This window comes from Nicotiana tomentosiformis, chromosome 5, assembly GCF_000390325.3.
Source record: "Nicotiana tomentosiformis chromosome 5, ASM39032v3, whole genome shotgun sequence".
NCBI classification, from domain to species: Eukaryota; Viridiplantae; Streptophyta; class Magnoliopsida; order Solanales; family Solanaceae; genus Nicotiana; species Nicotiana tomentosiformis.
The window spans coordinates 76,682,918-76,755,006 of record NC_090816.1 but is presented as its reverse complement, the minus strand read 5'-3'; the positions used below and the strand labels follow the sequence as shown (position 1 = coordinate 76,755,006).

The 72,089-nt window shown below is 37.8% G+C and overlaps 3 protein-coding genes across 4 annotated transcripts; 2 read left to right on the top strand and 1 right to left on the bottom strand.

Annotated features, from left to right (window-relative positions):
- Window positions 1-1,482: 1,482 nt before the first annotated feature.
- LOC138892604 (uncharacterized) lies at window positions 1,483-2,790 on the top strand. The gene is made up of 2 exons (XM_070176340.1): window positions 1,483-1,681; window positions 2,474-2,790. Exons 1-2 carry the CDS (start codon window positions 1,483-1,485, stop codon window positions 2,788-2,790), a joined length of 516 nt encoding a protein of 171 aa, XP_070032441.1.
- A 46,754-nt stretch (window positions 2,791-49,544) lies between these two features.
- Window positions 49,545-50,797, top strand: LOC104105388 (uncharacterized). The gene is made up of 2 exons (XM_009613678.1): window positions 49,545-49,895; window positions 50,414-50,797. Exons 1-2 carry the CDS (start codon window positions 49,545-49,547, stop codon window positions 50,795-50,797), a joined length of 735 nt encoding a protein of 244 aa, XP_009611973.1.
- A 5,703-nt stretch (window positions 50,798-56,500) lies between these two features.
- Window positions 56,501-69,457, bottom strand: LOC104105387 (clathrin heavy chain 1-like). Of its 2 annotated transcripts, XM_009613677.4 has the most exons (30): window positions 69,059-69,457; window positions 68,667-68,871; window positions 67,280-67,368; window positions 67,096-67,174; window positions 66,807-66,934; window positions 66,105-66,203; window positions 65,906-66,014; window positions 65,702-65,781; window positions 65,374-65,601; window positions 65,195-65,260; window positions 64,705-64,821; window positions 64,380-64,577; window positions 64,142-64,258; window positions 63,944-64,003; window positions 63,544-63,630; window positions 63,284-63,367; window positions 63,076-63,210; window positions 62,939-63,001; window positions 62,756-62,860; window positions 61,621-61,733; window positions 61,261-61,513; window positions 61,042-61,178; window positions 60,656-60,934; window positions 59,564-60,566; window positions 58,943-59,428; window positions 58,662-58,832; window positions 58,390-58,575; window positions 57,721-57,843; window positions 57,094-57,204; window positions 56,501-56,946 (listed from the first exon to the last, which is right to left on the bottom strand). In XM_009613677.4, exons 1-30 carry the CDS (start codon window positions 69,101-69,103, stop codon window positions 56,800-56,802), a joined length of 5,103 nt encoding a protein of 1,700 aa, XP_009611972.1. In that variant the 5' UTR covers window positions 69,104-69,457; the 3' UTR covers window positions 56,501-56,799. The 2 variants fall into 2 exon arrangements, with proteins under 2 accessions (XP_009611972.1, XP_070031108.1); XM_070175007.1 differs by lacking the exons at window positions 66,807-66,934; window positions 67,280-67,368; window positions 68,667-68,871; window positions 69,059-69,457.
- Window positions 69,458-72,089: the final 2,632 nt, after the last annotated feature.

Here is a 72,089-nt window from a genome sequence, read left to right as displayed (position 1 = left end):
TGCTGGAAAAGGTGTTCAAGATTTCTTTGGTTGATTTTTTATTAAGATAAGGCTTCTTTTTTTGGTGTTTTAGTTCTTTTCTATTCATTCATTATGACAATACCTTCTTTTCTATTCAATGGATGTTAATGTTGTATCTGTTATGTGCAATGGTTGTTGGACCAATATCTTCTTTTCTATTCATTCATTATGACAATCTATTTCCTTTTGCCAGAGAAACATAAAATTTCTTTCAACCGTTTACCGAACCGTAAATACTTTGGTTTGATTTGGTTATTAATATTACAAAACCGAAAACCGATAAACCGAACCGTACTTTCATAATAACCGACCGAACCGACTGACGCCCACCCCTAAATTTAACTACTATTAGATGTCTGTGTGAGAGAGAGAGAGTAATCAGATAAAAGTGAGATTTGATCTTTTCTTAAATTTATGTATTACTGTATTGTTTATCCTCAAAATCGGATAACAATTAAATTTGTAAGTGGTTTTGAGGATACGCAGATTTATTTGACACAAAACAGTAAACAAAGATAAATTAAATAAATAAGGATAAAATAATCTCAAACCACACGAGGAAGACGATTTAAGTCTTAGTGAAATATCTTCCCTCGATCTGGCTCGTAACAACAAGCGCTAATGAACGAAAGCAGAAGAACTAATAACAGAAAAAATAATGATATATTGCTTTGGAATGCGTGTTACAATATCCTTTATGAATTATCAGATCCCATTTATATAGTAGAGGAATCCTACTTTAGGTACAATTCTATAAAAGGTAAAAATCTTTTGATTTACTGATTGTCGGTTCTTTATCGGTATGTGCCGAGATTTCTGCCGAAATACCCGGTCGGTCACGGATATTTCGATCTTCCGTTGGCTATGCTGACAATGTTTCTTCAAAATCGTTTGAGGTTAGGACCGACTCCGGTATTATGACCCTGATATTCTCGAAGATAGGCGTCCTGTCTCCGGGCTCTAACCCGGTGGGACTCGGGGTCGATCTTTAGTCCTTTATTGTCATGCCTCGAGCCTGGCTTGCCATGTCAGAGGCTAGGATGCACCATGAGCTCGATTTCGACCGTATACAGATAATCCCCTCGTTTTTCGGAGAGTAGATGATGAGAAACGACATGAGCCTCTGATTCTCACTTCGATACACCGTGACAGAAACGACAAAACAACCGAAGCGTCTCGTCAGTCAAGTCTTGATAGCATTAAATGCATGTCAGCCGCCGGTCGGCCATTCCGAGGTGTGAACCGTCACTGAAATACTATAAATACCTCCTCATTTGCTCATTTTAACTTTACATTCAAGCCTTCTACCCTCATACCCTTAAGACTTCAATACTTTCTCGCACTTTCACTCCAATTATCTGAGATCCTTTACGAGAACTCTTGTTTATCTTCACCTCAAGCCAACAAGTAAAATCTTTCAACTTCCTTTCTTTCTCCATTTTTCTTTCATCTTTTAAAGAAATGGCAAAGACTTCCAAAACTGTTCCCCAGAAAGAAACCCCTTCTACTTCGCGGCCGGCTATTGAGGCCGGGGAGACTGTTTCGCGTACTGCCGTCGATGAACCAGTACCGGAACCCCCTTTGAAAATGTTCATCCCCGGAGGATGCTCGATCAACGACGATTTCAAGGTCGAAAAACCTCCATCCGTACAAGGCCGGTGTGAGGAGGTCTCGAGATACATATGCTCGATCACTGAAGAAGTCCTCCCTATGGTCCGAAAAGACTGCGGCTGGATTGATAAGGGCATAGTGATCCCTGATCCCGCTGAAGCCTTTACCACTCATGTCGAGGGATACTAAAGTTTTTACACATATCCCTTTACATTGGGCCCGATGGACCCTATCATCGTTGATTTCTGTAAGAGATACGAATTATGCCTCGGTCAGATTCATCATTCACTCTAGAGGATCATGATCCTTCTCCAGTTCTTCGTGAGCAGAATCAATGGGTGCCCGTTCACCGTCGATCATCTTCTTCGCTTGTATAGTCCCCGAATCTTCCGTGGGGGACTGATAAAGCTCGTGCACCGGGCCAGCAAAGCCCCATTCTTGAGTATTGATGAAGACCGGGATCGGGGCTGGCAAGGCCGTTTTGTCCGAGTGAGGACTTCGGACCTGATCCCAGCTGAGCGCATGCCATTCCCCGAGGAGTGGAATACATCATGTAAGTACAATTTTATTTTCGAAAGTCGATTTCAAACTTATTTCCTTCTTGCTTATCGGTGTTTTGTGATGGTGGAGCCATCGCTCGGGTCCCGAATGTCGTTCCTCGACTCAAGGAATGGATTGAGGGTATCGTGTCACAGATGCCCTACTCCGAGAGCTTATGGAGCAAGCTCTCGAAGGGCCGTTGGGAGGCCCATTCCCATGGTGAGACTCCTTTCCTAAGTAGGCAATATTTGGAGTGCGTTTTTTATCATTAAATCCTTACTCCCTTTACTTCTTTTTGCAGGTTTATCCAAGGATGCCAAACTGAGGCCTCCAGCCAGTAGCGAGGGCTTACCTACCGAGTCCCCTGCTCCGAGACAGGCCGGAGAGAAGAAAAGAAATAGGGCATCGAGTTCCCCGAGCTCGGAGAAAAAGAAAACAAGAAGAAGGCTGGTGCGCAAGCCAAAAGACAGCACCAGTGCCCGAGCACTACCTTCGGATTCGCTCTACCGACTGAGAGACGAGTCCGAAGAAGAAGAAGAAGAAGAAGAAGAAGAAGAAGAAGAAGAAGAAGAAGAAGAAGCCTTTGTCCTTTTTGTTAAGGTCGTTTGGCCTTTGTAAAAACTTTTTATATATATAATATAAGGCTTCTTTTTTCCCTTCGACAGCTTCTAAGTTTGTTTTCCTTCGCTTTATTCTTTATGTTTGCAAAGATCGAAATGCCTTAGCATGTAATAATTAGGTCATATTCGAAGGTTCGAACAGGCCTTTCTTTCGATAATATTTTGTTTACAATTCGTAGGGGCTCGGTGTGACCGGAAGTTTTCCCCAAAATACTTAGAACTTTTTAGATGATAATTTTGCCGAGGGTAGCCTTTTGGACCGGTTTAAAAATTTTGAAGGCCTTTTTCTTGTTAAGGGTCTCGGACGTCTCCGAGCCATTTTAATATGGTCGTAGCCTTTTTAGTTTGGGTGTTGCGCAGTGGGCTTATTACCCCGAGTTATTCGGGCCTACCCAAGATGACAGTCCCCGAATGGGGATGGCTGTAGCCTTTAAGGTTCGGGCGCACTGCCTAATAGGTCTTGTGCCCCTGGGCTCTGATAGACCGGACCGTCCGAGTTTGTCTTTGGATGGCAGTCCCCGAGTGAGAGCGATCCTTTGGACCTAGATAAAGGCGGCCCTTGGGCTCGATATCTTTAGGGGATCGAATGTAGGAATTTCCTTAAGAGAAAAGAAAGAAAAGAAAATTTTTAAGGGACAAGATATTTATCCGCAAGGTAGAAACTTTTTTTTATTTTTGTGCGTAATATATATGGTTACACATATGTACAAGCTTTGTGTCAGGGCTCAAGCAGCCTATGTGGGCACGGTTCATTTGACCGTTTGGCCCTTAAAGTGAATCCTATCGATCGAGTCAAGACCATTCAATCACAAAGTTTCTTTCCTTGCTAAAGTCATTATCCAAGGGTAATGCCCCCCCAGTGTTCGAGGACGATCATAGAGAAACCTCGAATACTGTTGTCGTGATCTTTGACACCGGTTCGTAGCCGGTCTTCAATTCTAAGTTAGCACGGTTTACTGTTGCCACGTTAAAAACCTTGCCGAAAAACCCATTTGGGACAAAATCGGTTCAAGGGAAAAAGAGTGCAACGCGTGCTTTCAGGCCTAAAAATTGTGTCGTTCTTCGTCGATCGCCTGCAAGTGTTAGTCCAAAATGCAAATAAGTAAAAGGAATAAACGGGGTCGTACCTTAGCAGTAATATCGCTTCTAGTGAGTTATGTTCTAGTTGTTCGGTAGTTGCTCACCGTTCATTGTTCCGAGTTTGTACAATCCCTTTCCGGTGATCTCACTAATTTGATAAGGACCTTCCCAGTTCGGCCCCAACTTCCCTTCGTTCGGGTTTCGGGTACTTAGCGTGAACTTCCTTAACACTAAGTTCCCGACATTGAAGGTTGGCTCTTCGATTATAATACCTCTCGATCCACTATTTTTGGGCGGCCAACCGAACAAGGGCGGCTTTGCGCCTTTCATCTATAAGATCCAGGCTAGTATTCATGGCTTCATCGTTTGATTCTTTGGTTGCATATCGGAACTTGAGACTCGGTTGTCCGACTTCAACCGGTATTAGAGCTTTGGCACCATAAACCAGCGAGAACGGGGTGGTCCCGATACTGGACTTCGAGGTCGTACGGTATGCCCACACGGCCTCGAGCAATATTTCTTTCCATTTTCCCTTTGCGTCGGTCAATCCCTTCTTGAGGTTTTGGAGTGTGGTTTTGTTAGTGGAATCTGCTTTTCCGTTCCCACTAGGGTTATAGGGTGTTGATAGGATCCTTTTGATCTTATGGTCCTCGAGGAACTTACTTACTTTGCTGCTGATGAACTATTTTCCATTGTCGCACGCGATCTCGGCCGGCATTCCGAACCGACATATGATGTGGTCCCAAATGAAATCGATGACTTCCTTCTCCCTAACCTTCTCATATGCCCGATATTTGACCCACTTAGAAAAATAGTCAGTCATAAATAATATAAATTGAGCCTTACCGGGTGCCCATGGAAGGGGGCCAACGATGCCCATCCCCCTTTTCATGAACGACCAAGGTGACAAGACTGAGTGCAACAGTTCCCCGGCTCGATGGATCATCGAATCATGCCTTTGACGTTCATCGCATTTTCGAATGAACTCCTTTGCATCCTTTTCCATGTCGATCTAGTAGTAGCCAACTCTAATTATTTTTCGAACCAATGATTCGGCGCCCGAATGATTTCCGCAGGTGCCTTTGTGAATTTCCCTCAGAACGTACTCAGTATCTCACGGTCCAAGACATATCACGAGTGGGCCATCGAATGTTCTTCTAAATAGGGTTCCGTCTTCGGACAGACTAAATCGGGCTTCCCTCGTACGTAGGGCCCTCGATTCCTTTGGATCCGAAGGCAGTTTCCCGGTCATCAGGTATTCTATGTATTTGTTTCTCCAGTCCCAAGTTAGGCTCGTCGAGTTTATTTCGGCGTGGCCTTCTTCCACCACCTATCTCATGAGTTGTACGACTGCCCCCGAGTTGAACTCATCGTCTTCGACCGATGACCCCAAGCTAGCAAGGGCATCTGCCTCACTGTTTTAATCACGAGGTACGTGTTATAAAGTCCACTCCTTGAACCGATGTAATGTTACTTGCAACTTATCCAGGTATCTTTGCATTCGTTCCTCTCTAAATTCGAACGTCCCATTAACTTGGTTTACCACAAAGAGGGAGTCACACTTAGCTTCGATCACCTCCGCCCCCAAGCTTTAGGCTAGTTCAAGACCTACAAGCTGTTACACCCCATGTTTTCGTACGTAAAAGTATGTCGTAAGTCAATTGATGTAAGCTTGGAAATGAGATTCTCTTTGAAAGTATATAAAGTGATCTAATGATATTACATCCCCTATTTCCGTTCAACATACAAACGACTAGGTTGAAGACGAATGCACTTAAACGTGAGAAAGGAGATTTTGGACAAATAAAAACAAGCTGCTTGCTTACCCGACGTGCCTGCTTCACCAACTTACTTTTCATCCTAATTGCTTGAGCTACTCGATTCATGTCTAAATTATATAATGAGGATGAGACACATGTTTCAAAATGAAAAAAGGACCAACATGTATCACCTACTTGATTAAGTAGGTGACAAGTAGGTGCATCACCTACTTAGAGTTTGTGGACCAAATTAAAAGGGGAAAGGAAAAGGATAGAGATGGGCAGCCCAACCCATCTGCCCAAGCCCATTAGTAGGGCCATATATACATAGATATTTCACTTAGAAAATTTTTTAGGATCCCTCTCTCTCTATTGCAACGTGAAGGAGCTCCAAAATATTATCCCAAGACCTCTCTTAACGTTATCCTAGCGTTCAAGACCAAATCCACAAGTTGGTAAGGTGATTTCTCTCTTGGAAGATCAAGATCACCTAGTTATCTCTCTACTTTGTTGTTTGGGGTAAAGAGCTTGTTTGAGCTTGAAGTAAAGCTTAGTTGGACAAGTACTCTTGCTGCCAAGGTAAGGTTTAACTTCTCCTATATGTATTTAAGATCATCTATGTATATTTAGTTGATTTGATAATGGGAACTTATGAAGCAGGTTGAACTTCAGGTTGAAGTGTTGTAGTTGCTGGACTATTTTGGAGTTGAATTCTTGATGTTTTATGGCTAGAAATTAGTAGAAATAGCTTAAGAATACTATTTCTATTGTGGTTGATGTGTTTGGAAGAAGAGAAGGCTTGGAAAGTGCAAGTTAGAACTTGGTTGTTGGGTGAGATGATGTGGACAGTTTTGGTGATGTATTATAATGAATATGAGGTTAGATATATATATATATATATATATATATATATATATGCTTGTTGACATTCTGGACATGTTGGTCTTGTTTGTGGATTTGAGGAAAGTGAAAAGAATAAGGGGAGGTTCAGTCCAAAATTTCGTAGATGAGCTAGTCGCTAATTTATGTTGAGTTATAGCTTCCGTAAGCTTAACAATGATCCTTATTGTTTGTTGTAGATTGAAGTACTAACGGGCTGAACCGACGTCGTGTGGTTAGGTAAACGACAAAGATATGTTAAGGCTATCCCTTCTTTACTTTTGGCATGATCCATATGATACAAACAAAATGAGCAAACGCACAAGTTTCATAAATGGCTCTATTCATAGAAGTACTAGGAGTGCCTATGTTCTCGATTCCCCATGTGTCCTATTATTATATCATCTATTCACGGGTGTTAGAAAAATACGTAAGTTGATAAAGTTTATCCGAGAGATCTTATTGACGTAATTTATTATGCATTGCATTCATTTATACTTGTACATTGACCCATGGCCAGATGGCGTTATATACGCGTATATTATATGTATATGGTATATGGGGAAAGGTCACGGCGTTATATATACACCACCACCTGATCAGCTGGTATACATTGATGATTTCGCCCACAGAGGCCGAGATGATATGATGGGATGCCCTCAGAGGCTTGATGATGTTATTTCCTCATATACCTATGCATGGTATGATATTTACACGCATATGCATGACATTATAAATGTTTCACGATTCACAGAGATATTCAGACTTACATGTTGAGTTCTTTACACCATGTTTCTTCCATGCCTTACATACTCGGTACTTTATTTGTACTGACGTCCCTTTTGCCTGGGGATGCTGCGTTGCATGCCCGCAGGTCCTGATAGACAGGTTGACAATCCTCCTCGTAGGCTATCATCTCAGCGGAAGGTGTTGGTGCACTCCACTTGCTCCGGAGTTGCCTATTTGGTCAGTATGATTTAGACATGTATTGATTGGTATGGCGGGGCCCTGTCCCTACCTTTATGATGTTTATGTACTCTTAGAGGCTTGTAGACATATGTCATGTATATGGATACTTGTATGGCTTTATCGGTTTATGTTTTGAATGCACAAATGATCATGTCGGCCTTATAGGCCTGTATGTCACGTGTATAAGTTTCTATATCATGTTGGGTCGTCCTATGTCTAGTATTCTCTTATGTTTTATTCCAGTTATCTCATGATGGCCCTTTTGGCCCATTTACCTATGATGGTGTGATGAGAAAGATATGTTACGTCGGTACTCGGTTAAGTAAAACACCGAGTGCCCGTCGCAGCCCTCCGATTTGGGTCGTGACAAAAGTGGTATCAGAGCAGTTCTGTCCTAGGGAGTCTGCAAGTCGTGTCTAGTAGAGTCTTCTTTATAGGTGTGTTGTGCACCACACTTATAAGCAGGAGGCTATATGGCATTTAGGACTGTTAGTCTTTCTTCGTACTCTAGATCGAGTGGTAGAGCTCAGTTGTAAGAATTCAAACTCCTAAATTCTATTTTATTCATAATACAATGATATCTACATCAAGAAAGACAACTGGTAAGAGATTGACTGTGGTTGTGGAAGACTTGAGTCATAGGAACTCGATTTTGCATCAAACTTATAATGAGTAAATGCGAGGTCTTCAGTAGATCATGTGTGTACTAAGACGTGTAAGCTTCTTGATAAGGAGCCCTAAGGCATGAATATCTATCCACCCATATGGTTTAAAGCAACGAGAGAATCAGAAGGTAGATACAAGTTTCAACAAGTAAAAGAAGCAAGGTGAAGAAGGGTACGAGGTACCTAATTAGTGAAGATTATCAGTATTTACAATTCAGGCAGAGAAATATAAGTATTTTGAGTTACCTTAAATTGTAACAGAGGTATGTACAATTGGCACACCCATCTCAGTTATGCTCCATGGGAGCCAACATATATAGTTTAAGAGAAGGACGGGATATCAGGATCCAGGTGGGGTTAGAGTAAACCAAAATGGTGGATGGATTATTAGCATTAGCTGACATTTCTGGAGGATTTTATAATAGTCGGCATGATGAGAATTTCAGAGATAGCGTTCTGTCAATAATAGAATGGAAAACAAAAGAATAACCTTTAAAGTTCATTCAGGAAGATGCTTCCCTAAAGCAAGCACTGTGAGCAGAGTTAAGCTTAAGGGACTACGTGTGCCACTTACACTAGATGTCACCCTCGTAAGTAAGAAATTTCATTATCCTTGATATAGAAGGATTACCTCAAGGCGAGTAAGAATCAGTGAATATGTGAAAAGACGCCAAAGATAAAGAGAGGGGGAAAGCTGGTGTGATATGGTATTAAGTAGGAGTTATATGGTTCAGGGAACTATGGAATAGTAAAGGAAAAATGCGATAAAAATAAGAAAGGGATGAGATTGCATTTATTCAAATCCCACAGATAGGTTACGACTCCAGAACATTATGCAAGCACGGCGGCAGAGAGGGGCAGTAAAGGTTCCCGACCAGGATGTTATTGATAAATAAGTACGAATGAATACTTGATACATAAAGATCCAGTGCGAGAGGTAAGTTAAGACAAAGGACATATTCCAAGAGAGATTACGCGAAATATAGATATGAGAATGGACCAACGAGTAGTTAGTAGTTGATTCAGGAAGAGCCTAGTTGTGACTAGACAAGAGGATACAGACAAATCAACAAATCATGCAAGATAAACATAGTGAAACCCAATATGGTGAATTCAATCTTGCAGTTATGATATTTTAATCCTTGAGAAATATTCAGATAGGAGTTGGGGTAGTTAAAGGTACCGTATTGGTGTTACGAAAATAAAAGAGAGTGCCACTGGGAAGACAGTCAAAATATCAGTTCAGAAGCAACCCTACAAGCACAAGGGCGTGGAGGTAAGTAATTAAGGATAATTATAGGCGAGGAAGAACATCAAAACATTCCGTCGAGTATACGATGTAATAAGCTCGCATCTTTACAAGAGTTAGAGGGTCCTCCCTAAGTACTACAATGAAAGACTAGCTGAGGAAATAAGGAAGAAGGCTGACCTAAGAATAGTAACTTGAAGAAGAAATGGTCATGTAAAAATAGTCTCACTACAGCATTGTATGCACTCCATAAGAAAGTGGCACCTACCGTGGCTAATGAAAGGGAAGTGAAAAAAAATCCAAAAGTGACATTTGAGATCATATGAGTTACAGGGAATTCTAGTATTTGTGTGCACTAAGATAAGCCAATTATTCATGCAGCAGGTAGAAGAATGACCAAAAAACATAATTGCTTACGTTTAAAGAAAGGTGAGAAGGAACGAAAGGAAGTATTTTATCAATGACCCAGAGTTAGTTACGTTATAAACGGATTTAATATTTTGGAGTATTATCCATGCATCATATATATTGACATTCATACAACCGTAGAAGACTCTGATATAAGTTAAAAGAAAGAATTGAGCTCGGGTCATAGACAAAGGATTGAATTGTTAGAAGAGTATATCACGGATATTTCATAGCGTCTATGAAAGGTTAAAGTAATAACTAATACCCTAAGCCACAGATCGGAAGATAGCTTAAGCCAACATAAAGACTGAGAGAGAAGAGGAAACTAAAGAGTTACATCAGCTAAGTAAATCAGGATTCTGATTATTGAACCTAGATAATTATAGAAATCGTGATTGAAACCATTGCAGAATCACTCTTAATATCAGAGGTACAAGAGAGATAGTACATCAACCATATTCTATAACGACTCTATGATAAAGCCAGTTAGAAGAGTACCAGCCTCATAGGAAGTCAGTATGAAGATTCCATCGGATTGTGTATGCACCATAGGTGTAAGTATTATAGTAGAGCTTCAAGTTGTGGATATGAATTATACCTATATAGAAGGGAGGTTATGAAAGAGATGGAAGATACGATGCGAGATTTTAAGGTATGTAAAATAAAGGTAAAGAAGGTACGAGATACTCACGTGCAGAAGGTTGTGAATAGTTTGTACTTTAGATAGAGAGCTAGAAGCACTGGGATTCAGTATCAAGAAATGATAGCGATGTTGTCCGTGACATATCTACCAACCTATGGTTTCCAGGTACTGAGAGGTCTAGTTAAGAGAGTGAATAAGAGTTAGAGACAATGTGATGTCTCTCTTGAGATTCCAGAAAAACATAAGAAAATTTATGGTGCAAGCAAGTTAGAGGAGGTTGCGAGTAGTATAAATAGATATGTGTAGGTAGCAAGCTAAAGTATGGTAGAGAGACAAGGTTTTAGGAAGACAGGAGTAAGGATAAGAAAAGGCGAGTGAGTATAGGTAAGTCCTTGGGATTAAGCCCATCAAAACAAGAGAGTTGATGGTTTCCTTAAGTTATAGAAAGCTCAGTATAGCATGAGTGAACTCAGATGAGTCTAAGACTAGGAGCATTTAAAAGAGATGGAATGCTGCCCTGGTAGTAGAATAAGGGTGTAAGTGTGAAAGAAAAGAGGATGACATTTAGACATTTGATTGAGTAATGATCTAAAGAAAAGGGATTTCATGAATTGCACGAGATTCAAATACCCCCATAAGATGAATCACATTGGGATACTATGAAATACAGTTATTGAAGTTGATCAGGAAAATCACTTCAAATGTTCCTCGATGTGACGTAAGCCCTAGTGATAGTGTCTTATGTAAGAGGTTTCATGTTATCAGTGGTAGATTGTAGATCAATCAACAATGGATGGATAAAAGTTACAAAGTATGAGATAAGATTAGGCCGTCATTCTTAAGATGAATAGTAATGAGTAAGCATTAAAAGACTTAGATTTATACATAAAGGATAAACAACGAAAGTAACCTGGAGTTTGGTAGCAGACCTCAGTAACAATAAACTGAAGTAAGAGTTATGGTATAGTATGACCTACTTAGATGTATTAAAGCCATAGACGCCCAGAGGGACAACTTGTCATAATTCTGTATATGTTCACAAAGTGAGGCCTAGAGATTGGCTAAAAGCTAGATGAAAAATGATAGAAGAGTCGCATAGGCGCACATACAAGGACAAAGTCATACAGACTGCATGATAAAAGGTAGCAATAGTTACGAGATTGGCTGAATTCCGACCACAAGTCGTGGTGTGAGAAAGAGGCCTAAAAGGGGGAATGCCCTAGCCTTTGGATTTATTCACATAACAGTTGGCCTAGATGGAAAGGAGAGTATTAAAGTATTTGCAAGAGCTATAGGTTATGAGAATGATAAGTGCATTAGTCAACATTCGAGGACGAATGTTCCAAAGGGGGGAATGATGTTACACCCCATATTTTCGTACGTGAAAGTATACCGTTAGACAATTGATGTAAGCTCAGAAATGAGATTCTCTTTGAAAGTATATAAAGTGATCTAATGATATTACATCCCGTATTTCCGTTCAACATACAAACGACTAGGTTGAAGACGAATGCACTTAAACGTGAGAAAGGAGATTTTGGACAAATAAAAACAAGTTGCTTGCTTACCCGACGTGCCTGCTTCACCAACTTACTTTTCATCCTAGTTGCTTGAGCTACTCGATTCATGTCTAAATTATATAATGAGGATGAGACACATGTTTCAAAATGAAAAAAGGACCAACATGTATCACCTACTTGATTAAGTAGGTGACAAGTAGGTGCATCACCTACTTAGAGTTTGTGGACCAAATTAAAAGGGGAAAGGAAAAGGATAGAGATGGGCAGCCCAACCCATCTGCCCAAGCCCATTAGTAGGGCCATATATACATAGATATTTCACTTAGAAAATTTTTTAGGATCCCTCTCTCTCTATTGCAACGTGAAGGAGCTCCAAAATATTATCCCAAGACCTCTCTTAACGTTATCCTAGCGTTCAAGACCAAATCCACAAGTTGGTAAGGTGATTTCTCTCTTGGAAGATCAAGATCACCTAGTTATCTCTCTACTTTGTTGTTTGGGGTAAAGAGCTTGTTTGAGCTTGAAGTAAAGCTTAGTTGGACAAGTACTCTTGCTGCCAAGGTAAGGTTTAACTTCTCCTAAATGTATTTAGGATCATCTATGTATATCTAGTTGATTTGATAAAGGGAACTTGTGAAGTAGGTTGAACTTCATGTTGAAGTGTTGTAGTTGCTCGACTATTTTGGAGTTGAATTCTTGATGTTTTATGGCTGGAAATTAGTAGAAATAGCTTAAGAATACTATTGCTATTGTGGTTGATGTGTTTGGAAGAAGAGAAGGCTTGGAAAATGCAAGTTAGAACTTGGTTGTTGGGTGAGATGATGTGGACTATTTTGGTGATGTATTGTAATGAATATGTGTATGTATGTGTGTGTGTGTGTGTGTGTGTGTGTTGACATTCTGGACATGTTGGTCTTGTTTGTGGATTTGAGAAAAGTGAAAAGAATAAGGGGAGGTTCTGTCCAAAATTTCGTAATTGAGCTAGTCGTTAATTTGTGTTGAGTTATAGCTTCTGTAAGCTTAACAATGATCCTTATTGTTTGTTGTAGATTGAAGTACTAACGGGCTGAATCAACGTCGTGTGGTTAGGTAAATGACAAAGGTATGTTAAGGCTATCCCTTCTTTACTTTTGGCATGATCCATATGATACAAACAAAATGAGCAAACGCACAAGTTTCATAAATGGATCTATTCATAGAAGTACTAGGAGTGCCTATGTTCTCGATTCCCCATGTGTCCTATTATTATATCATCTGTTCACGGGTCTTAGAAAAATACGTAAGTTGATAAAGTTTATCCGAGAGATCTTATTGACTTACTTCATTATGCATTGCATTCATTTATACATGTACATTCACCCCTGACCAGATGGCGTTATATACACTTATATTATACGTATATGGGATATGGGAAAAGTTTACAGCGTTATATACGCACCACCACCTGATCAGCTGGTATACGTTGATGATTTCGCCCATAGAGGCCGAGATGATATGATGGTATGCCCTCAGAGGCTTGATAATGTTATGTACGCATATACCTATGCATGGTATGATATTTACACGCATATGCATGACATTATAAATGTTTCACGATTCACAGAGATGTTCAGACTTACATTTTGAGTTCTTTACACCATGTTTCTTCCATGCCTTACATACTCGGTACTTTATTTTTACTGACGTCCCTTTTGCCTGGGGACGCTGCGTTTCATGCCCGCAGGTCCCGATAGACAGGTTGACAATCCTCCTAGTAGGCTATTAGCTCAGCGGAAGGTGTTGGTGCACTCCACTTGCCCGGAGTTACTTATTTGGTAAGTATGATTTGGACATGTATTGATTGGTATGGGTGGGCCCTGTCCCGACCTTTAAGACTTTTATGTACTCTTAGAGGCTTGTAGAGAGATGTCATATATATGGATACTTGTATGGCTTTATCGGCCTATGTTTTGAGTGTACAAATAATCATGTCGGCCTTATAGGCCTGTATGTCACGTGTATAAGTTTATATATCATGTTGGGTCGTCCTATGTCTAGTATTCCCTTATGTTTTATTCCAGTAATCTCATGATGGCCCTTCTGGCCTATTTACCTATGATGGTGTGATAAGAAAGATATGTTACGTTGGAAATCGGTTGAGTAAGGCACCGAGTGCCCCTCGCGGCCCTCCGATTTGGGTCGTGACACAAGCATGGCCTCATATTCGGCCTCGTTGTTAGTCAATTTTACAGTCCTAATAGATTGTCTAACTACATTGCCTGTTGGTGGCTTCAACACGATGCCAAGTCTGGTCCCTTTTGCGTTCGAGGCGCCGTCCATAAAGAGGGTCCAGATTCCCGAAGAAGTCCCTGAGTTCAACAATAACTCTATTTCGACCTTGGGTATTAGGGCCGGTGTAAAGTCGGCCACAAATTCTGCCAAAATTTGAGACTTAATGGCGGTCCGGGGCCGATATTCATTATCGTACCCGCTGATTTCCACGGCCCATTTGGCCAACCATCCCGTGAGCTCGGGTTTATGCATTACATTCCTCAATAGGTAAGTAGTCACAACACATATGGGGTGACATTAAAAATATGGTTTCAGCTTCCTAGAGGCGCTTAGCAAAGCTAGCGCCAATTTTTCTAGGTGAGGGTATCTAGTTTCGGCCTCACAAAGTCGTGCTAACATAGTAAATTGGAAATTGCGTAGCTTTATCCTCCTGGACTAGGACTCCACTCACCGCTATCTCTGATACTGCCACGTACAGGTATAGCTGCTCGTCTGTCTTCGACGTGTGGAGCAATGGTGGGCTCGATAGATATCGCTTGAGGTCCTCCAAGGCCCGTTGGCACTCCGGGGTCCACGAGAAGTTATTCTTCTTTTTCAACAGTGAGAAGAATCGGTGACTCTTGTCGGAAGACCTCGAGATGAATCTCCCCAAGGCGGCTATGCATCCGGTTAATCTTTGCACGGCCTTCACTTTGTCCACAACAGTGATATTCTCGATGGCTTTGATTTTATCAGGGTTGATCTCGATTCCCCGGTTGGATACCATGAATCCGAGGAATTTACCGGATCCGACTCCAAATCCACACTTCTCCGGATTCAACTTCATATTGTCTTTCTTCAATATGTTGAAGGTTTCCTGCAAATGTTTTAAATGGTGCTCTGCTCGCACGGACTTAACCAACATATCGTCAATGTAAACTTCCATCGATTTTTCTATTTGTTTCTCGAACATCCGATTTACTAGGCATTGGTAAGTGGCACCGGCATTTTTTAGTCTGAAAGGCATCATGTTATAGTAGTAGGTGTCGTACGTAGTGATGAAGGAGGTTTTTTCCTGATCGCCCGGGTTCATCCGTATTTGGTTGTACCCGGAATAGGCATCGAGAAAACTGAGGATCTCGTGGCTGGCCGTTGCATCGATAATGCGATCGATGTTGGGCAGAGGGAAGGAGTCCTTAGGACATGCCTTATTCAAGTCTTTATAGTCTACACACATTCTTAATTTATCCCCTTTTTTAGGGACTACCACTACGTTTGTAACCAATCCGGGTATTTAACCTCCCGAATGGACCCTATTTTAAAGAGTGTAGATATCTCATCCTTGATGAAAGCATGTTTGACCTCGGACTGGGGTCTCCTCTTATGCTTGACTGGATGGAACTTCGGGTCCAGGCTTAGCTTGTGAGTGGTTATTTCCGACGGAATCCCTGTCATATCAAGGTGGGACCAAGCGAAACAGTCTTCGTTAGCTATAAGAAATTGAATGAGTTTTTTCCTGAGCTCGGGACTTAACCCCATTCCCAGGTATACCTTTCGATCGGGCAAGTGTTCGATTAGTACGACTTCCTCCATTTCCTCGACCGTTGATTTGGTAGCGTCGTAATCGTCGAGGGCTATGAAGGATCTGGGAACTCCGTAGTCGTCGTCCTCGTCTATCCCTTGTTTCTCTGGTTCTATCGAGGATGGCACTGATAATTGCTATCTGGCCTCGTCTTTGGCCACCGAATTTGGACCCTTCGATGTCGATAGTGTGGATGCTGGGATCACCTCATCGACTGCGAACATTTCCTTGGCGGTCGGTTGTTCCCCGTAAACTGTTTTGATTCCTCTGGGTGTCGGGAATTTCAGCACCTGCTGCAGTGTTGAGGGTATTGCTCTCATGTTGTGAATTCATGGCCTCCCGAACAAAGCGTTCTATCTCATATCTCCTTCGATTACATAGAACTTGGTTTCCTGAATGCTTCCAGCAACGTTCACCGGTAATGTTATATCCCCTTTAGTGGTCTCACATGCCATGTTGAACTCGTTCAGGACTCGGACCATAGGTATGATCTGATCTTGTAGGACGAGTTGTTCCATGACCCTCGATCTAATAATGTTGACTGAGCTACTCGGATCAATTAACACACACTTAACTCGAGATTTATTTCTAAGTACCGATATTACCAGTGCATCGTTGTGGGTTGTACAATCCCCTCAGCATCCTCATCGTTGAAAGACAAGGTTCCTTCCGGTACGTAATCCTGAGTCCATTTTTCTCTTGTGATGGATACTTTGGTGCGCTTCAGCATTGGCCCCTGGGGAATGTTGACCCCACCGATGATTATGTTAATGATGTGGTGAGGTTCCTCATGTTCGGTCTGCTTATTAGAATACCTGTTTCTCAAGTGTTTCTTGGCCCGATCACTCAGGAACTCTCGGAGATATCCGTTGTTGAACAGCCGAGCCACTTCTTCCCTTAATTGTCGGCAATCTTCTGTTCTGTGGCCATGAGTGCCGTGATATTTGCACATTAAGTTAGGATCCCTTTGGGCTGGATCGTACTGTAAAGGTCGAGGTCATTTGGTATATTTGATGCGTCCGATGGCAAATACGAGCTTCGAATATTGAGTCCTTGGGTGAAAGACTGAACGGCCCAATCATCCGCAACCGGGGGCAAGTCCATCCGTTCCATTTGAAACCGGGACACTAATTCACTGAGCATCTCGTTGTCCCTATGCTTTACTTTGAAAAGGTCTGACTTTCTGGCCCCAACCTTGATAGCCTCGGCATGTGCTTTTAAGAAGGAATCTGCAAGCATAGCAAACGAGTCGATAGAATTAGGAGGTAAGTTGTGATACCATATCATAGCCCCTTTTGACAGGGTCTCCCCGAACTTCTTCGACAAGACAGAATCGATCTCATCATCCTCCAAGTAGTTCCCTTTGACAGCACATGTATAGGAGGTCATATGCTCATTTGGGCCGGTCGTTCTGTTGTACTTAGGAATCTCGGGCATGCAGAACTTCTTAGGGATCGGTTTTGGTGTCGCGCTCGGAGGAAAAGGTTTTTGAACGAACTTCTTGAAATCCTGGCCTTTTAATATCGGCGGTGCTCCTGGAATTTGGTCGACCCTCGAATTGTAGGTTTTCACTTTTTTGTCATTAGCTTCGATTTTCTTTTCCCCTGATTCACACGTTTTGTCAGTTGCTTGAGCATCTTTATGATCTCAGGGTTGGTCCCCGACTCATTTTCATTCGGCCTCTCTGCAACCGGTTCGTTTCTCCGGGTGACTTCCCGAGGTGGATCGAGTTCAATTCTACTCGGCGCGCGGCTTTGGTTCTGTAGCTGGGCTATCGCCGCCTTTTGAGCCTGCAACATTTCGAAAATCTCCCATAAATTGATCTTGTCCCCTCCAGTGTCTTGTGTGTTTCGGGCTGTTGAACGGGCTTCTCCACGGACGCTATTCTTGAGGTCGGTAGGCAGATTTGCATTGATGGCTATATGCGAGTTCGCGTCAGTCGGGTCAGCGACCGGAATTCCGATAGGATCAACAGGTGGTACCTCGCCACTAGGCACTACATTGTTATTTTTGCCGTGATGACCGAACTCATCGTCAACATATAGAGGAGCAGACTGGGAGTTTGACATTTTGAGCTTTAACCTGAAATTAGAGATACTCCAAAGAACAAGTGTAAAGTAGTTTGTGTTATAGAAATTTATATCAAATAGCCAATATTATCCTCAGTCCCATGGTGGGCGCCAAACTGTTTACTCTCAAAATCGGATAATAATTAAATTTGTAAGTGGTTTTAAGGATACGCGGATTTATTTGACACAAAGTAGTAAATAAAAATAAATTAAATAAATAAGGATAAAGTAATCTCAAATCACACGAGGAAGACGATTTAAGCCTTAGTGAAATATTTGCCCTCAATCTGGGCTCGTAACAACAAGCGCTGATGAACGAAAGCAGAAGAACTAATAACAGAAAAAATAATGATATATTGCTTTGGAATGCGTGTTACAATGTCCTTTATGAATTATCATATACCCTTTATATAGTAGAGAAGTCCTACTTTAGGTACAATTCTATAAAAGGTAAAAATCTTTTGATTTACTGACTGCTGGTTCTTTATCGGTATGTGCCGAGATTTCCGCCGAAATACCCGGTCGGTCGCGAATATTTCGGTCTTCCGTTGGCTATGGTGACAATGTTTCTTCAAAATCGTTTGAGGTTAGGACCGACTCCGGGATCATGACCCCGATATTCTCGAAGGCAGGCGTCCTGTCTCCGAGCTCTAGCCCGGTGGGACTCGGGGTCGATCTTTAGTCCTTTATTGTCATGTCTCGAGCTTGGATTGCTATGTCCGAAGTTAGGATGCACCACGAGTTCGATTTTGACCGTATACATATACTATATTTTGGTTGCAATATTTTTTGGATTACGTAAGACATTGAACAAGTCATGGAAACACCAATGGGTTGAAGATAGTCATTTTTTTGTTCCATTTGTACCTCATTTTAAGTACGTCTACTGCCTGGTGAGGTCTTTGGAAATACAAAAATGTTCGAAACTGATAGCAACTGAAATGAAAAAGGAATTGTAGACATTAAAGATGCATGTGGTTATTTAGCTTGTCCATTTTTTAATTTATGAAGCAAGTGAACTACAAATACCAGAATAATCCACCATACCATACAGATTCAAGTCAGAGTTAGTTATACACTTACCTAAAACATGTTACTTAGCATGTCGGATTATGTTAGCAATTGGTCTACCTACTATAATAGAAATACGTCAGACTCTAGGTATGAAAACTCAATCATTTAATTCCTCGAACTTATTCCAATAGTAGTGAAACAGACTAAGGAAATTAATTGAACAAAGCGAGATAATACATGACATTGGTTTAATACTCTTATGATGGCAGTGGCCAATCAACTTAAGTGCTTCTCAAATATTTCACGGGATACCTACTCTTAAGCATAGATTGATGTGGGAAAATGTCAGTTTTTGTCTCTGCCGGAATACCCCAATTTTCCATAATCTTCACCCACAAAAATGTTTCTTTTAATTTTACGTAGAAGTTTTGTTGTTCTTTTGCCAATGAATAGATTAATTTGCCAACAGAGAATGAGGCCGGAGCAGGTGGAATGTCATGATTATTATATTCCTAGTAAGTAATCTTCTAAAGTAGTTCTGATAAATTGATGATTACATGAGCTCTCATTGTCACCAACAACCCAAGGTGAGGGAGGAAAGGGGAAGAGGGAAGAGTTGATGCATCATAAATCATTAACTAAGATTCTTAATCAATAATTAATGTAAGGGTCAAAGAAGTATAGGAAAATGAATAATGGTTAGCTTTATGTTAGAGGAAAGTAAAGGCTACGGAAGCTTTTGTTCTTATACCCCAACAATTGAATCGAATGTCCACTGTCTATACTTGCGGTTTGCTCCTCATTTCAAATGTTTGTCTGACAGATGACCTCTTGCATCTCTTTCTTTCCAAGGCACGACACCTTTCTGCAATTGCAATTTTCCCATCGTCTAAAACCGGCACTTTTTTAACTAAATATTTACTAGTTACAAGAATAGATTCGTCATGGACTATCTTGAATTTTTTTTTAAATGTTGTTATTCATATGGCTACTTATAAAAAGTTATGTAATACTTATATTACGAGGGGCAGAACTATAATATTAGCTACAAGATCAGACGAATTTAGTAACTTTAGCTTAAACTTTGTATTTGTATTGGAACATCAATTAAATATGTATAAATATATAATTGAACCCAGTAATTGAGCTACGATTTTGACGATAAATTCAAAAATACAAACTTCAAGCGGCTTCGCCTCCGTTAATATTACCATGTATGTTACATTACATTAATTTTGCCTTCTTTATGTAATTGTTGTAAATTTTTGGTGGCATCGTCTTGGCGCAGTATCCCCCACAAGAAGTTGAAAATAAAAATGAACGCTATATATAATGTACGTCAGTCCAAATACTACAAACATTTGACACCGAAACAATAAAACTAAAAATTCTTTCGAATGGGCTAGACATTACAGACTCAGTCAAAAACACAAGGATTCGACTTGAGGAGAGAGGATCGAGCTTTATTCCAAATTAGTTTTGATGATTAACAAATAATGAATAAAGAACCAGATCTATTGAGATGTTTGTTGTGCTTATAAACAAGGATATGATTTGTCAAGCAGATGTCGAAGAACCGGGTCCCTTGGAGTATACTAATCAGAAGCTATAAACTGATTCCTAATGTAAGTAGGATTCCTTGAAGGATTTATTTTGTAGACTACAAGTATTATAGCAGTTAAAGAAATTCATGATCAATAAGAATTCATTAATTTAACACTTGCATAAAAGTAAGATGATTGTGAAGTTGGAGATATTTAATAAAACCAAGTCTTATTGGGATTGTTTTCCTTAACCTAAATATTCTAAAGTTTAGAGCAAAAGTTGGAGAAATTTTCTGCCAACCTCACTCCTATGCAAACCATTAGGTTGCCCATGTTACTTTGGTCCCTGTGAGCATAGGCACCCGAATTTGGTGTTTGGTTTGAACACATGGCCTGTGTAAGGCACATGAATTTGTGATGTGAGGTATTGAGAATGGATCCTGAGCATGCATATCTACATATTTTTGACTCATGCAGTGGCTTTTATATAAATATCGGTTGATACATATCATGTTGTTATGCGAGAATTGAGGTATTTGATATCTGATTTGATCTCCCTTTCTCTATAAAACATGCCTATATTCCATGTGTACTTTTTCTCTAGCCTTTATATATATTTGATATTACCATGCTTTACTTCGTATCTTATTCATGTTTTTACCTGATTATTTGACTGTTAGTAAGTGTCAGTATCGACCCCTCGCCACCACTTTTTCGAGGCTAGACTTGATAGTTACTGAGTTCCGCGGTTATGTACTCATACAACACTTCTACACATTTTTGTGCAGGTTCTAAGACAGGTATTAGTGGTACCCATCCAGCTGAGTAAAAGTGTTTTCTAGAGACTTCGTGGTGAGATACCTTACTTGATTCGATCTATAGCACTTGGAGTTCCCCTTCCGTACTTAGTCAGCTCTGTCTACTTATTTCCTTTTCTGACATATGTTATTGTCGGTTGTTACTATTACTCTTGTTAGATGCTTGGGACATTATAACACCGAATTTTGGGCATTTTTAGACAGTTGTTGTCGCATTTAGACCTTGTTTGGGATTCATGTACCTTTGTTATTGATTTACGACTTATTATGTTTTGATAATTATATCATGAATCCGTTAATTGTTTAATAATTGGACTTTATTATTGTTGTTGAGTGGTGGCTTGCCTAGCAAGTACGTTAGGCGCCATCATGATCTTTAGTGGAATTTTGGGTCGTGACAAATTGGTATTAGAGCTCTAGGTACTAAGGGTCTCCCAAGTCACGAGCAGGCCTAGTAGAGTCTTGTGGATCGGTACAGAAATATCAGTATCTATTCGCGAGCGGCTCTAGGGCTTCAGGAAAATTTCCCTTTCTTGATTCCTTAACGTGCGACTTTATTTTGGCTTGAATCCTATAGCTTCTGTTCATTCGTATGCAATGTTGAGTACTCGATATCGGTTGGGAACCGGCAAGTTGTGTCACGATCCAAAATTTCATCACAGGCGACGTGATCACCTAATCTCTAAGACTAGGTATGTCGATTACTTACAACACTTAAGCCAGTTTTTAACAATGATAATTTAAACAAAGTTTAATATGAATACCGAAACAAAATCAAAATAAGCCTACGCGGTAATAATCATAACAACCTCCCAAGATTAGGTAATATGGAGTCACGAACTCTAGTTGTATACATGTAAAGATCTCAAAGATCGAAATACAATACTCTTCAAATAACAAGCTGATAGTACAATGAAAGGAAAGGGCTCTAAGGGATTGCGACAACCAAGCAGCTATACCTTGAATCCTCACGATCAATAAGTTAACTCTGCCCGAGTTCGATATCTCTAATACTGACTTTGCACAAAAATATGTAGAATCCTCTCCAAAATCGAACAAATCCGTTTGTGCTCCACAACTCAAAATGTGATAAAATGAGCTCAAGGTTCGAAATAGAGTACTTATGTGCACTGCCCAATGGTACCCTACGCGATTGTGGTTGTACCCTCATGATCGCGATGCATAAAATCCCACTACCATAATTTACACTATGCATTCGCAGCATAATCCTCGCGAACACGATGAACACATCAGCCAGACCTTCGCGAACGCGGTCAAACTTACGCGAACGTCGAAGAAGAATTCCTCACGACTGCCCAGCCTAACTCAACGCTACGCGAACGAGTAGACCTGGATACAAACACGATAAATACCAGCCCTAACACTACGCGAACGCAAAGACAGGGACGCGAACGCGAAGAAGAAATCAAGCACCAAAAAATCAGCAGAAACCAGCAGAACTAACATGGCCCAAAATGGTCTGAAACCCATCTGAAACTCACCCAAGCCCCCCGGGTACCCGTACGAACATATCAACATGTACAAAAATATAATACGGACCTATTCCTAGCCTCAAATTTCGCATAACAACATCAAAACCATGAATCGCACCTCAAATCAAACTTATTGAACCTTTGAACTTTCAACCTCCAAAACTCGTGCCGAACCATATCAAATCAACTCGGAATGACCTCATATTTTGTACACTAGTTCTAAATGACATAATGAACCTATTTAAACTCCCGAAACAAAAATTTAAACCCGATATCATCAAAGTCAACTCCTTGTTCAACTTATAAATATTCTAAACCTTCAAATTATCAACTTTCGCCGAATAGTGTTGAAACCTTCTAAAAATATCCAAATACAAATCCGGGTATACGCCCAAATCTAAATTCACCATGCGGACCTACTGGAACCATAAAAACTCCGATCTGAGGTCAAATACGCAAAAATCAAACTTGGTCAACTCTTTCAACTTCAAGCTTCTTAAGTGAGAATCATCCTTCTAAATCAATCTCGGACCACTCAAAAACCAATGCCGATGATACACGCAAGTCATAATATATCATACAAAGCTACTCGTGACCTCAAACTGCTCTACTGAATGCAAATACTCAAAACGGTCGGTCGGGTCGTCACAGTAGGGTACCGGGTGCCAGTCGCGGCCCTCTATTTTGGGTCGTGACAAATTATATAACCATCAGTATTGGCAATATTTTATAAGTCTTATTATGAATTAACTTCATGGTTCACTTGAACTCTTGCAGAGTACGACCACCCGAAGTGGACATGTTTCATACATCTCGTTGTAACTAAATTATTTACCACACGAAGTGATAATAAATATTTATTCATGCTTATAACCAGTAGTTGTAATATTTTCATAGACTTGCTATAAGTTGAACAACAACATACCAAGTGTAATCTCACATAGTGGGGTCTGGGGAGGGTAGTGTATTCTCAGACCTTACCCCTACCTTGTGAAGATAGAGAGGTTGTTTCTAATAGATCCTCGGCTCAGGAAAGAATAAACACAACAGTAATAAAAAGACAAATTGCAAGAAACAACAATAAGAAGTAATGGAAAAGAAGCATTAATGACACAAGATAGTAAGATGACCAAAATGAAAGACACAACAAGTAGTAATAGAAACCTAATACCAATAAAATACTAGAGTACGCACTCCTACTACTAGTATGAACAAGGAAAACACTAGGCAGTCTGACCTTCTACCCTAATCCTCAACCTCCATACCTTCCTATCAAGGGTCATGTCCTCGATAAGCTGAAGCACCACCATATATTGCTTAATCACCTCTCCTCGGTACTTTTTTGGCCTACATCTACCTCTCCTTAGGCCCTCCAAGGACAACCTCTCATACCTCCTTACTGGGGTATCTTTGCCTCTCCTCCTCGCATATCCAAACCATCTAAGTCTCGCTTCCCGCATCTTGTCATCCATAAGGGTATGTCCATCTTGCCCCGAATAACTTCATTCCTAATTTTATATATCCTAGTATGCCCGCATATCCATTTCAACATACTCATTTCTGCTACCTTCATCTTATGAATATATGAGCTCTTGACTGGCTAATACTTATCCCCATAGAACATAGTCGGTCTGACCACCGCTCTGTAGAACTTTACTTTAGGCTTTGGTGACACCTTTTTATCACATAAAACATCATAAGTGAGCCTCCATCTCATCCATCCTGCACCAATACGATGTGTGATATCCTCGTCAATTTCCCCATTCCCCTGTATAATTGACTCAAGGTACTTGAAACTTCCTCTCTCAGGGATCACTTGTGAATCTAGCCCCATATCCACGTCCGCTTACTGAGTCGCACCATTAAACTTGCACTCCAAGTATTTTGCCTAGGCCCTGCTCAACTCGAAACTTTTAGAATCCAGGGTCTGCCTCCAAACCTCTAATCTTGCGTTAACATCGCCTTGCGTCTCGTCAATCAATACAATGTCATTTGAAAATAACATGAACCACGTAACCTTCCCTTAATAGTGGCAGGTTAGTGCATCCATCGTCAGGGAAAATAAAAAAGGCTGAGTGCTGACCTCTGGTGTAACCACATCATAACTGAAAAATGGCTTACGTCCCTTCCCACTGTCCTCATCCGGGTCTTAGCTCCATCATATATATTCTTATTCGCCCTAATGTATGTAATATGTACACCTCTAGCCTCCAAATAACTCCATAAAACCTCCCTCAAAACTTTATCGTAAGCTTTTTCTAAGTCGATGAACAACATTTGTAAGTCTCTCTGCCTCTCCATATATAGCTCCATCAATCTCCTAACAAGGTGAATGGCTTTTTTAGTCAAATGCCTTATTCTGAATTGGTTTTTGAAAATACACACTCCTCCTCACTCTCAGCTCCACCACTCTCTCCCAGACTTTCATAGTATGGCTCGGCAACTTGATACTCTGATAGTTATTGCAATTTTAGATATTACCCTTGTTCTTGTACAAAGGGATCATCGTACTCCACCTTCACTCTTCGAGCATCTTTTTCGTCTTAAAAATTATACTAAATAACCTAGTGAGCCACTCCAAGCCCACCCTGTCGCGCTCTTCCAAAATGCCACGTGGATATTGTTTGGCCTTGTCCCTCTACCCCTGATCATCTTACAAATAACGCCCTCGACCTCCTCAACGTTTATACGCCTAGAATAACCTAAGTCACGACTACTCTTGGAGAGTTCCAAATCACCAAGCACAATGTTCATGTCTCCTTTTTCGTTCAAGAGTTTATGGAAGTAAGTCTGCCATCTCCGATGATTAAAGACTTACATTTAAAGATATATTAGAGAAAAATTCTCTATATTAACATGCATTCCTCGATTTTCTCTTGATGTAGAAATTTTTTAAAAGAGGTTCTAAGCCTCACAATTTGATGTGGTTGATGCACGTTCAGATAATTATGTTCAATTCCTTGAAGGACGAGAACATTTGATAAATATCATAAATATAGATTCATTCCCTATAGCAAATATGGCAATATTAATAAAGCTTGTAAATATGAACGTGCTCTTGGTTGTGAAGATATCACAACTCAACTCCAAAAGAGGTAATACAATTGACAGAAAATATCCTCAATATTTTATGCTTTAAATTTTCTCCTAAAGTAGTAAAATATTAAAATTTTCTTCTAAAGCAGAAAAACTTTGAAATAGCGTCTTCTTGTGCTTGAGAAAAATAAATGATCTATTGAAAGATGTGTATAAAGCATATTGTTTGATTATGTTTCATTTCCCCAAATGAATGAAGAAATACCACAACCCACTTCCCGAAAAGATAGAACAACAAAGGATATGTATGTTATTTTGTGGTATGAACATTATTGCTGCACGTATCTGTCATACGTCTAAATATTTTGGATAATTTTATTAAGTATCATTTTAATGCAAAAGAATATATACCTTGTAGAATAATTTCTATTATAACTATATTGATATATTATGGTTAGTTGTTATTAATTTTTTTTAAGGAAATAACAACTCATGTTTCTTTTCTTGAAGGATGTAATGACTATGTGATTGCCTCTTTAATACAAATATTCATATGTTAATGCCTTTTCTCCGTGAATGAGATACTTTAAAGTTAGTAATGGAAATGTTGAAGTTTAGAACTTAATGTTACTTTTTGTCATCAACAACAACAACCTAGTGAGTTCCCACAAGTGGGATATGGGGAGAGTAGAGTGTATGCAGACCTTGCCCCTACCCCAGAGAGTAGGGAGGCTTTTTGTGATTTATGAATTTAAAATTATTTTAAAATGTTCATTTGGTTACAGTTTTCATTTATGATACCGACAGTGTATAACTAAATTTTCTTTCATAATACCAGCAGTGTCTGAGCAATATTTGATAGTGCAATACTAATCAAGGGCTCCAGAAGAGCTAACTATTTGTGTAGAAGACTCATGACACCTGCTGTGTCCAACTAGCATGTTTGTTTAGAAGACTCATGGAACCAGAAGTGTCCGAACAATATTTGATTGCGGACAATAAATTGAAGGTTCCTGAAGACCTTATATAAAAGTATGTCATTAATATTAGATTATTATGGTTGAAACACATATCGTAGTAAACCCGAAATATACTGATAAAATTAAGTATTATATTTGGAAGATAAAATATCTTCAAGCTACTATGAGTAAGAAAAATGTATATGAAAGGTACTGATTGGTATTACACAAATATAAGCATGATAAAATTATACGCCATAATAACCATAAGCTTATTGATAAAAAAGTTTATGCAGACATTTACTATAATAAATAGCACATGTCATGGTAACTTGAAGTTTACGGACACGAGTAAATTTATCAGTTGGCATAATCGATTTTTTCATTGTTGTCTAAATATGATGCACTCATTATAAATTCAGATAATCGTACATTGAAAACCAAGAAGATTCTTCCAGAATTCTCTTACTTGTTCTCATAATAAAAATGGTTATATCAGCTAAAGTTGGGATTAAGTCCTCTGAATTCTAGAACATATATAAAAAGATAAAGATGGGCACATTCACATGTCATATGAACTATTTATGTACTATATGATTTCAAATAGATACATATATGAGATGGTCACATGTGCATTTATTGTCAAACCGCAATTTGACATTTGTAAAATTTCTATACTCAATTAAGAGCATAATTTTCAGCAATCAAGACAGTTCATCTTGATAATACTTGTTTATATCCAAGCTAGTCTAGAATTAAATGCCTTTAACTATTAGTTAAACTATTATATATGAGAACAAAGTTTTTTGTATTGGTATGAGATTTTCTATATTGCATATAGCACACTTGTATGCATCGGGCTAATAAGTTATGATAGATCTTTCCCCTCATAATTGGTTCAGGGTCGGGAACTGAATATTTTTTATTTAATAACTTTTTATGTGTGATATATAATTAATTTCTTAATCAAAGTGCACAAAGATGAATTCCCCAAAGAAGATCGGAAATATATGTATCACGATCCCAAATTTTCCTCCGTAGGATATCGTGATGGCACCTAATCTCTACGACTAGGTAAGCCTATCAATGCTGAATAACAATAAAAATTTGAAATAAATAAATTTACAAATTCACATAATTTTAACTCCAAAAACCCGGTAGAAATAAGTCACAAGTTTCTAAGAATTTATCTTCAATGCCTTTATACATCAAGGTCTAAAGAAAATAAGGAAACAATATAATAAGGATAGAAGGGGACTCCGGAGTCTGCAAACGCTGGCTAATATACCTCGAAGTCTCCTTGTACGGCTAATTCATTGATGCCTGGTCTGATAAGAAGTATCTGGATCTTCACAAAAAGATGTGCAGAAGCGTAGTATGAGTACACCACAGCGGTAGCAAGTAAGTGTCAAGCCTAACCCCGGTAAAGTAGTGACGAGGTCAGGTCAGGCCCTACTGGAATAATAAAAGACATGGTGAAATATTTAATAATATAATAACAATAAATAACAACAACAACCTAGTATAATCCCACTAGTGGGGTCTGGGGAGGGTAGTGTGTACGCAGACCTTACCCCTACCCTGGGGTAAAGAGGCTGTTTCCGATAGACCCTCTGCTCCCTCCCTCCCTCCCTCCAAGAACTCCCACCTTGCTCTTGGGGTGACTCGAACTCACAACCTCTTGGTTGAAAGTGGAGGGTGCTCACCACTAAAGCAACCCACTCTTGTCAATAATAATAAATAACAATAAAAATGAATTAAGTAAGTAGTATGTCACCATTAAATTTTACAGAATAAGGGCAAATAATACCTCGCGAAAAGAAAACAGAAATTTACAACTTTAAGAAAAATCACAACAATAATCAAAGGCAAATGCAGCCATAAAGAAATATCAATAATGGCACTCCCGAAGTACCGCCTCGTAGTCCCAGATCATAAATAAATTCACAATATCTCATTTTCTTATATCACCGCGGGAGCCTTCACATTTAATTTTAAAGAAAATATTTTTTTTCCCGAAATAGCATCCCGCGTTTTAGCCACCCTTATCATACCATATGACTTCTAGTAGTTCTCCTACTAGCCACGCGTATTAAGTCACCCTTATCTCACTGCATACGATTCAACACCTAGACTTTATACCACCGCATGCGTATTAATATCATAATTTGCACCTCAAATGCCCAAATATTTCAAATTGCCAAAATAAATCATCAACAATATTTTTTCACAATAAATAGCTCACGGCTCCATCACAATGAGTACAAAAATCTCACAAAATATTTAGCAAAAATAATATTTCACAAATTTAACACCTGGTCTAAATATCAAATTTTTAAATGTAAAATACTTTATTTTTTAATAATATTTAAATTAAGAAATCCTTCCTTCAAGTAATGCACAGAAGAAAAAAATAGAGTTTTAACTAAATAGGTAAAACACTTAACAGGAACAGGTCAGGCAAATTTAAAATACGAAAATATATTAATGATTATGAATATAACAGAATAAAATAATTTAATTAATATGCAATAGTGCTCTACACAATTTAAAGATATAATCTTCCACATTTAGCTCGTGTACACAATCGTCACCTCGTGTACATGACTTTCAATACATCAACATTTTTATATCAATACCAATCCTAAGGGGAATTTTTCCCACACAAACCGAGTAAAACTCTACTCCAAAATGTCTTGGCCTCTCAAATCGATCTCCAAACATCCTGAATATAGCCACAAGCAGTACAATACAATCAATATAGGCTAAAGGAATCAATTCCACAAGAAAATACAAAATTATAACCAAAAATTCGAAATCGGCTCAAACCCGGCCTCTGGGCTCACGTCTCGAAATCCGACAAAAGTCACAAAACCCGAAAGTTCATTCACTCACGAGTCTAACCATATCAAATTTATTCAAATCTGATAACAAAATCTCATTCAAAACTTCAAAATTCTAACCCAAGAACGCTTCCTCATCTTCCCCAAATTTCCATCTCAAAACACTAATTAAATGATGAAAATAATGATATATTCGTATATATTGACTAAATCCGAGTTAGAATCACTTACCCCGATATTTTTCCTTGAAAAATCTCTCAAAATTGCCTCTCTTCAAGCTCCAATTTGTCAAAAATAAAAATGGGACGAAGCCCCCTTTTTATAACTTAAAGTTTCTGTCCAAGCGCTGCCCTCGATTCTGCCCTCAATTTTTTACCTCGATTTTTTAACTCGATTCTGCCCTCGATTTTTTACCTCGATTTGACCTTGTTTTTTGACAGATGAAGGAAAAAAATCAGATCAGCCAAAAACCAGCAAACTCAACTTCAGCAGTCTCCCAACTTCAATTCTTGATCTATTAACCATCTGAAACTCGCCTGAGGCCCTCGCGATCTCAACCAAATACACCAGCAAGTCCTAAAATATCATACGAACTTAGTCGAAACCTCAAATCACATCAAACATCGCTAAAACCATGAATCATACTCCAATTCAAGCTTAATGAAACTAAAAAATTTCAACTTCTACATTCGACGTCGAAACCTATCAAATCAAGTCCGATTGACCTCAAATTTTGCACACAAGTCATAAATGAGATAACAGAGTTATGAAAAATTTTAGAACTGGTGTGATGACCCAAAAGGTCATCTTATGTTTTAGAACTCGAATCTGCGCTCTTAAACCTTAAAAAGCTTATTTTTATCCTTCTCGATTTACGTGCGCAGTCTAGGCATATTTCCGAAAAGCTTTTATGTTGAAAATTGATGAAAATAAGAATTTATGCCTTAAAAGTTGATTTTAGTTGAATTTGGTCAATATTTTTGGTAAACGGGCCTGGATCCATATTTTGACGGTCCCGGTGGGTCCGTATCGAATTATGGGACCTGGGCGTATGCCCGGAATCGAATTCGGAGGTCCCTAGCTCGAGTTATTAACTTTTGATGAAAATTAAAAGTCTGAAAATTATTTATTTTTAAGAATTGATTGATAGTTGGCATTGTTAGTACCGGGTCCGTATTTTGGTTTCAGAACCCGGTACAGGTTCGTTATGATATTTAAGACTTGTCTGTGAAATTTGGTGAGAAACGGAGTTGATTTGACGTGATTCGGACATCCAGTTGAGAAGATAGAAATTTTAAAAGTGTTCTTGAGAATTTCATTTGATTTGGTGCTAAATTCGTAGTTCTAGGTATTATTTTGGCGATTTGATCACGCGAGCAAGTTCGTATGATATTTTTAGACTTGTGTGCATGTTTGGTTTGGAGCCCCGAGGGCTCGGGTGAGTTTCGGTTAGGCCACGGGATGTTTTGGACTTTGAAAATCTGGTATTTTTGCTGCAGCAGGTGTTCTGGCAGGTCCTTCTTCGCGTTCGCGAAGGTACTCTCGCGAACGTAAAGAGTAAACTGGGCAACTGAAGTTTTCTTCTTCGCGAACGCGAAGGCTTAGTCGCGAACGCGAAGCGATGGGGGTGTTACCCTTCGCGAACGCGACCAGCTCCTCGCGAACGCGTAGTGTTAGGCACACCTGGGGGAGGGTTGGATGTTCCTTCATCGCGAACGCGAGCAATGTCTCATGAACGCGAAGGCCAGGGGGAGTAACCATCGATAACGCGAGCAGGGTCTCGCGAAAGCGAAGGCTTGGCAGCCAGTACCAATCGCGAACGCGACAGTGGCCTCGCGATGCACACTGTCACCCAGTGCATAAAACAGAATCAAACACGGGTTTAAGCCATTTTCTCAATATTTTTCAAGAACCAAATGGGTAGAGGCGATTTTCAAGAGTCATTTTCTTCCCCAAAGTGTTGGTAAGTGATTCTAAACCATTTTCTTTCAATTACCCATTACATTTCTTGAATTATCAACCTAAAATCTAGAGTTTTTATAGTAGAATTAGGGATTAGGGTAGAAACTAGAAATTTCGAAAATTTGGGGATTTAGACCTCAATTTGAGGTCGGATTCCAAAATTAATTATATATTCGGGCTCGGGGGTTAATGGGTAAATAAATTTTGGTCCGAACCTCGGGTTTTGACCAAGCGGGCCTGGGGTCGATTTTTTGACTTTTTGGAGAAAAATTTGGGAAATTTAATTTATTCAATATAATTGATTTCTTTAGCAATATTTAATATTATTGAGTCATTTTTGAATAGATACGAGTGGTTTGGAGGTGAATTCCAAAAGAAAAGCTGTGATTGAGAATTAAGTGGCCTTCGGAGCAAGGTAAGTATTGTGTCTAACCCTGACTTGAGGGAACTAGGAATCTTAGATTTTTTACTAAGTGAAATTCATGTGAGCGGCGTATATGTGAGGTGACGAGTATTTATGCGCCGTTAATTTACCTGTATTCCATGTTTCTTCCGTTTTCCTATATTGTCTCTTTCCTATGCCTAATTGTTACATGTTTATACTAGTGTTATTAAATTGATCGTCATTATCATGGTTACGGATTTTCTGTTGATAATCGAGTATTCATTTAAAAGTTGAGATTTATATTGTGGAACCAAATGTTGAAGTAAGGTTTGTACTTGTTATTCTATCTCCATGTCATTATTTATGCATTGCATTATGGTAAGGGAGAATGTTAATGCACGAAGGGTGATGCCGTGCCATATTGTGAATGTTAATGCACGAAGGGTGATGTCATGCCATATTGTGAGTGTTAATGCACGAAGGGTAATGTTGTGCCATATTGTGAGTGTTAATGCACGAAGGGTGATGGTGTGCCATATTGTGAGTGTAAAAGCACGAAGGGTGATGTCGTGCCATGATATGAGAGTTAATGCACGAATGGTGATGCCGTGCCATTTCTATTAATTTTATGGTGAGTTTGAGAGTAAAAGCACGAAGAGTGATGCCGTGTATTTTTCCTTTATTGTATTCATTATTCCTGTTGATTCATGGTATATTGACTGCTCCGATGATCATTCTGTTGTAGTTCTTTATCTTGTATCCTCCTCAGTATGTTCCCCTCCCGACATTTCCTGTTTAGTTCTTCATTTCTGTTATTTGTATATATACTGTTAAATTGTACAAGTTGATTTGTAAGTGCCTTGCCTTAGCCTCGTCACTACTTCGTCGAGGTTAGGCTCGACACTTACCAGTACATGGGGTCAGTTGTACTGATACTGCACTCTGTACTTTCTGTACAGATTTTGATACCGGCTCGGGTTGATCGAGATTTTGCTATTGGTCTGCTGTCCGGAGACTCAAGGTAGATCTGTCGGCGTTCACAGACCTTGAAGTCCCTGTCTATCTTTTCTGTTCTACTGTTTCTTTCATTCAGACAGTTGTATTTCTATTACTTGTAGTAAATTCTAGAATACTCGTGAATTGTGACTCCAGATCTGGGTGGTAGTAATTAATACAGTTTTATGATATTCCGCACTTATTATATTTCATCTTAGTTAATTATTGATAATTACTGAATGGGAATAAGAAATTAGATTAATGATTCTCTAACGTTGGCTTGCCTAGCAAGTGAAATGTTAGGCGCCATCATGGTCCCATCGGTGGGAAATTTCGGGTCGTGACAACTGGATTTCGACCCCGATATCAAAAAGTCAACTCCCCGGTCAAACTTCCCAAAAATTTAACTTTCGTCATTTCAAATCTAATTCCACAACTGACTTCCAAATAATTTTTCGGACATGCTCCTAAGTCCAGAATCACCATACGGAGCTATTGGAATCATCAAAATTATATTCCGGAGTCGTTTTCACATAAGTCAACATCCGGTCAACCTTTTCAACTTAAGCTTTCAACCTTGAGACTAAGTGTCTCAATTCATTTCGAAATCTCTCCGGACCCGAACCGACTACCCCTGCAAGTCACATAACAGTTATAAAGCATAGAATGAATAGTAAATAGGAGAACAGGGCTATAATATTTTTTTAAAACGACTTGTCGGGTCATTACAATATGTTATTTTTAATATAATAGAAAAGGAATAAGCAGCTGAAAAATATGTCATATGAAATAAATTATCATTAGTGTGAACCTCATTAAGAAGATAATTCAAGTCAAATGTCAAATGCATTTGCTAACCCAAAACTAATATCATACTTCACCTATAAATACTCCTATTAAATTAAAGTCCCTCAAGGACAATATTTACGACACCCATGAAGCATGGACAAAAGTAACAATCTTTGAAAAGGGATAGGATCAAATGATCAAAATGATCATAATAAGGAGGCAATGAGCTCTAGAAGAGCCCACGATATAACATCTCATGAAAAACCAAGAGAGGTTCGGGTACCTTAAAATAATAAAAGTTAAGAGATCTCAATAAGTTATGTAGCCTTTTGAACTAGTATAAAATGATCGTCGACAATATCATTGATACAATATAAAGTACAATATTATAAAAAATTATGAGGATCTAAAAGTTACATCTATTAAGGCATGCTGATGTAGAAATGGTTGTAAAATGATGCAATTTTGGTAAGCATAAAGCTTATCGGACTTATAGTCCATATATCAGAAGATATTATGCCATTTAAATGATAATGGATATTGTCACAACCTATTTATATAGCTTATTTTTGAAAATGTATATGAAAAATCTCTGAAGGATTCAAAATACCTAAACCATATAAAGGTTTTCGAGTAACTTGTTCAATAACCTTGTATGGATTAAATCAATCTAGGCAGTTGCGATATAATCGCCTTAGTGAATATTCATTAACAAAGGGTACAAAATAGCTATAGCTTACCCTTATGTCATTGAGAAAAGGTCGAATCTGAATTTATCATATCACTGTATATATTCATGACTTGAACGTAGTTCGAAATCCTGAATAGTTTTTAAAAGCAGTAGATCATCTGCTGAAAGAAGTTGAAATGAGAAACTGAAAAGTACAAATATTTTGTTTCTGCTTACAAACTGATAATTGACAAATGGAATGCTTTTCCATCAACTAAATATACGGTGAAGATTTCAAAGCGATTTCATATGGATAACACATATTCATTGAATACTCCGATGATTATGTGATCGATTGACATAAAAAAGAATTTATTTAGACCTTATGAGAATTACTTGATCATGAAGTACCATAAATTAGTGCAATTGATGCACTTGTATATCTTGCTATAGTTGTGCGCATAACAATATGCGATTACGATATAGTTTTTACTCCTACTTGGAGATATTAAAACGAGATCTGCCGCATATCGCAAAAGAAATCATTGATATGAATTTATTTATTCTAAAAAATATTATCTAGGTCTTGTTAGTCATGTATATGCTGGATATTCATCTGATCAACATAAAGTATGATCCAGACAAGTTATCTATTTGTATATCGGGACGTTGCCAAATCTTGTTGTTCTACAAGGCAGTCGATTATTGCTACTTATTCAAATCATGAAAAGATAACAACAATGTATAAAGCAAGTCAAAATGTATTGGATGGAATTTAACAACACGAAGATTGTAGCTCTATTAAAAGAATGGTGATATAGATGTTTAATAAGTTTGTACAAAAGAAAATTTGGCGAATCTGATCATAATGGCATTGTTAATCTCAACATTTGATAAGTTGATATACAGATCTGAGTGCATCATCTCAGAGGATTCAGTGATGTTTTAATCAAGGGGAGAAAAATATGTGTTGTACTTTTTTTTTTCTTGACCGAGATTTTATCCCACTAGGTTTTCTTGGCAAGATTTTTAATGAGCCAGCTAGTAATGCATATTAGTAGATGTGTGTACTCTTTTTCATTCCTTATGATTAATGGTGTCAAATAGGCGAGTTGCGCTGATTTTAGGTGGGTCAAAGTGGACTGAATCAATAAACGGGTGGGTCACTGACCCGCCTGACCACCAAAAAGTTACTTAGGCTGAGATGGTCTAGGTCAAGATGGGCTAAAATTTGGGTCATAGGCCCACCCGCCTAACTCTTACCAAGATTTAATAAATGTATGTTATTTTCTTATGAATTATTTAATTATCAAATAAGACTTTTTATTTTGTTATGGTCATATATCAAAACAAAAAAGAATTATTTTAAAGATATTTTATCAAAGTTACTCATGAATCAATTTGGGCTAAAACTTAGCCCAACTTTATATGGGGTGAGATGGGTTGGGTCAAAATGGGTTGAGTTCAACAAATGAACGGGTCAATGACCGGTCCAACCTCGGGCAGATTAAATGGGTTTGGGCTCAAATTATCACCCCTAATTATAATATTTTCCCACTGATTTTTCCTAATAAGGTTTTAACGAGGCATCTTATGTATTAATAATATCCAAAGGAGGAGTGTTATGAATACATTATATGGTGAATGTCTATTATTGCTCCTACAACTTTCTAAAGAAGTTTGTGACTAAGCAAGCAGCTTGCAAGTAGCTTATGCAAGTAGCTTGCAAGCAGCTCTATGTAAGCCTTGCAATAGCTTCCTAAAGCAAGCAGCTTGAAAGTACCTCATGCCGACAGCTTACAAAGAGTTCATGCATGCAGCTTCCTGAAAAGTCTCGCAACAGCTTCATTTCTTCTATAAATAAGAAGCCAAAACATTTCATTTTGTACATCAATTTCAAGAGAAATAAACTACGTCTCTTGTCTTGCATTTATATTATTTTATAGCACCTTCTACTTCAAATTTATATTCTTTTAGGTGAAAAAAAATGTCTTTATCTTTTTTTGCCAAGCAGATGATCTCCGCTAAACTACCATCTTGCTCTTTCCTTGGTTAAACCAAGCTCCGGTGGTAATCTAATCGAATACCTAGAGTTTAGGCCCTGAAATCATGCATAAAAGACCATCTCTTTATTGATTTAACGAACCTTGTAATATATCTTGCAAGTTGCAACTCTTAAACCAATCTCCGCTCATTGAGGAGGAAAAGCCGAAATTTTTGCTTGTTCTTGGATAAGCACCTGAGTGATTATTGACGAACGTTGCAAATATTTCTGCCACTTGATGTTTGGGCAAAATGTTATACTTTTAGTACATTACTCGCCTTATATTTTGTTGGTTTAATGATTAATTGTACGATATTTGAGCTAAATTATATTATTTTATGTGTAGGAGTATCGGAAGAAAGAGTCGAATGAAAGTTGCACGAAAAGAGGACAAAAATATAAAAAAAAAGAGCACAAAAACACTAAGTACCCAAGCCTGGCTAAAGGCCAAGCGTAGCCTGCTCTGTAGCCAGCTTTACCATGCTATATGCCAAGCATAGCCAGCTCTATAGCCAACTTGACCGCGCTACAGGCCAGGCGTAGCCAGCTCTGTAGCCAGGCTGACCACGCTATAAGTCTGGCCTCGCGAGGTCTATAGCCCAGTGATCAAAAGTGTGTGAATTAAAAGACTCCGACCCGGAGTTGGACTCAAGGACCTCGACTCTAACATATAAATACTCCCTAAACGAGTTAAGAAAGGATTGGACATTATTTTAGAGAAGAAAAAGGCTACAGAGCACTGTGGAGCAAGAATCAAACAAGTTTTCCCTCCGTTTCTCTTTACTTGTAGTTTAATATCTTTGAACATCATGATGATTGTTTATATATTTATGAGTGGCTAAATTCTCTCATCTAGGGTTTGATGGAACCTATTGAAGGATGATTTTCCACTACGTTTAATATAAATTTGTCGTTGATCTTTCTCTACTTGTTCAACTATATTTTTGTTGTTGTTGATTGAAGAGCTCTCAATTAACTATGCCTATTTAGTGTGAACTGTTGGAAAGAGAGTACGCATTTAGGTAGTTGTTGAACAATATCACTCCTAACGTATTTGAGAAATCGATACGGAGGGTTTAAAGGAGGGATTAGAGATAAAGAAACCTTGGTGCGATCGTAGTGAGCCGTAAATTAGTGTCAACTAGCATAGTTCGAGAGAATATGTCTAGTAAATTATGATAGTTGCTCGAGAGAGAACTACGACACCCAAAGTACTCATGATCAGTAGACAATACTTGGGCGAATTTATAAAAAATGTAGCGGAGGAGATTCTGACAATTGAAAAAATTAAAATCCTAGACTTTTCTAATCTTATCTACAACATTTGCTCTGTTAGTTATAAATTAATGTATTTTAATTACTTTGCCCTTAGTTAATAAATACTCAAACCATTATTTAATATTTTTGAAGGTTGATTACTTCAATTCTTGTGAAACTAATAATTGTGATTAGTAGGTTAATTCCCTATGAGATTCGACTACGGACTTGTAAGCCGGATTATATTTGCAACAACCACTAGACCTCTTAGGAGGCATAATTGGGTGTGATCAAATTTTGGTGTGTTGCTGAGGACTTAACAGTGTAGTTGTAGCTATATATATTGCTAGATTTCAAGTTTGAACTTTTATTTTGTTTTATTTTGTTTTTTTATTTATTTTATTCTATTTGTTGATTTGAGAAGCATGACATCTTGGAATTATGGTAGTTTAGGTGTTGGTGATTCTATTTTTGATCCTCATACATATTGTGAAGGAAATCACTCGTGGAAAAATTATCGAAATGTTCCCGATAGTGAATTATGTGCACCAACTCAATCTTATTTGTAGAATATGTGTGATGTGTGTGGTGGTTAAGATAGTCACTTTCATGGTTGTGTTTATATTTCTTATCCTCTCCCAACCCCTTAGTATGATGGTTCTACTTTTCCTTGTGAAGTTAATAGGAACAAAGAACTCATAGATGATGGCCTGAAAGAGATCAAGGATATGCTAAGGTGCCTTGTGAAAAAAAATGAAGAACCCAGGGATGATGGCCTGAAAGAGATCAAGGATATGCTAAGGTGCCTTGTGAAAAAAAATGATTAGAAACAACTGCAGATAGAAAGGCAAAACACAACTATTCTCAACTTGGAGGCTCAAGTGAGACAACTGGTTGAAGCGTTTAATGCTCAACAAGCCAATATTATGGATAGTAACCAAAAAGAGCGTGAATTCGATGCAGAAATTAAGGTGCTAATTGAGGAAGTCAGAGTAGAACACCAACAATCTATCCAACTAGAATTTGAGGATGCCGATATTGAAGAAGTAATACTAAAGTCAGCCAAGGATATTGATGGTACAAATTTAGTTGACTATAGTGTGATTGGTATTGAGGATGTCAAAAATATTGAAGTTCAGGTATTTGAGCGTGTTAGACCTCATTCCAAATACTTCTCTACCTTGTGTTCGGGTGGTGAAATGAGAATTGATCCTTATGAGCATAAAAAGGAGTCAAGGGAAGAGGTAGATTCAAAGATAATAGAAAAATAAAAAAAATGGGCTCATTAACATCTAGTGGTGACAAAATAGATTAAAAAATATTTATCCATCCATATTATCCACTTTTTAAAAATGGGTCAAATATGGATAAGAACCATATTATACACTTAGAAAATAGATAATTAATGAGTTTAACTTTTACATTTATAAAAAGGAAAAAGTACTGAAATAGCCAATTTAAACTCAAACTTACCAACCTCTAGCACAAAATTAGACACTTACAAAAAGTAACCAAAAATTAGAGATACACGCAAGGAGGGATTCTTCCATCCGAGAATTACGCTAAAGATCTTCCTTTCTTCCCTATTTTTCAAGCGTATTAATTTCAGAGAGACATACATTCTGTAAATCACGGCATTCTCTCCCAAACAATTCTCAAAATGAGCTCCAAATTTCACTCAAAAATTGATCAATTTGACTGTAAAAGCAATTGTTACACCTCGCAGTATTACGTCGATATTACACTCTGCAGTATTACAACGATGTTACACCCTATAGTATTGTACGTTGAATTTGTCATAAGATAATTGACATCAGTTCAAGGAAAAGATTATTTAGAAGTTATAAGTATTATACTATTTCAAACAAGTGATAAGTAAATTCGTGAAAGTGAGAGGGTAGGCGAATCGAAGAAAATGAGTTTCGTCAAAGTTTGATAATTTAAGATAAAATACGGTCCAAGCTATAATACCATGTATTTATGGACTAGTGTCATACAAGGTACTACATGACTATTATAGTAAGGTGTATAAAGTGTTTTAAAAGTGAGTAGTATTTTAAGTAATTTGAGATAATTCTTAATTAAGTGAGTAATTAGTTAATTATTTGTTTAATGAGAGATTAACCATATAATTGAAAATTGGTGGATAAGTTTGGAGGAAACAACATCCCAGTGTGACAGCAAGGGGTGCAATTACTAAAACTAAGCAATGACCCTTGGTTCATAAGACTAGGTGGCATATTTAGGACAATTGTTGGCTAAGTCATCACAATAGTGGGGCCCACAACCCATAATTTTAAGAGACCATACTATATCATTAAGAAGGAGATGTATGTTGCTAAGTAACGGATGTAGTCTCAAAAGAGAATTCATATTAACCTTTTTATTGCTACAGCAGCGTGAGATGAATATTTAAGGGAGCACGGTACAATCTTTCTCAAGAATATCATACAAATTTTTTCCTATTTCGATATCGCCATTACGTGTTTCGTCACGATTGACGTGTGTTAGAGGGATTGTGAAGAGAATCGGCTAAGGTATGTTAAGGCTATCCCTTCTTTCTTTTTAGCATGATTCATACGATACAAACGAAACGAGCAAACACACAACTTTCATAAATGACTCTATTCATAGAAGTACTCGAGGTGTCTATGTTCTTGATTCCCCATGTGTCTTATTATTACATCTTCTGTTCATGGGTCTCAGAAAAATACATAGTTGATAAAGTTTATCCGAAGGCATATTGATCTTATGACATTCCGAGAAATCTTATTAACGTATTTCTTATGCATTTCATTCATTTATACATGTACATTGACTCATGACCAGATGGCATTATATACGCGTATATTATATGTATATGGGATATGGGAAAAGGTTACGGCGTTATATACGCAACACCACCTGATCAGCTAGTATACGTTTATGATTTTGCCCACAGTGGCCGAGATGATATGATGGGATACTCTCAGAGGCTTGATGATGTTATGTACGCATATACATATGCATGACATCACATTTATACACACGTGCATGACATTATAAATGTTTCAGGATTCACAAAGTTGTTTAGACTTACAAGTGGAATTCTTTACTCCACGTTTCTTTTATGTCTTTTATGTACTGATTTTCATGCCTTACATACTCAGTACTTTATTTGTACTGACGTCCCTTTTGCCTGGGGACGCTGCGTTTCATGCCCGCAGGTGCCGATAGACAAGTTGAGAATCCTCCAAGTAGGCTATCAACTCAGTAGAAAGTGTTGGTGCACTCCATTTGCTCCGGAGTTGCCTATTTGGCCAGTATGATTTAGACATGTAATGATTGGTATGGCGGGGCCCTGTCCCGACCTTTATGACATTTATGTACTCTTAGAGGCTTGTAGACGGATGTCATGTATATGGATACTTATATGGCCTTGTCGGCCTGTGGTGCGAGTATACAAATGATCATGTCAGCCTTATAGGCCCGTATATCATATGTATAAGTCGGTATATCACGTTGGGTCATCCTATGTCGAGTATTTCCCTCATGTTTTATTCTAGTTATCTCACGACAGCCTTTCCGGCTCATTTACCTATGATAGTATGATACGACAGATGCATTACGTTGGTACTCGATTGAGTAAGGTACCGGGTGGCCGTCGCAGTCCATCGGTTTGGGTCGTGATAAAAGTGGTATCAGAGCAGTTCCGTCCTAGGGAGTCTACAAGCCGTGTCTAGTAGAGTCTTGTTTATAGGTGTGTTGTGCACCACACTTATAAGCAGGAGGCTACAGGGCATTTAGGACTGTCACTCTTTCTTCTTACTCTAGATCATGTGGGAGAGCTCACTTGTAAGAATTCAAACCCCTAATTTCTATTTTATTCGTAATAAGACGATACTTACATCCAAAGGACAGTTGGTAAGAGATTTCATATGGTGGTGGAAGAGTTGAGTTAGAGGAACTCAATTTTGCATCATTCTTATGATGGATAAATGTGAGGTTTTCAACAGAACATATGTGTACTAAGACGTGTAAGCTTCTTGATAAGGAGCCTTAAGGAAGGAATATTTATCCACCCATATGGTGAAAAGCAATAAGAGAATCTGAAGATAGATACAGTTTCAACAAGCAAAAGAAGCAAGGTAAAGATGGGTACGAGGTACCCAGTTAATGAAGATTATCAGTATTACAATTCAGGCAGAGAAATATAAGCATTTTGGGTTACCTTCAACAGTAACAGATGTATGTACAATTGGCCACACCGATCTCAGTTATGCCCTATGGGAGCTAACAGATATGGCTTAAGAGAAGGACGGGATATCAGGATCCGGCTGGGGTTAGAGTAACCCAAAATGGTGGATGGATTGTTAGTGTTAGTTGACATTTCCGAAGGATAGTGCAAACGTGGTAATGGATCTCCTAGTGAGACACCTAGATGGTGCACTCTAGAATAGTACAGCTAGATATGAATACTAGAATGTTAAAAAAACAATTATTACAAAGATAGGCACTGGAAGCCTGGAAAGGATAAATATTACCTTAGTGTGGCTCCCGTCCCTAGTAGAGCGAGAATGTTAGGCAATCCGAAGAGCCAGGGGATGGCGCAAGGGGAGCTAAAAGCAAAAGAATGTCTTGTTGAAGTTTTCAGAATAAAGTGATAGCCAGCAATGTTAGCAGGGAAATAAGAAGAGAGTTAATGAAGCATTATGATAAGATGTGATGCATGGATAACAACGGTAGATCAAAAAAATGACAGTATTACAAAGTCTATAGTCAAGGGAAGGAAAAGACGAGAGGTGACAGGCCTTGAGACAACAAAAGAGTATAGGCCATAAAGTCATATCCTCATTTTGAGAAATAAGTTCGTGATTCTAGTACGACTACCAGAAGGAAAAGTTAGACCCCAGAATAATAGAAATCAGTATAGGCTGGTGAACAAGATAAACTAAACATGAATTAGGGACTGAGTGATTTTATAATAGTCGGCATCATGAGAATTTCAAAGATTGCGTTCTGGTGATAATAAAATGGACGACAGAAGAATAACCTTTAAAGGTCATTCAGGAAGACACTTCCCTAAAGAAAGCAATGTAGGCAAAGTTAAGCTTAAGGGACTATGGGTGCCAGTTACACTAGGTATCACCCTCATGAGTAAGGAATTTCATTATCTTTGGTACAGAAGGATTACCGTAAGGCGAGTAAGGGTCATCGATGATGTAGAAAGATGCCAAAGATGGAGAGGTAAAACATTTATAGGTAGATCGTCATAGCACTAAATCTCAGTACTCCCCAAAAGGGGGAATATGGAGTGATGTGGCATTAAGTCAGAGTTAAGTGGTTCTAGTAACTATGGAATGGTAAAGGAAGAATGCGATAAAAATGAGAAAGGGATGAGATTGCACTTATTCAAATCCTACAGATATGTTACGACTCCAGCACATTATGCAAGTACAACGCCTGGAGAGGCAGTAAGGGTTTTTCCCAGGATGTTATTGATAAATTAGTGTGAATGAACCTTTGATGCATAAGGAGATAGTGCGAAAGGTAAGTTAAGACAAAGAAAATAACCTAATAGAGATTACGCGGAATATAGATATTAGAATGGACCAGCGAGCAGTTAGTAGTTGATTTAGGAAGAGTCTAGTTATGGCTAGACAGGAGGTTACAAATAATTCAACATATCATGCAAGATAAACGTAGTGAACCCCAACATAGGGAATTCAGTCTCGTAGATATGACATTGTGACCCTTGAGAAATATTCAGATAGGAGTTGGGGTAGTTAAATGTACCATATGAGTGTTACGGAAATAAAAGAGAGTGCCATTGGGAAGACAATCAAAATATCAGCTCAGAAGCAACCCTAAAAGCACAAGGGCATGGAGGTAAGTAACTACGAACAATTATAGGCGAGGAAGAACATCAAAAAAAAATCGAGTATACGATATGATAAGCCCACAGCTTTACAAGAGTTAGAGGGTCCTACCTAAGTACTATAACGAAAGACTAGCTGAGGAAATAAGGAAGAAGGCTTCAACCTAAGCACAATGACCTAAAGAGGAAATGGTCTTGTAACAACAGTCTCACAACAACATTGTATGCACTCCATAAGAAAGTGGCACCTATCGTGGCTAATGAACGGGAAGAAGAAAAATAAATCAAAAGGTGATATTCAAGATCATGTGGGTTGTATGGAATTCCAATATGTGTGGGAACTAAGATGAGCCAAGTATCCATGCAGCAAGTGGTAGAACGACCAGGAAAAGTAATTGCTTACATTTAAAGAAAGATGAGAAGGAACGAAAGGAATTATTTGAGCAATGATCCAGAGTTAGTTATGTTGTGAACGCACTTAGTATTTTGGAGTATTATCCATGAAGCATATATGTTGACAATCATACAGTCGTAGAAGACTCCGGTATAAGTTAAAAGAAAGAATTGAGTCCAGGTCATAGACAAAGGATTGAATTGTTAGAAGATTATATCATGAATATTCCATAGTGTCCATGAAAGGCTAAAGTAATAACTAATACCATGAGCCGCAGATCGGAAGATAGCTTAAGCCTACATAAAGGTTGATCAGAGGGAAGAGGAAACTAAAGAGTTACATCAACCAAGTAAATCAGGAGTCTGATTATTGGACCCAGAAAATTATAGAAATCATGATTGAGAACATTGCAGAATCACTCTTAATATCAGAGGTACAAGAGAGATAGTACAACAACCATATTCTATAATGGCTCTACAATAAAGCCAGTTAGAAGAGTACCAGTCTCATAAGAAGTCAGTATGAAGCTCCTACCGAATTGTGTATGCACCAGAGGTCCAAGTATTATAATAGAGCTTCAAGTTGTGGATGTGAATTATACCTATGTGTAAGGGAGGTCATGAAAGAGATAGAAGATGTGATGCGAGATTTTAAAGTAAGTAAGGTAAAGGTGAACAACGTACGAGATACTCAGGTGCGGAAGGTTGTGAAAAATATATACTTCAGATAGAGGGCTAGAAGCACTGGGATTCAGTATTTAGGAATGATAGCGGTGTCATTAGTGGCATATCTTCCAGCCTATGGTTTCTAGGTATTAAGAGGTCTAGTTAAGAGAGTAAAGAAGAGTTAGTGATGATATGATGTCTCGCTTGATGTTCCAGAATGACATAAGGAAATCTATGGTGCAAGCAAGTTGAAGGAAGGTTACGAGTAGTGTAAATAGATATGTGTAGATCGCAAGCTAAAGTATGGTAGAGCGACAAGGTTTTAGGAAGACATTAGTAAGGATAAGGAAAGGCGAGTGAGAGGTGACGAGAATGGATAAGTCCTCGGGGTTAAGCCCAGGAAAACAAGAGAGCTAATGGTTTCTCTAAGTTATAGAAAGCTCAGTATAGCCTGAATGAACTCAAAGGAGTCTAAGACTAATAGCATTTAGAAGAGATGGAATGCTGCCCTGGCAGTAGAATAAGGGTGTAATTGTGATAGATAAAGGATGACATTTGGGCCTTCGATTGAGTACTGATTTGAAGAAAAAACACCCCATAAGATGAATCACGTTGGAATGCTATAAAAACGGTTATTGAAGTATAGTATCACCCCTAGGTGGATTAGGCAAATCACTTCAGATGTTTCCCGATGAGACGTGAGCTCTAGCGACAGTGTTACATAAGAGGTCAAATTATCAGTGGTAGATTATGGATCAATATTAAGATGAATCAACAATAGATGGATAAAGTTCCAACGTATGAGAGGAGATAAGGATGTCATTCTTTAGATGAACAATAATAAGGAAGCAGTGAAGGACTTAGATTTATACATATATGATAAGAAGCAAGAGAGTAACCTAGAGTTGGGTAGTATGACCTACCTAGATGCAGTAAAGCCATACGAATAGATAATCGGGTGTATGAAATAAAATATAGCAATATTCGTAAGCTCGACAAAATACCGAGTGAAGAACTTCAGTATACCTATAGATGCCCAGAGGGACATCTTGTCAAATTCTGTATATGTTCACAAAATGAGGCCTAGAGATTGGCTACGAGCTGGAGGGAAGAGTCGCACATGCGTACATACAAGGAAAAAGTCGTACAGGCTGCATGACAGGAGGTAGCAACAGTTACTAGATTGGAAGAATTCTGACCATAGGCCGTGGTGTGAGAAAGAGGCCTAAAGGTGGGAATGCTCTGGATTTTGGATTTATTCACAGAATAGTTGCGTAGATGGCAAGGACAGTATTAAAACCATTCGTAAAGCTATCCGGTTATAAGACCGATAAGTGCATCACTCAACATTCGAGGATGAATTTTCCAAAAGGGGGAATGATGTTACACCCCGCAGTATTACGTCGATATTACACTCCGCAGTATTGCGACGATGTTACACCCTGTAGTATTGTACGTTGGATTTGTCGTAAGATAATTGACATCAGTTCAAGGACAAGATTATTTTGAGGTTATAAGTATTATGCTATTTCAAATAAATGATAAGTAAATTCGTGAAGGTGAGAGAGTAAGCGAATCGAAGAAAATTCGTCGAAGTTTGACATTTTGAGATAAAATACGGTCCAAGCTATAATACCCCTTATTTATGGACTAGTGCCATATAAGGTACTACATGACCATGATAGTAAGGTGTATAAAGTGTGTTAAAAGTGAGTAGTATTTTAAGTAATTTGACATAAATCTTAATTAAATGAGTAATTAGTTAATTATTTGTTTAATGGGAGATTAACCATGTAATTGGAAATTGGTGGATATGTTTGGAGGAAACAATACCCCCAACGTGGCAGCAAGGGGTGTAATTGCTAAGACTAAGCAATGACCCTTGGTTCATAAGACTAGGTGTCATATTTAGGACAATTGTTGGCTAAGTCATCACAATAGTGGGGCCCACAACCCACAATTTAAAGAGACATTCCTATATCATTAAGAAGGAGATGCATGTTGCTAAGTAATGGATGTAATCTCAAAAGAGAATTCATATGAACCTTTTTAGTGCTACAGCATCATGAGATGAACTTTTAAGGGTGCACGGTACAATCTTTCTCAAGAATATCATACGAATTTTTCCCTATTTCGATCTCGTCGTTACGTGTTTCGTCGTGATTGACGTGTGTTAGAGGAATTGTCAAGAGAATCGACTCACGTATGTTAAGGCTACCCCTTCTTTCTTTTTGGCATAATTCATACGATACAAACGAAACGAGCAAATGCACAACTTTCATAAATGACTCTATTCTTAGAAGTACTCGGGGTGTCTATGTTATTGATTCCCCTTTGTCTTATTATTACATCTTCTGTTCATGGGTCTCATAAAAATACGTAGTTGATAAAGTTTATCCGAAGGCATATTGATCTTATGATATTCCGAGAAATCTTATTAACGTATTTCTTATGCATTTCATTCATTTATACATGTACATTGACTCATGACCAGATGGTGTTATATACGCGTATATTATATGTATATGGGATATGGGAAAAGGTTACGGCATTATATACGCACCACCACCTGATCAGCTAGTATACGTTTATGATTTTGCCCACAGTGGCCGAGATGATATGATGGGATACTCTCAGAGGCTTGATGATGTTATGTACGCATATACATATGCATGACATCACATTTATACGCACGTGCATGACATTATAAATGTTTCAGCATTCACAAAGTTGTTTAGACTTACAAGTGGAATTCTTTACTCCACGTTTCTTTTATGTCTTTTATGTACTGATTTTCATGCCTTACATACTCAGTACTTTATTTATACTGACGTCCCTTTTGCCTGGGGACGCTGTGTTTTATGCCCGCAGGTGCCGATAGACAAGTTGAGAATCCTCCAAGTAGGCTATCAACTCAGTAGAAAGTGTTGGTGCACTCCATTTGCTCCGGAGTTGCCTATTTGGCCAGTATGATTTGGACATGTATTGATTGGTATGGTTGGGCCCTGTCCTGACCTTTATGACATTTATGTACTCTCAGAGGCTTGTAGACAGATGTCATGTATATGGATACTTGTATGGCCTTGTCGGCCTATGGTGTGAGTATACAAATGATCATGTCGGCCTTATAGGCCCGTATGTCATATGTATAAGTCGGTACATCACATTGGGTCGTCCTATGTAGAGTATTTCCCTCATGTTTTATTCTAGTTATCTCACGACAGCCTTTCCGGCTCATTTACCTATGATAGTATGATACGACATATACGTTACGTTGGTACTCGGTTGAGTAAGGTATCGGGTGCCCGTCGCGACCCATCAATTTGGGTCGTGAGTGCAACAATTTCCTTTCGCGATTTCTCTATAAATACAGCTTTTATGAAGTAACTAAGAACTACAATCAAAATCGATCAAGGAATTAGTGAGTTTTGACCTAATTTCAGCTACTTCAATGGCAAATTTACCGATTTTTATTCAGTATGGTGGCCGATGGAATGTGGACAACAGTATTGTAGATTACAATGCCGATGTTGTAGTAGTTACTCCAAATATAAGTTTTGAAGATTTTGTAGACGTGATTTCGAAACAACTTATGATAGATACTTCATTGAATGTTATTGAAATCAAATACACTGTCCAAAACGGTTCTCCACCAATAGTGATACACAATAATATGGGTGTATGTGTATATCTTGAGCTGGAAAGAAGCTCGGAATTTACAATGTATCCCCTTTGTATAACATCGAGTGAAAAGGATATGGATATGATCTACTACAATTCAAATTCTGTTGTGATTTCCTCAGAGTATGCACAAAGCTCAGTTATACAGGAGAGATACAATGGCGATACAATTAATATGATTGAGTTTGGGGATGGAGAAGACTGGTAGGATACAGAATCTGATGAAAATACAATAATAATTGACCCTCATAACATAGATGTATAGAAGGTCAAATTTATAAAGATAAGGCTACGATAGTCAAAGTCATGAAGCACTTGGTAGTAAAGGAAAAATTCCAGTTTAAGGTGCATAGATCAAGTGAAAGCAGGTATCAAAATATTTACTATATAATTATGTATTTCAATGTATATCGTAGTTGATGTTAGAAGCATAATTATGCAGAAAATAAGTTGCTGCTTGTAAGTCTGTGGTTGTACAGTTTTTAAGTTGTGGTTGTCACCGTGTAGTACTGTATAGTCATTGTATTTTTTCATCTAGTATTGTTAATGGCAGTGTGTATCACTAGATATCATTGTATTTCATGTCGCTCTGTTTATTGATGGAAAAGTTTATATCCTTTTCGTAGGTACTGCCTAGTGTGCATCAATAACAACTGTGATTGGTGTTTTAAGTCTTCGAGCCTGAAAATAGCAAAAATTTTCAAGGTCAAAAATTTTTGGAAACTGCACTCATGCCCGCTGAAAGACAGATCTTACGCACAACGTCAAGCTACTGCAAAACTCATCAACAGTCTTCTGATAGATAAGTATAAAGACCCAAAAATAATATACACTCCTAATGACATAATTGGAGACATGAAAAAGCAGTATGGTCTTCAAATGACATATATGCAAGCATGGAGATCGAAGGAATATGCAGTTCAACTACTGAGAGGGAACCCGAGCGAATCATATGAAAAGCTGCCAAGCTACTTTTATATGCTGGTTCTTACAAATCCTATGTTGGTGGTAAGTTTGAAAAAAATAGAGGAAGACTTGTTCATGTATGCTTTCGTTGCACTATATCTGTCTATAAAAGGATGGCAGTATTGCAAACCGGTTGTTGTTATAGATGGAACATTTCTTAAATTGACATACAGAGGAATCTATGAAATGCAGCGGCAATATTGTATCCACAAGTACCTCACTGTGTCTGCATATGGCATCTATGGAATAATGTAAAAAACAATTACAAGAAGAACCATTTGTAGCTCAAAGACATATTCTTTTCTATGGCCAAAGCATACACAGTTGAGAAGTTTGATTACTATATGGCAGAGGTAGAGAGAATTGATAAGAGGGTCAAAGATTACTTAATCAACGTTGGGTATGAAAGATGGTCTAGAGCACATTCCACTATCAATAGAACATTGACAATAACTTCAAACATTGCGGAGTCGATCAATGCAGCGCTCAAGGCTGCTAGGGAACTTCCAGTACTGCCTTTGCTGGAGTACATAAGGCAATTGATCGGACGATGGAACGTTACAAACCAAAAGAATAAAATAGAGTCATTTACTGATCTTGGAAAAAAATATGATACAATGCTGATGGACAATCTCGAATTGTCACATCGGATGAAGGTATGACTAGAATCTGTAGATATTTATTCATATAATATGTAACCATGCCGAATTCATGGATCTGTTATATCTTGAACCTTTTATGTGATTCTGTTAAACTAGTGTCCACCTGCACGGCACAGGGAGACCAAATTTATTAAAGCTAATGTTTTCTAATATTTATTGTTTGCACAAAAGCAATATTATAGTGGTCAAGTAATGGAGGGTCTTATCTCTATTACCCGAGGCTTCAGGTTTTTTGTTTCTTTTCAAAGCTGGTTGGTCTACCTCTATTATTTGTTTCTTCTGGGGCATGCAAGAAATTAGTCATTATGTAAGCAAATTGTTCAACTTTTAGGCGACTACCAGCATGTATATAAGGCTTTCAATTTAATGTAGCATCTATGCCTACCCCACTGCTGAAATATTGGGTGGTTTGACATGATATTAAGCTATTTTGAATCTTGTGGGCTCTCCAGTAAATGTGTTTTGAGGGCATCTGCTTTGTCACCACTAATGATAGTTGATAAATTTTATAGGTGACCCCTTCGACGAGTTACTTATATGCAGTACTTGACAAGGGTAAGCAGAGGATGGTATTCCTAAAAGATCGAACTTGCAGCTGTAGAAGGTTTCAGTTGGATGAGCTACCATGTGCACATGCTTGGGCAGTATTAAAATACAAATACATTGATCACATTGATTATTACTCGGTGTACTACACCAGAAAGTACCTATTGAAGACCTATGAAATTCTAATTTATCCGGTTCCTGATGAAAGCACATGGAAAATTCCTGTAGAAGTTCTAGATGAAAAAGTCTTGCCATCAGACATGACTAAATCAATAGGAAGGCCAAGGAAGGGGAGGTGCAAGCCAATATCTGAAAGGGAACGAGAAAGGTCGATTTCATATGGACAGTAGGGAGAACAAGATCACAACAGGAAAACTTGTAGAAATAATCCAAAGAGAGGATGAAATATGTCAAACTTAGAATACTTGTTATTTTACTTTACTAAATATCATAGAGATTTAGAAGAATCCAATATATCAAGAACTGTATCAATGCAGAATGTCATTTGAATTTTAGAAATAAATAAATATTTGATCTATCATTTAAAATCGTATTGCAAGTGTATTTTTTAAATTATACATCTGTTGATTAAAAAAAGGTTGTATCAACTATATATCATATTTGTATCTCTTGTGTATCACATATGTATCTCTGTGTATTAGTAAATTATACATCTGTTTGATTAAAAAAGAAGTTGTATCAGCTATGCATCATATTTGTATCATCTATGTTTCTCTTGTGTATCACCTATGTATCTCTGTGTATCGGCTCTTACTCATGTCTGTATTTGTGTAATAACAAAGCTAACTAATAGAAAACAGTCGTAGCAGCTAGAAAACTGTGCAAATAGTTTTAGAAATTTGCAAATAAGAGTGTGGCTTCACCAATACATATTTTGAAACCAAACAAACAGCAGAACTTATTGTGAAGAAACTAACTGTGCAGCAATCCAAAATGACTGTATCATCTATGTATCATGTGTGTATCATATGTGTATCATATCTGTATCATCTGTGTATCATGCGTGTATCTGGAAGAGACAGTGTATCACAAACTACCATATATTTTTCATATCTTGAATTCACAACACAAAATCAAGGAGAAAATACCAAAATAAACTAAACTGCAACACTCCAATATTTCACTAAAACTCATTAAACCTTTATAACAGAACAGACATCTCATTTGCCGTACAAATCTTAAAAGTATTCATAAAATTCAAACCCAAACAAATCTGAATGGTCTTACAATAATGACAACATAACAGAACACAATACAAAATGAAATTATTGAGTTCATCCTACAACAATGACAAAGGTAACTACTTCTTCCGCTTCTGCGACTTATTCTGTCGACCAATAATCTCATCATCACTTTGCGTGTTCAATTCCATCTTCTTTCTAGCATAATCTCACAAGAGAGCACCAAATCTGCGCTGGTGTGCATAGGCATTGAATATTTTAGGAGGCGTCTTGCCCTCAATGAAATACTCGGCAATCACTACAAAAATAGACATAACAACAATTATCAAACTGCAGAATCTAAAAACAAAACAGATTGTGTTGAAAGAAATTCATACGCTTCGACTTGTTGAGGCAGTCCTTCAACCAATTTTACATCAAAAGGGGTAATCAAGTCCTTTGATTTGTAGACACTAGTGCGTCAATTGATATCTTTTTTGTTTAAATAGAAATACGTATGCACGAAAAAATGAGGCAGCAACACAGAATACTTGTGCATTGTGTTATGAACTTTGGCTTGATGAGCAGCTCCACCGTGCATAGAGTCATACACATATATGCACCTATCCTTGAAGGACATCACAGCCATTATCCAATGCCATTGTTCCGCAATATTAATTGGCATTAAGTCGTGCTCGACAGTGTGCCATGGAACATTGGCATCCAAGACATACCCCTAAATATACTCTGCAATGACATATTTCAGATTGCACACTTCACTATCTCCATTTGTATCAATAAACACCTGCCACAACTCATTAATTTTCTCGTCGAAGTACCAATCTGTGGTGGTGAATGTTACATATAGGTCTTTGTCCCCTTCTTTCTCAAATAATAGAACAAAACATCAATGTGCTGAAACAAAACATAACAAATAATTAATCACTGAAGGCTCGTAAGCTTTAAGCAGCTACGCTTTTTCAAACTAAATTCATATAAAACAAAGGAAAATGAATGCTCACTACTTCTCTTGTGCGAGGCAAGATAGCAATTAATAATTTGTTCTAACACTGATCACGTGTACACTGGAAAATTTTTTTAAAAATAAACTGTAAAAGTAGCTTCTTACATACCGAATCATCCAAAGGCTGACCATTATATGCCAAAGTGTAAAACCATTTTTTGTCTTCAACATGATATACACCAAGATCATAAGCAGGATTGAGTTCACTAACATGGTTCTGGTAAATTACATTCCTGGTAACAGATATACACAAAAGAGATACAGTGATTTAATATAAAATAATGCTACAAATGACAATATATTAAAATATAAAACTACACAAAACTCAGAAGTTGGAAACATACTTCTTTCTGGACTTCCCTTTTTTGACCCACGCACAAATACATTCAACAAAGAGTTGTTAACGCCAGTTCTAATTTTGCTTTGAAAAGGATGCTTAACAGCATAAATTTATTTTTTTTCTTTCGCTGCAACAACACCAGTACTGGATTCCGAATCAAATACAGTAATGAACGGAGACTGCACGGCCTTTGCAGGACATTTCTTTCTTTTTTCCATTTGCGGCGAAACTTCAGGAAATAATTCAGGTTGGTACAGAACAATCTGAGATTCAGGAACCTCTTTCTCAGATTGTTCCTGCATCTCCCCTGCCGCCTCATCAACACTTGCAGTCACACAAACAACGCCAGTCTGAGATTCGGGAACCTTTTCTTTCTCTGATTCTGCCTCCAACTCCCCTGCCGCCTCATCTGCAGTCTCACCAATAGCGTCAGCATGCGCTACATCTGGTGTGAAAGTTATTTTAGCAACAAACATGTTAACTTTCACATCAGAAGGTTCTTCCATGATATTAACACCTAACTGATATGTTGCATCGAGCACAATATTGTTACGATGATGCGCACTGGTATCTCCTTGAGAATGTGGAACATCTTTGCCTCACTTCCACCGACCTATTTTTTTTAAAAAGAATCGAATTATCAAAAATAACAAAAAAAAAAGGGAAAAGTGCAGAATGCACAACTAAACACACCTTACAACCATCCATGTCAGCATCCTCATTGCCACCAAACTCCATATTGCTCACAAAATTATTATTGTCTTGACGAGCACTGGTGTCTTTCTTTGGATGTGCACCATATTTGTCTTCGCTTGCACCAAACTATTTTTAAAAAAAGGATACAGTAAGTTAACTAAAAAATAAAAGAAAATGCACAATGGAAAAGAAACACATACCTTGGAATTTATCAACTCAAAGACTTCCTTGAATTTATTAGAAACATATTCCATGAAGGACTTTAATTGCTTATGGAGCTACAAAAGGAAACAAATAAGAAAAATAATAGACTTTGTATATACATTTTTAACAAAACTTTCAAAAAAATATATAAAAAACCAATACAAACCTGTTTAATTTCATCTTTCAACTTCTGCAACTCACGGTCATAATCAACAGATTGGACACCCGACGCCTTTTTTGGTGGGACAGGCTCATTAATCTGTTTCGGGGGTGGCGTGACAAAACCATCGCTATCATCAATAGGAAGTTTTCCCCTGTTACGTGATGTCAAATATTTCTGATACTCATCGTTAACTTCAACAGGCAAAATAAATCTCTTTAGCTCTTCAGTTGTAGGAGAAATATTTTAAAACCGCAAATGTAACAAAAAGTGCTTCAGTCCTAGATGTATCAAAGACGTATAAAAACTGTATATTTGATGTATTACAATGAATTACAGTGTATCATATATGTATAACCCATCAATACATAAAAGCTGGCACCTTATTCCCTATGTTGTTGAAGAAACCAGTAGAGAAGTCCTCACGTGTTGGCATGTCTGTCATTTCCCAATTCAATATGCGTGGTATATGATCTCCAACACGAACAACAAACTTTTTATCAACTATAGTGCAACATTCATGGAACCAGACCTGTAGTGCAAGAGAAAATCCACCAATCCTATAAAACTCAGACTTTCCCCTCAACTTGTCCCTCACCGACTTCATTAAAGCTCGAAACGCAATCTTACCCCAGGGAAAGGACACATACACACCACTCTCGACAAGATGAAAATCACGTTTACTTATAAATGTCTTCTGAGCCTGAGTGGACATTATAAATGTGTTTATAAAATAAATTATTGCAATCTTAATTGCGTCTTCATCAGACTGCCATTTCTTCTTCTCAAAACAATCAATAAGCGACTTCTTTGACACCGCTTCAAAACCAGAAAAATAAGTATCCACCAACCTATTGGGTCAACTGAAGTTACCCTCAACATGTTTATTGCCACAACAGTTTAAACCACTTACAACACTAAATTCTCGAAGACCAAAACGTAAAACACATTCGTCATTCAATTTCACATAAAATTGATCACACTTATCTTGAACCAACTCTCTAAGCATTAAAGAACGAATCAGTTGTGCCTGGATAGCAACTCGAGGTAAATCAAGAAAATAGCCAAAACAGTTTTCCCTAAACATCCAAAGCTGGACATTAGTCAACTTTGACTGTAAAAATGATACGATGTCCACATTAGTGTATGATGTCCAATGAGTAACAGGAAAAGGCTAGAAGATTCAACAATAGAAAAAATATAACTGAAATTGTATGTACCTTATAACTTTTTCTGTCTTTTGAACCTTACTTTTTTTTAGTTGGACACACAAATTCACTTTGTCCTCCAACGGCACGTTTTCTCTTACGTTCAACATCATCCATTCTAACTCTTTTGCTCTTCTTTTTCTCAGATTGTCCAACAACATCCTTTCGAGATTCTAACACTTTAACATTGTCGGAACGATTTTGTCTTCCCATATTTCGTTTATCAATCGATTTCTTAACTAAAACTGGGGTTGAATGAGGAGATAAACTCATCGACCTAGTTTCTCTTCTCATGTTGCTCGATTTCTCAATTGAAACCGACTTTGAATAAGGTGATGAACTCATCAAACGAGTTTGTCTTGTCATATTGCTCTGTTTCACAATTGAAACTAGGTTCAATGAAAAAAAAATTAAAAAAAAATTATACGAACAAACGGTTACAAAATTTTGTGAAGAAATTGATACAAAACTCAACCAAAACTAACAAAATCATCTATAACAGATACATACGATGAACTCTAACTAAACAATTGTCACAAAAAGCCTAAAAAAAGCAACATCGCTTCTCCAAAAATACGTGCAATCCAAAAAAATATACAAAACAAGAGATTTTCTATTCCAAATTACTTGGAAGCAGACGAAAATAACCGCAAATGTATCTTATTTTGTCGTCAATTTCAGCAATTTTAGTTCAATTTAGCAAAAAATCGCATATATATATATATATATATATATATAGAGAGAGAGAGAGAGAGAGAGAGAGAGAGAGAGTGAAAACTTAGAGAAGAGAACGGTGTCTGTATTACAAAAATAATGGATACAAAAAAACTGATATTAATTGAAACTATTTGGGCCCAAAATGACATTTGGGCCTTTTTTAGTAGATATTTTGTTATGAGCTATTTTTGGTTGGGAAAGTTTATAGAGTGACAGTTTGGGTAATTTTCCCTTGTAAAAACTCAAATTGAGATTCCTTAAGTTTGGTAGACTAGAAATTCTCCCAAAAGTGATTATATTCAAGAAGTCATGGATAATATGGATATCCATATTATCCGCCTCACCCATATCCGACCTGACCCGTCCGTTTGCCACCCCTATTAACAACTAATAAAAAAAAATGGGCTCATTAACAGCTAAAAGGTATACCCATGAAGTTGACTATATATAAAGCGTTCAAACAAGACTATCCAAAAGATGACGAACCTGGAAATATAGAACAAAACTTTGAATGCCCAGAAACTAGTACAAAATACAATATATTGCATCTTCTTGTTGGTTCTGAATAATATGAAACATCCTCAATTTTCTGCCTAACTGCAAAAAATGCCTCTACTAAAAGAACAATACAAGGAGTTATTAGCACCCTATGACACAACAGAATGGTCAATTTATCTAGCCTCCATTTGTGCCCCTCAGCAATCAACAACTGCAAACTGAAAGAATTAAGGGAAACAGCCCTAACTCTAACAAAAAAGGGCCTGAATTGTCTACTTCTCTCTTGTAGTGTTTATTCACATCAGTATGTGAAACACCATTATATTAGTAGGGACCCATGGGTGGCATACCAAATGGAGGCATGGGAGGCATTCCCATTCCACCCATTGGAGGTGGTGGTGGTGGAGCAAAGCCTCCTCCCATACCCGGTGGAGCAGGCAAAGCCAGGGGCAGCAGCTGTGCATACATATTCTGCAACCAAAATGAGAATAAGGTTAGCAATGGCTTATTTACAACATGATGTTGACCTTATCAAAAGCTTTAGCAATGTTGGTTATGTTCCAGACCATAAAGCAGTAAACTAGCAATTGCTTGCTATATAGATTACACAATGAATACCTGCTGCTTCATAACGTCCTTCTCTTCATTCTCTTTGGCTTTTGCTTCATTTTGAGCCTCAATTTTATCTTTTATTAGCTCATCAACCTTGCCAGTGTATTCGCGAATAAACTGCAAAAGAGACAGAGAGAGAGAGCTCCAAATCAGAAACTAGTTGCAGGTTACACTAGATATCAACAAGCAATAGAAAATCAGTAAACTGAAGCAGACAGCAAAACGATTACCACAAATGATATAAGCTAGGACATAATAATGATATGGCATGCGAGGCATCTTTATATTTCTGATATTTGCCCACATCATAGTGAACGACTATAAACAGGAAATAATCAGGAATAGAGCTCCAGAAGAGATGCATAAGAATATCATGTGAAACAGACCCAAGGGAAACACAAACCCCCCTTTTCTATTTTTTTGGTAAGTACAGATTGGTTTTTCTAGAATGAACCAGACATCCTTGTAACCCTGGCAAGGATAGGCTGCAAGGATGCACTAGCATACACATCCATCAGAGTTAAAGGGCTAAATGTCCAGAAGGACAATGAATGGATAAGAATTTTCTCCTTGAAAGAAGATAAGCAAGCACACACATACACACAGGCTTAGGACAGAGAGTCAGTGTGTAACCTGTAACAGGTACGGGAATGCAAAGTCGATCATATTATTCATCCACGCAAGCTCAAGGGCAACATCCGGGCTAATCAAATCATAACAAACAAACAGGCACGATGCAAAGCATTCTTTCTTCCCCTGCAAGAGCATATAACAAGAATTTGAAGCTTGAACCCACTTTCCATCAATTTTGTATAATATTTAAAGATAAACAAATAGCCAAAACTCACAATTTTCAGATATCAGTTATTACAAGTTAGACATGCATTAACCAATGCAAAAATAAATGCTCTCCAAGTTACGTAGACTTTTCCAGACCAGAAATAACACTTCCAAGTAAAATATGACCAATTCTCCTGAATCTTTCCCAAGCAATAAATACATTATGCATCTGGCACTCCCAAATTTATCTCCACTACCTTTTCCTTACCATGAGCTGATTCTTTCATGTTCTAAGAAATTTTCTTTTTGACGAATTGGTTGGAGTTCTTGGGTGTCCTCCAACACTATATACAATTGAAACCCCAAATACGTCAAGATCATCTTCGCCAGCAATACTATTAACTTTTTCCATTTTCTGTATTCTCACTAACCCTTTTCTGTTGGTTTGTTTTTGTCTGTGTGTGTGTGTATGGTGGTGGTTGTGGGTAGGGGGGGGGTATGGATGATTTTTACCACAGTTACCTGTTCAATGAAATAAACAAGCAAATCTTCAGCAAGTTCACGATCCCCGGATTGTGAGGCAGTCTCCATTGCATCTTTGTAAAGATTATCTTTCTTCGACAAAGCACTGGATTGCTTCCATCGACCAGCCCTTTTATAGATATAAGCAGCAACCCGCCTCATCTCAAGAAGCTCATGTTTCTCTATCTGCTCACTCAGCCAAAGAGAAGTGGAATTATTATCAGATATCTGATAGATACAATGGAAGGCAACTTGGTGAAACTATCCTTTACCTTCTGCGCAAGGCCAATCTGGTCAAAGTTATCATGCAAATCAACTGATTCACGTAATCTATCATAGTCTTCTTCTTCAACATAAATCTCATTAAGGGCCTCGTTGACAGCAGAAACATTGTTACTTTGAACAGCAATCATGTAAGGCTTCACTAGGCGAAGATGACCAGCCTGTTATCCATCACAACAGAAAAAGATATAAGGAGAAAAGGAGGGGTTAACATCAAACAATCTAATCCAACAATCCTTGTAAGTAAATAAGGCTTCTAGGAAAGCGAGACCTTTCTCATTATGTCGACTACACGGGTGTGGTCCACCCTAAGTGCAAGAACATTTAAAAGATCATTGATAAGATCAGGATGCTCTTGCAAATAGAAATGGACGGCCTTGTAATAAAGCTCCACATTAGCAACTTTGACAACAATATCTTTGAACTGCATATGATCCCAAGCATCCGGAGAATGATTCATGACAGTAGTGGCAGCATTGTCAAATTCATCATATTGGATATACAAATATGTAAGTTCTTTCCAGTGTTGATGCTCATCACAGGCACGGATAAGCTTGGGAATGTTGAGACGGGTGGAAAATAACTTAATGTGTTCCATGAGCTTCTCGTAACGGTATCTGGCATAAAGGACGCCAAGTTCTGTGAAAATACCCATATGGGCACGCTCCAAACCCAGCCCACTCTCCATAAGGGAGATCAATTCATTGAAACATCCTCTGTTTTGGTAATATTCACTCACTTCCTCCAGATCATCCACCTGCCAAAGCAAAAGCAGATACAACCTTTCAACAGTATTCCAGGTAATCTCAATGCAATTTAAATAAGAATGTTGACACAGAAATATAAACAAGGATCCCTGGTCAGTAACTTATGAAACACAATGCTAAGTTACCTGTACGATAATGTTAAGCCCACAAATCTGAGCTAAGCGGAACTCTTCAGCGTCAACACAAGCAAAGCAGACTTCTTTCCACGTTTTTGCACTATTTGCTTTACGCGCTGCATCAACAGCACCTTGGAACTGATTTAGCTTCACAAGTGTACTAGCCAACTTGGCCCAGTTAGAAATAAAAGCAAATATGATCTTTGCAGCCTCATATAAGGCTTCATCATACAACCGGTCACCAACATTCGGTAGATTAGCAACATTTGGCATGAGAATGAACTCTTCAATGTCGCTCAATCGATCTATTTTAGCATATGCATAGATTAGTTCACTGTCAACCTTAGGCTCTTTTGACTTCTGCCTTACCATCAGCAGATACTTCACCAAATCATGGTAAACATCCGCATCCTCTGCAGCACGAATGACATCCAAAAATTGGGTGGTATCATCTGCACGAATAAACGACTCAATAGCATCACTGATTAATCCTTCTCTCAGTTGAGCTTTAGCCACTTGGCTCCAAACAGCATCTTCTTCAACTCGGAAGGCAAACTCCACAGCCCGATTTATATCGCGGATATTATCTAGCAGAACATTGGCAGCCTGGACATTCAAATTGAACTTCTTGAAGATTGCAAATGCTTCTTCATAAAGTTGGGCTTCTACAGCTACCTCCCCTACTGCAGGTCCATCAAAATTATCAAGCCTGTTGATATAGTCCATAACTCTTGAAGGATCAGCTTTAATGGCTGTCAAGATAAGCAAGTTTTGCAGATTAAAGTTCCCACTGAATGCAGAGTTCTGGAGCACAATCTTTTCAAGAAGCTCAATCAGTTCATGCGGAAGATCGGCAGTCATGAAAGCTTTAACAGCAGCAGAAACTTGTTCTGGGCTTTTGCTCTCAGACAGAGCAGTGGAGACAACTTGATCAATAAGCTGCCTTCTGAACTCGTTTTCAGGGTTAAGAACCTTCTCCCAAAGGTCAGCATCCATCCTCTCAACGACATACCTAAAAAGATTAGGACAATTTGGTTTGTTCTCCTCTAGACATCTGACAAATCAGCAGTTACAGAACAACTAACTACACGAATAACAAACCTGGCTTGCAGTTTGAACAAAGAGTTCTTGTTTGTTACATTGATAAGTTCATCATCACAGTTCCCTCTCCGATATGCAACAACAGCTAGGGTAGGATCGCGCTTCTCACAATATTTACCCACAACATGTGAATCATAATATGGATTGGTCGTCAGGAAGTGCTCCGGGTTATTGTTGCTATCTATGATGATCTTACCCAGAGCATTGTGTACATGCACATCTTGGCTTCCTTCACTCACAAGATGTTCCAAAAACTGAGTAAGCAGTCGGAGGCGGTTCCTGACAACCAAGAGCAAAAGCTTAACATGCTGTAGTTTACCGAGACCAACTTTAAAATAACTGTACCAGATATAAAAAATAAAAATAAAATTTAAAAAAAAAAGAACCTCTTTTCACATTCATCCACAAGTGGCTCAACAGGAAGCAGAGAACGAACGGAAAGGATCAAGCCTTTAATAAAATCCTCAGGACACTCATCATCCAATAACTGTCCCACAACTAAAGGAGCGTTTCCTGGGTTGACCTATACAACGGCAGATAAAAGTTCGTAAGTCATATTTGCAAAAACTTCAATAAATCAAGTCGTACACAGAAATCATACTGACCTTTTGGACATAACCTTCAATGTACCGTAGCATATTGTTGGTATAGAGGTAGTGTGTGAGATCAGGAACAAAACCAAAGCGGTCACAAACATTAATAAGAGGCCGAGCATCGGGAAGTTTGGCTTCCATCAAGAAGTTCTTCGTCTTTTCAGGGTCATAGAAGTTTGATTCTCTTGTGACGCGCTCAACCTCCTTGATTTGTCCGGTCCTGGCAGCTGCCTCAATATATTTGAAGTGAATATCAGGATCCTCACTGCAGGAAATAAAAAATGAGTGGTTGACCAAGCCAGCCAAAATATCAAAACAAGTGATTGATAAAAGTTAGCAAAATGTCAAGATGTCCTCTCCAAGAATACGTACCTGGAACTCAAATATGATCCCAAGAAGAAGTACAACCCATCATAAGACTTGAATTGCTCAAAAAGCTTTATGCAGGCATCAACACCCAACTGCTCACAATACTCTTTTGCAACCTGCAATACCACATGGCACAATCAGATATGTTGCTATGGGTATGGTTTGTAACAAATTAGGGCAGAAAAATAAAACTGCAATCACAAACAACTATAAAGAAAAAAAAAGGATTTTATTGATAAATATTGCGAGTTACAACTCTGTTTATCCCTTGATTCTTCCTCCGGATTGTTATTCGTGATTCGAGGGCTGGATCAGCATATTCTCGAACGTAGGATAATGCGGACCTCTATGAATTATTTGATCTCCGTGAAAGTCGATCATTGTGTGGATGTTCTTCTTGAAGTATTTGATTATCAAGAAGAACATCTATAGATCACGATATTATTTTATGCCTTGACCCCTTTGTGAATATCCCGAGAATTTATGGGATTTTCTTAGATGACCTCAATTTGCGAGATGCTTTCAAAGGGAATACATAACCCTTTTTTATAGGAGCAACCTAGGGTTAGAGTAGAGTATATGCGAACCTAGGGTTCGAGGGCTGGATCAGCATATTCTTGAACGTAGGATAATGCGGACCTCTATGAATTATTTGATCTCCATGATAGTCGATCATTGTGTGGATGTTCTTCTTGAAGTATTTGATTATCAAGAAGAACATCTATAGATCACGACATTATTTTATGCCTTGACCCCTTTGTGAATATCCTGAGAATTTATGGGATTTTCTGAGATGACCTCAATTTACAAGATGCTTTCAAAGGGAATACGTAACCCTTTTTATAGGAGCAACCTAGGGTTAGGGTAGAGTAGCCTCCAAAGTTAGAGTTTTTGAGAGTAGCCTCCAAGCAACCCTAATAGACTCCTAGAATTGCAGGAGTCTTCTCGTAGTATCTTGAATTTAGGATTTTGCTTGATCCGTTAAAATTTCGATGTCTACGGGTATGTTACACAGCCCAGAAAATAACAATTTCATATAATGTAAAAACAAGCTCTGATCGCATGATTCAGGAATCTCTAATTTAATTCCAGCACACAGACTTCGGTGCAAAAACATATAACAAACCAAAATGAGCACCTGAACAATTATTTGGAGGTTGCCTTTGATATTGATCACTAGGAGGTCTTTCATGCACTCAAGAGCCCATTCACGCGAAAGAGTCCCAAAGAACTCAACCAGAGCCTGAGACAAACAATATAGTTAAGTAAAAGTCCACACTCTCCAAAGAACAAGTCAATGTAATCTATAGAGCATAACAACCTGAGGCTCAATCGCATGTGTGTTCACAATGACACGCTTGATATCAGGGAGCTCAGAATAGTGCTGCAGAAATAATACACCAATTAACCAACTTGCAGTCAGATGAAAGTAAAGGCAAATGCGGAAAACCATTCAACCTGCAGAGCCCGCACATAAAGACCAGCTTTTTCACAAAGTTGAGCAATTCGAGGTCGATCATAGTGACTGAACATTCCATTTGCTAATATAGCATCTGCTACATTGGGGAAAGTCACAAGATTGATTTCCAATACCTGTGCAGTGGAGACATTAAAATCTAAACAAAATGCAAAAACAGCAAGATGTCCTACAGAAGAGAAAAGAAACCTTAGTCTGCAAAAAACCATGTTCTGGAAGGTTAGGTTTCAGAACATCCAACAAAAATGCTGTTGCTTCGCGGATCAAGTTCCTCTGATGACAAGAAAAAAAGAGAGAATCCTCATCAGCTATATGTTGCACCCAGTAGAAAATGGTAAAAAAATTCTAAAACACCTAGTTTAAAAGCCCATAACAGGGAGAAGATTGGAATGAACTGTGTCAGCATAACAGTAAACAAGCATTTTGACATCATTAAGAAACCAATTAACCTGGAGAAAAAGGTCAGTGATTGTATTATAATCAACTGGACAACCTCCCTCCATTTGGGACATCATGAGTGCAAAGTTAACAGCTCCCTGCATATACAGCCACAATTATTCAAATTAATCCACCAACAAAGCACCATCTGGAGAAGTTGTGTTGATTTTTGCTTCAAGAAAGAAGCATTTTTACCAACATGAGAGCAGAATATCAAAGAGATGTCTAAAGATGAAAACAATCAAAGCAATTGTTTTCTCCATAAATTATGGGCAGGTGAAATCCGAAAGTGTCTAAGATTCAAAACTATTGACTTCCAAATGATGGGAAAACTATGTAATCGCATGAAGCTTGCAGAGAAAGATGGGAAATTGACAATTTATGAATTTTGATAAACCACTCTCTACATACCTGAGGATCAGATCGAAGAATTGTTTGCAGGAGGAACAGATAGTCAGGTGTATATCCAACCTATATCAACAAACAACTTTTCTAATTACCAACCTCAAATACACTTCATAGAAACGCTTGGACTGTGTAAAACATACATGGCAGCTCAGGCCAAATAAAAACTTTACGTGATGACATCAGCAAAAATGCTTCACTAACCTGTTTGGAATATATCAGAATCTTGTCAAACTCCCTGCGCTCAGCAAAAGCAGCGACAACTTTTGGAGTTGCTCTTGCTTTGATGTATATCTTCAAGGCAAGGTCATTATCAACAGTCTACATAAAAAAGTTTGCAGCTGCTGTCAGCACCTTAGGCTATGTAAAAGAGAGAATCGATTGAAGTGGTGAACAGAAAAACACTAGTTATGTTGAATTCTTGTTGAATTCAAAGATTAACCTTCACAAGGTCGCCAAGATCCTCACTGCACTCCAACTTATCCTCAGCTAACCAGTTCTCCAAAAGGTTCTTCTTATTTTGGTTGACAACAAGGCGTGACAGTTCTAATGACTCAAAAGCATTGAGCTTCCCTTTTGTCAAAAGTGTCCCAAAGTACTGCAAAAGAGGAGGTGTTTGCCCTGGTTGAACAGGAACACTCTGCAACAAGACGAAAAGACACATAAATACAATGTGCATAATTTGCACAATAAGATGAGGAACAATCAGTTTATTCTTGAAACTAGACCTTGATGAGCAATAAAAATTGAGGGAACAAAATCATTACCTGAAATTTGGCAATAGTATCAGGCGTCCGGAGTATGCCCTGAGGTGATTCAGCAGCAAGCTCAGCAGCCTCTTTGTACTTGGTTTGAGCAAACAACTCTTGAAACCGCTGGACGACCTGAGACAGAAATAAATAGATATAAGACCATTGTAAGAAACAGACAGCAACATAATTCCCCCATGTTGATTCCATCAGAGTCAACAGCTTCTGACAAGATTGTCAACTGCTGACTGCTGACAACAAAAAGGGATTAGCCTCGTCAAATCTAGTCCTAGCAGATGATCGCAATGACAATCTATTTTAGTACTTCTCAATTTAGAGAAGGAAGAGTTTCAAGAACAAAAACCAAGCTGTAGAATGAACTAGTTAACAGTGTTAGAGAGTTCTACAGGAAAGAGATCCCGTACACCTAAAGAAAAGGGCAGAATGCCCTCCCATCGCAAAAATCATTTCAGAACAATGATATATCGAGAATAATATATCCACTTACCAAATTCTCAGCACCTGGAAGGTTTCCTCTTTTAGCAAGATTGACAGCAAGCTCCAGATTGTTCAACTGCAACATGTGTACGAATTTGACAGCTTACAGGATTCATCCTCAATTTACACTTCCAGAAACAAAATTGTAACAAAATGTGTGGTCGCAGAATGCAAAGAAAATAAACATACTTGGCCACTGATAAAAGGTATAATAGTTGTTTCATTTACTGTGGCTAGCAACACTTGGCCTCGCCTGTTGACGGCATAAAACCCACCAACTGACGAAGCTTCAGCTGTCAGGAAAATAGGGTCTGGGCTAATCCTATTTCTGTAAACTGCAGTAGCTGTTTCCAGGTCATAGACAAAAAGAAGCCCAAGCTTTGTGATGACAAAAATTAAACTATACTTATGAGATATCTGCGAAAGAAACGGATAATTGTGTCACAAAAAAACTGAATTTAAAATACAAAAACACAAGACAAAGCGACAGACCCCAGAAAGGGAAGGCAACTGTTACCTGCATGGCAACTGGGAAATCATCAGCAAAATCTGGAGGGAAGAAAAGATCCGCCTGTTTTTTTGTAAATGAGGGTTTCCCTGCAAATATTTATCACATTAAAAAAAAGGAGGAAGTTATATCAGGCAATTCTCACCACAATGTTAGTAATAACTGTCAAGGTTAAGAAAGTGGGGAAAGGAAAATAGGACACGTCATATTAACCTGGCTGGGCTCCTAGCTCAATGACATGCAACTTTGATACAACCTGTCCAGCATTCAAGCTTCTCGTGGCAAAAGAAATGAGTATGGAATCCCTATCACTTTCAGGTACCTGATTAAAGCACACAGCGGTCACAACAGGAAAACAAGGAAGCAATGCCAGGAAAAGAATTAGCAAATTGTATGGAGGAGCTTTTCTCACTCTGAATGATGCAAATGATGCAGCGTGTGCCTCGAGGGATTGACTCCGTTGCTGATCAACTGAAAATAGTTGCATATTTCCTTTGACCAGTTGGGGCCTCTAATGATATGGAGGAAAATGGTAAAGTCAAATGACGAAAGAGCATCTCCTTTGAACACTGAATTGGAGAAATCATCAAAACAGTAATGTCTACACCTAGAACACATTTCAATGAAAGTTTAAAAAGCCAGTTGTTTGAGCTTTAAATTGGTGTGGAATAAACCTTGTTAATATCATAATTTGCAGCCATTCATCAACATAGTCTAGTGCATATAACAGATGGGCCACCTTTGGCCAGGTTGCGCTGCAGCTGAAAGCATCCAACATTCAGGCAACAAAAGTACTGTGTAATACCAGTACTATGGCCAAGGCACTAACATGCAAGTTTCCTTTTCGTACAATACCGTAATAGAGATTGAGAATGACATACAATCAGCAAGTTATAAAACAAAAAAGAATTAGGGTAGACGGAGCAACGCAGAAACATTACATAATGAAATGATTGAGAAAAAGTAACACAACATTAAAGCCTCATATGACCTTTCCTGGCTTTTCCCTCGTTGATTATACTTTGGGAAGGGGTTAGATGATAAAAACAAAGTCTGCTATCAAAATAAAACATCAAAACTATCATTATCAGTGCAGGTTAACAACATTACACACCTCCGGTGAACCTGGGGCAATACCAATCAAAACCAACCATTTCTCTGAAGGATCACAACGATAATTGATTATTTGGTTATTGGCTAGGTTGGCTGTTCTATCAAACATCTTTACAGGCTCAGTATCACCTGATAAAGACAATACGGACATCTTAAAGACAGAGAACACCAACCATCATTCCAAAAGAATGGCCATAAAAAGTAATGAACACAAAATTAGACCTTTATCCACTCAAACAAGTGGAACAAAAATTGGTAAACATTATCAGTGGAAAGGGGAACTGTCTCACCTTCAATTGGCCAATGATAGACTGAGGTTTGTGTGACAATTCCTATAATCTTCGGGGTAATCCACTTCCAGAAAACAACCTAAACATAACACGCAATGAGAGTTATATCACAATCAAAATCCCCAAAGAATGCAACAAACTAATATTAAATAATAAAAAAAGAATTCATGGGGATATTTATTACCTGCTCGGGCATCTGATGTGACTTCATTTTCTGCTTTGCCTCAATATTAAAAATTTGTAAGTGATCTTGAGTAGTTCCTGGTACTTGAGCTTCAAGAGGAGAAAGAAGACAGAATTGCTTCATCAAGAAACGTATTTTAACGAAATCCAAAGTGGAAGAGCTGTCCCATCAGCTTATAATTTCCTCTTTGCCACTTATAAGACGTATATGGATGAAGGAAAACAAGATCCCCAGTAATTCAATGCTTCGCCATTGAATTAAAAAATTCTTTGAAGAAAACAACAAAAAAATCCACCAACCCTTTAAGCAATGGAGGTAAACAAAGTAACGTGGTAAAAGTGATTTGTCCAAACTACAGCGGATTGGTCCTCATTTAGAAGTCAACGTACCCAGAGCGCCATTAGACAAGATATATATGTCTTGGATGAAGATTTTATGAACATTCAATTCAAAGATCTCGATGTTCTACTTAAGCTAACAACTGCAATAGCCACTATCATATTGACTTTGTCTCGACTTAAATGCAGTCAGAGGCGGATACACGATTTGAAGTTTATGAGTATTGGATTCTTGCCCTTTTGAGTTATGGGTTCTAAATTAATAATGTGTACGTATTAAGGATTCGGGCCAAAGCTACTGGGTCAGCTGAATCCATACCGTCAACTCTACATCTGCCTCTGAATGCAGTAGTCATCAGAGACCTAAACATATTCCATAATCGCATTGTTTCCTCTAGATGTTAAGCCGTGTTATCAAAGGCACGCTTAAGCCCGGAAGCGAGGCTCAAAACATGTTGAGCGCGTCCCCTCGCTTAGCGGGCGCTTCAGTGTTGTCATCAAGACTCTAAGGCATACTTTTCCTTGCCAATGAGCGTAATACTGAAGAGGCGACGTTAAACAATTGATATTTTACTTTATCGTAAATTTTTTCAATTTCATTATCCATATATTTGGTATTCATGCTTATAGATATTAGTCTTGGACTACACATACATATTTGTAGTTTTTCTCCATTTGCGCCGTTCTTCATTAAAGTTCACGCTGTATTTGCGATTTGCGCTTAATGCCTGAACAGTCCTTAGAGTTTTTTTGCACTTTTCGCCTTTGATAACACTGATGTTAAGAATCAAAGACATTTTGCAGATAAAACTTCATATATACACGTTAAATTATATTGTTTGACTTTTTTACTGAAGCTTCAAATTTCTTTCACATTGATAATAAAAAGTTTTTTAGTATGAATAACCAAACAAACTGCCGTCGGTTAATTCGTATAGCATCAGCAATTCAAGCATCCCAACTGCAAGCAAATCAATTACTCTAGCCAATGATAGAACGAACATTCAGTAAGTAATCTAAAAGTTTCCTCAGCAAAGATACAATTATACCTTTTAGAGCCAAAATTCTGGAATTGGGATTCATAAGAGCAGAGTCAGCAGTAATAGGGCGGCGCAAAGGCTGCATTGGCATATTCATATCAACAATCACCACACTATTTTGTGGTGCCGTCTCTCGAACACATATATACTTGTCTGATTCCATGGTAACATTTGTGAATGTGATGAACTGCGGGTTCACCCCTATACTTGACAACTGCAACACCAAGTCATATAATAACCAAATTTCAATCCAAAATTTTACACTTAGCAAATTCAACATAATGTCATAATTTAGGTCGCAGATCCAGATCTGACAATTAACTAAATACCAGAGACTAAAAGAGTAGATAGAACGATACAATTATTAAAAAATGCGAGGAAGAGAAATTAGAATTGATTACTGTAAGGGCCTCTTTCATAGTGATCGGAGCATTAGCAGCCGCCATGATGGAGATCTGCGAGACTAAGGAATGGGCCGATTAGGTACAAGGGAGAGGAGATTTTAAAAAAAGAAACCCGGGAACCCTCCGAGACGAAACGTACAAGGGAAAAGGAGATCGAGAGAGCGAGAGAGAGAGAATACAGAGGGGTAGAGGGTTCTTCAAATCGAAAATGCGTTGGTGAAGCACTGGGCTTCTGTATTATAGTTAAAGGAGTGGCGTGTCTAAAATAATGTTCAACGATGGGGAAGGTGGAATCTTGGGTTGCCGAGAAATAAATTGTTGAATTCTACCTAGAGTATGTCCCTGTCTGTGCATCTATGAAAAATAAAATAAAATAAAATATCTGAAATTGATGAAAAGACGTTAGGTGTTACTTCTACTATTATATATAAGAGAGGATAACAGCCGACGGTCAACATGCTTTGGCACATAAAGGGCGTTTTAGTAATTTCAGTTAAAATATAGCAATATAATTGCTTTATTTTACCGTAATTTAAACCTAATCTTTTAAGTGATTTGACTAAATTGCCCCTAGGCTTATTTCATCAAACATCGCCACGCTTCTACACTCCAATCCCTCACGTGAGCCTCAACGTCCCACCCCACCCAACTTTCTTCCTAATAGTTGAGTGATGCACCTAGAAGTACCATTTATCTTTCTCATTTCTTCATTTGATTTATATTGTTTCAGTGTTGATTGATCAGGTAGGGATGCATAAAAATCCGAAAAACCGACCCAAATCGAAAACCAAACCAAACCGACCAAAAAAACTGATATTTTTAGGTTTGGTTTGGTTTTGGTTTTAAATTTTAAAAACCGATCAAATTTGGTTTGGTTTTGGTTTTAATAAAAAAAAAAAACCGAACTAACTATAAAAGTAGCTATTTAAATTTATTATTACACCTATATATATGTATATTTTTATATAAAGTTTCTAAAATTTTATGGTACATATTAGTCATTTATATTTTTAGTCTAGTTCTTTGCTATTATAATAATCTAATTATTTTCCTTCTAGTTTGATTGGTAGTTTTCTTTTATTAAGTACAAGAATTTATTTCGAGTTAAAAATAGTCGAGTTTTAATTGAGTAATTAAGTTATTCATCACTATTTGAGTCAATTATAATCAAAATATATCTTGGTAAATGATAGATTTCTCAAATTGAAAATGTACTCACCGGAATATGCGTTTGGTAGTATATATCTCATATTTAAGAAAAAACCGACAAATAACCGAAAAAACCGAAAACCGAATCGATAAAAAACCGACTTAATTGGTTTGGTTTGGTTTCAATATTTGAAAAACCGACTTACTTGGTTTGGTTTCTTTTTAAGGAAAAACCGACTCAAACCGAACCATGAACACCCCTAGATCAGAGTAACTAATATGTGATATTTAGTATTATTTACTCAAAAAAAACAATAATTTTTAAATTTTAATATCTAAATGCGAATTTTTTACTTTAATTATCTCAAAAGTGTACTTCTTTGTTGGTTCTTTCTTGGAAACTAAAATATTATTTTCTTTCACAATAATTTACACAAAAAGATTTATAGTTTAATTAAAGCTAATGTAACTTGTGAAATTGTAGTTATTTTTGTTGATAATTTATTTTTGTTTAAAAAGTTTTTCTCATTAAAAAAATCCCTATTAAATTTATTTGCATCAATTCTATTGAGTTATCTCTTACATTGCATATATATTGTCTGTCAACATCGTATTTTTTAGTTTATTATTAAAATCTTACATGATCAAGCAATCAGACAAATGAACATTATTTATTAGTCTATCTAGAAGACATATAAAACGAGCATTTTAAATTTATAATAAAGCACAATATTTATTAATAATGACATCATAAATAGGAATAAAGAAGAAAAATATACAATAAATCGCAAATTACTACAATATATGTATGCAGTAAGAAAAATAAAAGCAGGAAAATATGCAATAAGAAGGGAAAAAGGGGAAGAAGGAGTACAAGCAATTGCACTAGCAGCAAGAAGACTATAGATAAAACAATAAAAAGGGTTTAAAAAATGAGAAAGTATGCAGTAGGCAGAAAAAAAGGTAAAAGGAGCACCGGGACTAGAATTAAGAGCAAGAAGTACGCTCTCAGAGACAAATCTGAGGAGGAAAAGAATTTTTTTTTTAAATATATTAAAAAGAAAAAAATAAGTTTTGAAATATCATATGGTAATTATACTATATTTTTACCATTAATTCTTTATCGCCTTTGATAATTGCAAAGTGTAGTTACCTCATTTTAATTATGCATAATTTTATGTGGACTAAGTAATTAAATGTACAGACAAATATGTTAAATTGTATAATTACATTAAACTACACTCAAATTCAATTACATAAATACTTCCAAACAAGCTCTGAGAGTTTAAATATTTGAGCTTCAAATTATTGGGCCTGTGCTTAGCACGGGCTAACTGCTACTAGTATGTAGTATAAATAGTAGTCCCCCAAATGAGTAGTAGGCATATATAGCAGTGATCGAAAAATTAAAATGAACAATCTTGCAGATTAAGGTTCCAATTTCAACACTAATAGCCAGTTTGGCTAAGCTTCTAAAATTTACTTATTTTGATAAGTGCTTTTTTTAAAAGTGCTTTTCAAAAGAGTACTTTTGGTGAGAATCGATTTGTGTTTGGCTAATTAATTTAAAAAGCACGTTTGAGCAGTAATTCGTGTTTGGTCAAGCTTTTGAAAACTGCTTCTAAGTGTATATTTTTCTCAAAAGTGCTTCTGAGAAAAGTATTTTTGGGTAGAAGTTGCATTTTTCTGCTTCTCAAAATATGTTTCTGCTTCTCCTCAAAAGCACTCTTTTCCTTCTAAAAACTTGGCCAAACACCTTAATTTTTTGCCAAAAGCTCTTTTGGCCAAAAAAGTATTTTTGGCCCAAAAGAAAAAGCATTTTTGGCCCAAAAGAAAAGGCTTGGCCAAACAGACTATAAACACTTTGTTAATTATTTTT

Excerpts from the sequence above, each read along its gene's own strand:
- LOC104105387 (XM_009613677.4), bottom strand. The coding sequence starts at position 69,103 with ATGGCGGCTGCTAATGCTCCGATCACTATGAAAGAGGCCCTTACA. Across the intron at positions 64,259-64,379 it reads ATCTTGGCGACCTTGTGAAG|ACTGTTGATAATGACCTTGC; the intron begins GTTAATCTTTGA and ends TTTTTTATGTAG. Across the intron at positions 63,368-63,543 it reads TCACTGACCTTTTTCTCCAG|AGGAACTTGATCCGCGAAGC; the intron begins GTTAATTGGTTT and ends TCTTGTCATCAG.
- LOC138892604 (XM_070176340.1), top strand. The coding sequence starts at position 1,483 with ATGGCAAAGACTTCCAAAACTGTTCCCCAGAAAGAAACCCCTTCTACT. Across the intron at positions 1,682-2,473 it reads TCCATCCGTACAAGGCCGGT|GTTTATCCAAGGATGCCAAA; the intron begins GTGAGGAGGTCT and ends TTCTTTTTGCAG.
- LOC104105388 (XM_009613678.1), top strand. The coding sequence starts at position 49,545 with ATGGCCAAAGCATACACAGTTGAGAAGTTTGATTACTATATGGCAGAG. Across the intron at positions 49,896-50,413 it reads AATTGTCACATCGGATGAAG|GTGACCCCTTCGACGAGTTA; the intron begins GTATGACTAGAA and ends TAAATTTTATAG.